The sequence below is a fragment of the Hordeum vulgare genome, chromosome 2H (assembly GCF_904849725.1).
Source record: "Hordeum vulgare subsp. vulgare chromosome 2H, MorexV3_pseudomolecules_assembly, whole genome shotgun sequence".
NCBI lineage: Eukaryota > Viridiplantae > Streptophyta > Magnoliopsida > Poales > Poaceae > Hordeum > Hordeum vulgare.
This window is the reverse complement of record NC_058519.1, coordinates 615,020,415-615,092,503: the sequence shown is the minus strand read 5'-3', so window position 1 is coordinate 615,092,503 and position 72,089 is coordinate 615,020,415.

Sequence of the window (72,089 nt, the reverse complement as noted above, 5' to 3'; positions counted from 1 at the left end):
TCAATCCGGCGGAAGAGTATCTCAAGATCCTGCACAAACACAAAAGCTTGCACCCAATGCTATGAAGGGGTTGTCAATCCCTTATAGATTGTTTGCCAAGTGAGAACTGAAAGCAACAAAGTAACAAAGCAAAGTAAAAGCGGAGATGTAAACGATGGATGTGAATAGACCCGGGGGGCCATAGTGTTTACTAGTGGCTTCTCTCATGAAAGCAAGTAGACGGTGCGTGAACAAATTACTGTCGAGCAATTGACAGAACTGTGCAGAGTCGTGACGATATCTATGCAATGATTATTTCTATAGGCATCACGTCCGAAACAAGTAGACCGATACTTTCTGCATCTACTACTATTACTCCACACGTCGACCGCTATCCAGCATGCATCTAGTGTATTAAGTCCATAAGAACAGAGTAACGCCTTAAGCAAGATCACATGATGTAGAGGGATAATCTCAAACCAATGACAAAAACACCATCTTTTTACCCTTGATGGCAACTGCTTGATGTGTGCCTTGCTGCCCCTACGGTCACTGGGAAAGGTCACCACATGGCAGAACCCAAAATCAAGCACTTCTCCCATTGCAAGAATCATAGATCTAGTTGGTCAAACAAAACCCAAGACTCAGAGAGACTTACAAGGATATCAAATCATGCATATAAGAAATCAGCAAAGACTCAAATATATATCATAGATAATCTGACCACAAGTCCACAATTCATCGGATCTCGATAAACACACCTCCAAAGAAGATTACATTGGATAGATCTCCATGAAGATCATGGAGAACTTTGCATTGAAGATCCAAGAGTGAGAAGAAGCCAACTAGCTACTAACTACGGACCCGTAGGTCTGAAGTGAACTACTCACGAGTCATTGGAGGGGTGATGATGATGATGATGAAGAAGCCCTCCACCTCCAAAGTCCCCTCCGGCAGGGCGCCGGGGAGGGTCTCCAGATGAGATCTCGCGGAAACGGAAGCTTGGGGCGGCAGAAAAGCATTTTCGAGGCTCTCCTAATTTTTTGCGGAATATTTGGGAATATATAGGCGCAAGACCTAGGTCAGGGGGCGGCCAGGGAGGCCACAAGCCTGCCCACCGCCGAGTCCCCCCTGGTGGCAGAGTGGGGGATTGTGGGCTCCCTGGAGCCCACCTGGCTTGGCCCAAAAGCCCCCTGGACTTCTTCCGTTCGGGAAAAAATCATTTCGGGGTTTTTCTTCCGTTTGGACTCCGTTCCAAAATCAGATCTGAAAAGAGTCAAAAACACGGAAAAAAACAGGAACTGGCACTTGGCACAGAATTAATAAGTTAGTCCCAAAAAGATATAAAAAGGTACATAAAACATACAAAGAAGGCAAGATAACAACGTGAAACCATAAAAAATTATAGATACGTTTGAGATATCAGTGGTGTGGCGGCGAAGAATTCCATGGCAGGAGCTTGAACATGTTCATCTCTAATCACGAAGTCCATTTTCCAAGTGTTTAGGTCTCTTCCAAAGCCGGAGATGTGGAGGGTTGCATAAAATTGAAGAATCCTTTCTTCATGGTCAGTGATGAATGCTAATAGTCCAACATATAAAATAAAATCGAGGGCTTTATCAAAACAAGGAAGGCCACTCATTGCTTGTCACACCCTCTATTTTGGACCTTTCTTTTTCTTTTGTATTTATTTAAGATTTTGCTTGAAATTACTTTTCTATGGCTGTGTGGCCTAGAAACTTGGGAAGGTCATCTCTTCCTAGTCTCCAAAGTGGTTTGTCATTCTCAAATCCATCCCAAGATCATGTCATTCCCATCTTAGCCCTAAACCAAATTCTTTTTGGTGGGAATATTCCTTTTTCTATTAAAGGAATAACCCTATTTGCTCTAGGTTGTGAAGCAACCCATATTTCTATCTCTCCAAAAACTCACAAACAATTCTCATGATTTTTTTGGGTCATATCTTCCTCAAATATGTCAAAACCTACCTTTTCTAGTTAAAAAATAATTCAAGGATATTCCTTTTCCTATTCTACCCTAAATGGCACTTTGTGAAGGAAGTGTCATTTCTATATTCTTGTTTGCCCTTAAACTTTTTGGACATGCTTTCCAATCCATATCATTGCCTCATGCCAAAATTAAACTTCATTTACCTAGTAATCATTCCTCAGTTATTTTCCAAAGTTTCCGTTCAGAAATGAACTTTGTCAAGGAGGTACTAGCTAGGAATATTCAAATGATTTGTAATTTTGACATGACCTCCATATTCTCAAATCATAGCTCCCCTCTAGATTTGAGATCATATCATCCATCCATGTGAGCTTAATATCAAATCTTTGCTTCTGCTCATATTTTTAGTTTGTGAAGCGACTATATTTTATTTTACTTCATTATTGATGTAGCTTCACGAGGACATGCTCCTATCCCTATAAACCTTCTCCTCAAAATTTGGGCTCGTTTTATTTAGCCATTTGCCATCTGCTATTTTCTAAGTTACTATCCAAAATAAAGCATTGTGAAGCAAGTATCAGTTTGGTGTATCCAATTGGTATGAAACTTTTACAGTGTCTTCATATGCTCAAATCCCTCATCTCCCCCAAAATTCAGCTCAGCCAAATCAAGCATGTGAGTGCTAGTTCATCATCTTTATTTCTATCCAGTGTGCCGATTTGTACAGCAAGTGCCACCTAGACGTCCCCTTTTGAGCTGAAACTTGGACAAGAGGGTCACCTTAGTGGTTGATCAAGCTCAGCCAAAGCTCAACTTCATTCACCAGTTGTGGCTCCCTTAGAAACCAACGTACACTTTGCTATTCTATTGTCTTCAAGCAAGTTGTGGTCATATCCATGGTTACTATGCTTGTTCAGTTGCACTTTGGCACTCAGTGGTGAATGATCAATTGCCCAAACAATGTTTCGCTGATTAGAGCACCGGTCACCATCGTGTTCACGTGGTGACCACGCGGATGGCATGCCCTTGCCTACGATCTGGCAGTTGAGGCCCTCTGTTTCATGTGTTCCCTCGCACCCTCAACACCTAGACATGTCTAGGAGTTTCCCCTCGTCGTCGCCTTCGCTCTGGACCCCTCCCCCCCTCTTGGGTCACCTCTTACGCGGTGCTCTGGGCGCACCCATGACCTGAACCTATGTGTCGCCATAATGCCCGGTTGCCTACGTCTTCTCGAGCGCTCCCGAGCCCTCCACATGCCTTATATAGCTCCCCCGAGTTCCGAAGCCCTCATGCCCTCCTATTGCCGCTTTGGCTGTCGACACCCTTGTGTCAAATTGGGGCAATGTCGCCCCCTCTCCCCTAACCCTACCATGGCTTTGCCCTAGCATCCCTGAAGCTTCCCCGACCCCCAGCCCTTCCTCTCCGCTGCCGAGCCACGCGCCCGAGGGTCGCCCGAGTAGGCCATCCACCATGACCGAAGGCGATCTGACTCCAGTCCTCCTTGGTGAACGCGATTGGCCTAGATGATTGTGGCGCAACAACCCGACCATGTTGGTGCCTCCCCCTCGGATGGAGGTGACCAGAGCCGTCGGTGCAAGCATCGGCCATGCCAGGACTACTTGGCCCTTGCCCTGATCGGGAGGAAGAAGAAGGAGAGGGATGAGAGAGAGAGGTCAACGTGGGCCCCACCCGTGAGCGAGAGAAGCCCGGGGACCACGCTGAGTAAGTGGAAATGTATTCCACAGGAATACACTTTCCCTTTCTAAAAGCATATTCTGGTTCTTCCACGAGTGAAAATACATTTTATTTTCACACAAGGCGTATTTTCCCGGAAGTCGTTTTTTGTCTAGTCAATCAGGGGTTGGTTTTTAGATATTTATTTTACAAATTAGTTCCTAATATTCAACGGTCCATATCTCTATGACCGTAACTCCGAATCAGGTGATTCCAAGGCCCCCGTTCTCATCTTGTCGAGCCCGTTTTGTTGGTACCATTTTCATTATGTTGTAACATATTGAAAATGACAATTTTCCCCTTGCCCTTGTTTAGACCCCTTCGAGAGAAAAGTGTTCCTGGTGAATCTTTTCGCAAGCCTCTCGCACTTCTTCCTAGTGGTTCCTTCATCCCCAGGCAAGCCACGATAGCCACTTGCATGATGTGCTTACAGTAGCCATGGTTTCCATTTGAATATTCAATAATTGTTTGCTCGGTTACTACTTTTATTCCTGTTTCGGCTATGCTTGTGGATACATGCTTATCATCATGATATGCTCTTATGCACCATGTTGGTTAGGTGATTACTTGCTAGTATTATTCTTATATGACATGCTTGTTAGTAGTACATGCTAGTAATAGTGATGTTTCTCTGAGGCATTATTATCATCTGTTATAAGAAGTACCTCTGTTAAGCGTGATCTTCGATGTGCCATATTCATCTGCATCTAGTTGACTAAGTGCTTTATTATTAATGCTAATGTTTCATATGTTAAATTGTTATACTTCCCATCCATGTTCATGTTCATATCACGCTAATATGCATTGTTGTTTCATCATGTTATTATTATGACTCAACTCGGTACTTTTCAAGTTTAACCAGACACTAATTTAACTTGAACACCTGTTGGTTGAGTCATAGTGCCATTGAGACGAGCTGACCAGTGCAACCACACTTGCCTGTATGGGAAGGCCTTAATGTGGTCTATTGTCATGCCTCTCGCTGGTGCCTCCAACTAGGGAAGGCTAGGTGCATGTGCTACCTTGACCCAGTAGGTAGCAGTAACCTTGTGTGCCCAAGTTGTGTTGTACCTGGGTTATCCCCGTTTGGGACCAATTTTTTTGGCCACGACGGTGGCTGTTGGATGTCCAGAGTGGCATCGGGGCCATCCATGACTAAGCCCAAAGGGGAGTTTGTCAGAGTGGCTGGGAGAGTATCGTGCAACAGATTGGTTTTGTCGAAACACCGCTGGTCCACCCGAATGGGAGCACGAGGCCTTGGGTTCCTTAGTGTGGGTATAGTGTACTAACCTCTACAGAGTGTATAGCTATTGATAGTCGCGCCCGCGGATACGGGCCCAGTTTGTAGTAGGTCATACTATGAGTCAACAGTAATAATAACCGGCCTAATAAACAACCCTGGTTCGATGAGGAAAGAAGTTGGTTGATCTTTATGTGATCATGAGAGGATCAAAGTGGTATCATGGATACCGAGGTTGGTTAATGTTTTCGTGTCATGTGGTAATACCAGGTAAAGATCAAGCTCATTGTGGTCATGTGATGATTACTACGATATTGTGAATACCAAGCTTGATTTGATCCTGAGGTGATCGTGTGATGCCCATGATGGCGAGTTGATACATGTGGTGGTTACGAGGCAGCCCCGAACAGAGTAAGTTGAATCAAGATAGTGTAAACATGTTGCATATCATCATGTTCATATCTTCATGCCATGCTTATTTATCCTAGTGATATCATGTTCATCATTGATCCGTAACCTGTAAATGCCACGCTATTGTTTGTCTTGATTGCTTTGGTTGCTGTGAGCTTGCGAGTACATTGAAAGTACTCACCTGGCGTGTCATGCCAGTTTGTAGGTCATGCCATGATTGATTGCTTGATGAGTTAGCGAGCTAGTATAAGCATTCCAGCCAAAGTCCCTGCATAGTGGAGCTCATCACTGTTGTATTTGTCCCGCTGCTAGAAGTTATTCCGCTGCTTCGATTTGTTCTGCTCCTAGCATAGAGCTACCTGAGCAAGCGTAGTGTCGCCCTGCCAATGTAATTCGTTGTGATATCGGAACCATTGTATCCGTACCATTTGTAAGAAATAGTTTTTTGTTCTATGCCAAGCAGTGTCATCTTCAAGAAGACTTAATGTGTGGGCTGGAATTCGGGGTGTTTCGGTCTCTCTGAGTCGGGGTGCCACAAGCATTAATATCATAGGAGGTCTGGCTGTAGGACGCCCTAGTCAGCGTGAGCGTTAGAAAATGGTAGTAAAGAGTCTAGTGTGTCTACTACATTTGGTTGTGGCATTTATTTGTCGCATAGCATGCATATAGAGTTATTATCTGGTCCCTAACGGTTGATCTTTTGAGTGTAGATGGCATCGGTCTCGATCCACTACCTACACCCTCTAGTTTTGCATACCCGGTCTTCGGTGATTGGCGTCATCTCTATCCCAGTAGAGTGATTCCATGGTACCGAGTGTTCCAGACACCTCTCTAGGATTTATGCTCAAGTATCGCGCCAATATATTTCCACTAGCCACACCTATCGTTTCAGTGATAGACACGTTTCTATCCCGAATCGTGCCATCCAACCTGCCGCGTTGGCAACCCTTACTGATCTTGGCTATTCGAAAAGGGCAATGCCAGCCAGCATTATTTTTCACCGCTATCATACCCTGCTACCCATTCTGTGGACGTGTACGGTTCCCGTCCGTCCACTTGATGATGATGTGGTCGCGACATCCGTGTCCCACTACATGACCACCAAGTCCGTCCTCATCCCTGAGCCCATCCAGATGCAACCGGTGTTAAGCCAACGCTAGGTGTAGCTTTGTTTATAACTACCCCCTTCCACTCGTGGATTTGATTTCATGCACACCACCAGAGCATATTAGATTGTAGAATCTGAGTTCTTGTGAGGTTTCTGTGCTTAAGTATGCATGCATATCATTGTTGTGAATAGTAGAAATATGTGATGTTGCTTGTATACGATATTATTTGTATGCCTTGTGTGCTTCTATTTCATTCGTTTCTTTTGCTTATTTCTTTGCGCCCTTGGTGTTACCTTATTTCCCCTTATAAAAATTTATTATCAACCGACACAGGACTGAAAGAATTAGCAAGGAGTTCAAATAATTGGAAGCTCGGCTAAGCAATATGGAATTCTCAACCGACTGTACTATATTGGGCATATATGGTCTAAATCCTGGATTGATTATCACCATCAAGTATACATCAGTATGCAACCATCACAACAGTAATGATGAAAACAGTCGGAAAACAAGTGGTGTGCCAGACCAACAATATATTATTAGTGGAAGTAACTGACAGTAGAAATATTAAAGGTTGTACATATGGCACTGAGTCAACAAGATATTGAAGACATATTGAAGATATGATTAGATGAAAGATATGTCTCCAAGAGAAATAAGAACTTCCTCCCTTAAGGATGAATATGTAATAATTTCCTCTCCCCCTGAATCATAGCATTCTAGATATTGGGAGTAGGTAGGGTAAGATAAGTTCAAACCAACAAAACGATTGCATTGTAGATATTGGGAGTAGGTAGGGTAAGATAAGTTCAAACCAATAAAACAAAATTTATCTCTCTCCCCCTTAATATGTAAGGTTTGATACATCTCCCTTTAGGTAGACCTTCCTTTAGGAACACATATCTCCCCGATTGATATTTCTCCCCCTTTTGTGCAAGCTTCTTTGTGATATTTCTCCCCTATAAATAGGTTCATTGGATGGAAGCTTTGATATTTCTCCTACTTTGGCATTAATTTCCAAAAAGGACAGAGGGTAAGGGCTCATTGAGAGAAAGGGATCCTGGATGCTTCTCTCTCTTATAACGGTTCCTTGAATTTGTCTTTTCTCCCGTTGGATAGTATGCAGGGTTCATCGAATGTTCTCCCCCTTTGATATGGGTAAGCATTCCTTGAACCATCTCCCCCTATGTTAGGGACCCTAGATGTTTCTCCCTCTTATATTGTATGGGATGACAGAGGTTTTTCTCCCCCAAGAGAAGTTTTCTCCCCCTAGATAAATAATGCCAAAACAGCTTTTGTCTCAGATTTTTTTAATAAGATGTTAGGAGGCAATGAAACATGGGATCATTGATAATATTTCTCCCCCTAAAGCAAAAATCCAGAAGAAAATATCAGAAAAGCTAAGGTAGTTATAACATCAGAGTCACCGAGGCAAATTGGTTCGGTAGAACCGAGAATGAGAATCAGGCCTCTGGGAGAAATCGGTTGGACCGAGTTTCCCAGATCGGTGAGACCGAGTTGCAATGAAAATCAACTCCTTAATTGAAAATAGGCAGATAAGAATCGAAGAATTGTTTCAAGATACCAATTGTGAATGAAAACTAAAGTAAAACAAAACATTAAGGTAGCAACAATTTGTTTTTGAAAATATACATACAAATAGATGGGAGTTAAATGGTTCCAAGAGTGTATGAAATGACGAATGTGAACCATACAATAATCTCCATCTAGATGTGGGGCGGTGACTAGGTCACCTATATTAGAGTATTTGACTTGAGAAGTCAAGCAAGGATGCTTGATCATAGGTCATACTCATCGTTAAGTGCAAAATGCGGTTACCATTTTTTTATTAAGCATTTCAATGTCTTCATACCACTTGAGTTTCTTTACCTCATGAATTGGTGTAAAGCTTTATCAAGGATATGAGTACATACCTTCAAATGATGTTCATGACATGGCATGTAGGTGAACTTGTTGTGGATGCTCAAAGTTAATATCCATGTCGTTTTGGTACACTTTTCACCTACAATGGTTAGTCATGCAAGGAATAACATAATATATCCAAATGACATGAGTGAAATTCAATATCATAGAATTGTCAAGGATATGATTTTGTTGTCTTCTTCCCACATCTCCGAAGAAGAGGGGTTGTAGATACTTGGCCACGTCAAGATTGCTTTTGATGTGAGTTGATTGCAATTTTGTGGAGTGTATTTCTTCCAAGTACCTACAAAATGTTAGATGCAATACAAGGGAGCATAGATTCCAAGATATAAGATTGTCAAGTCAATGGCATCATGGAATAGGCAATCAATCTAATGCCCCTGCATGCATCCGAGTGAGTCTGGCTTAGGTTTGAAGCATCAATGATGTTCAACTCACTCCTCAAATGTCAGAACACTTTCTCATGAAGTGGTTTGGTAAAGATATCAGCTAATTGTTTGTCAGTACGGACATGCTTGAGATCTATATCTCCTTTACCAACATGATCACAAATGAAATGATGTCGCACTTGGATGTGTTTTGTTCTAGAATGTTGCACAAGATTATAGGCAAGCTTAATAAAAAATTCATCGTCGCATAACAATGGAACTTTTCTAACGTGAATGCCATAATCCTTAAGCGTTTGTGTCATCCAAAGTAATTGTGCGCAACATGATCTAGTGGAAATGTATTCAGCTTCGGTATTAGATAAGGATACTGAGTTTTGTTTCTTGGATGACCAAGACACAAGAGATCTCCCAAGAAATTGAGATGTACCCGAGGTGGTTTTCCTGTCAACCTTGTCTCCAGCATAGTCCGAGTCGGAATAGCCAACAATATTAAAATAAGATCCCTTGGGACACCATATGCCAAAGTTTGGTGTATGTATGAGGTATCTCACTATCCTTTTTACATGCAATAGATGACACTCTTTTGGTGCTGCTTGATATCGGGCACACATGCAAACACTCAACATGATGCCAGGATGGGAGGCACATAAATATGGAAATGAACCAATCATTGATCGATAAACCTTCTGATCAACTGGTTTGTCCTCCTTAGTGTGGTCAAGATGTCTACTAGTAGGCATGGGGGTTATCATACCGTTGCATTCTTGCATGTTGAACTTTCTGATTAAGTCCTTGGTGTACTTGGTTTAAGAGATAAACGCACCTTCTCTTGATTGTTTGATTTGCAATCCAAGTAAGAACTTCAGTTCACTCATCAGGGACATCTCATACTTCTCTCACATCAGCTTTCCAAACTTTTCACTAAAATGTGGGTTAGTAGAACCAAAAATAATATCATCCACATATATTTGGCAAACAAATAGTTCTCCATTAACTCTTTTAGTGAAATGTTGCATCGATTTTTCCAATCTCAAATCCCTTTTCAATAATAAACTTCATTAGGCATTTGTACCAAGCTCTAGGGGCTTGTTTAATACAGTATAAAGCTTTACGAAGTTTGTAAACATGATCAGGTTTCTTAGGATTCACAAAACCAGGAGGTTGTTTAACATAAACTTGCTCCTCAATTTCTCCATTAAGAAAAGCACTTTTGATATCCATTTGGTAAAGAGTAATATCATGGTGATTGTCATAAGCTAGGAGAATGCGAATGGCTTCAAGTCTAGCAACAGGAGCATAAGTCTCGCCGTAGTCCATACCTTCGACTTGCGTGTATCCTTGGGCTACGTGACATGCCTTGTTATGTACAACTTGTCCATCTTCATCTTGCTTGTTCCGAAATACCCATCTTGTACCAATGATGTTTTTCTCGCCTTCGGGCTTTTCAACAAGTCTCCATACTTGGGTTTCTCTCGAAGTTGTGTAGCTCTTCGTGCAACATTCACCCAATCCATATCTTGGAGGGTTTCTTAAACCTTCAAAGGTTCAATGCTAGAGATGAAAGAATAATGCTTACAAAAGTTAGCTAAACGAGATTGAGAGCGAGTGATTCTCCCGGTTTTTATGTAACCGTAGATTTGATTCAACGGATGATCTCTATCCACTCTTGCTCTAACTCTTCACAGCTTCATCTTGTTGGATGGTGGAGCTTCTTCTTGATCATCATCATCTTGCACGTTGTTGTTGACGTTGTCATCTTCTTTTGGTGGTGGTGAGGAAGGTTGAGGTGGATCATCACAATGTTCTTCTTCCTCTTCTTCATCATGTCGTGTTCCGCTTGTGGATGCTTCCATGTTGTTTTGTGGTTCTCCTTGACGCAAAGTAGGAGCTTCAACTTGAATTGATGAAGTGCTTTCCTTCACCTCTATGGTATGAATCTTGCCAATGGACAAGTCTTTGATAGCTTCCGAAGGTTCCTTATCTCCTACATCATTTGGCATTTTTTTTGACCTGCGAACCATTAGTCTCATCAAACTTCACATCTACGGTCTCTTCACTTTTCGAGTGAAGTTGTTGAAGACACGGTAAGTGTGAGAGTTCGATCCGTAACTGAGTAGGAAACTTCATAAGATTTACGAGAAGATTTAGAGCGACGACGCTTATCAAGAATATAACACTTAGAGCCGAATACCCGGAAGTATCCAACTTGAGGTTTGTTACCAGTGAGTAGCTCGTATGCCGTTTTACCGAGAAGCTTGTGCAGGTAGAGTCGGTTTATGGCATGTTCCTACTGCAATAAAAGACCTTCCAACGGCGCCAGAAATAGGAGTGTTGCTTGATACTCCTCAGCAACGGCACCAAGAATCCTTCTGCTATGGCTATTCCTTAAGGGACTTCCTAGGAAAATATGCAAAGGATTTCCCCCGTGGCTTTGGAGCCTTGCGTTGGTGTTCCCTCGAAGCGGAAAGGGTGATGTAGCACAGCGGTGGTAAGTATTTCCCTCAGTTTGAGAATCATGGTATCGATCCAGTGAAGGAGTATCTCAAGGGCCTGCACAAACACAAAAAGCTTGCTCACAACGCTATGAAGGGGTTGTCAATCCCTTATAGATTGTTCGCCAAGTGAGAACTGAAAGCATCAAAGTAACAAAGCAAAGTAAAAGCGAAAGTGGAAACGATAGATGTGAATAGACCCAGGGGCCATAGTGTTTACTAGTGGCTTCTCTCATGAAAGCAAGTAGACGGTGGGTGAACAAATTACTGTCGAGCAATTGATAGAACCGCGCAAAGTCGTGCGATATCTATGGCAATGGTTATATCTATAGGCATCACGTCCAAAACAAGTAGACTGATACTTTCTGCATCTACTACTATTACTCCACACGTCGACCACTATCCAGCTTGCATCTAGTGTATTAAGTCCAAAAGAACAGAGTAACGCCTTAAGCAAGATGACATGATGTAGATGGACAATCTCATATCTATGAAAGAACCCACCATGTTACCCTTGATGGCAACTACACAATGTGTGCCTTGCTGCCCCTACTGTCACTGGGAAAGGTCACCACATGGTAAGAACCCAAAACCAAGCACTTCTCCCATTGCAAGAATCATAGATCTAGTTGGCCAAACAAAACCCAAGACTCAGAGAGACTTACAAGGATATAAAATCATGCATATAAGAAATCTGCAAAGACTCAAATATATATCATAGATAATCTGATCACAAATCCACAATTCATCGGATCTCGACAAACACACCGCCAAAGAAGATTACATCGGATAGATCTCCATGAAGATCATGGAGAACTTTGTATTGAAGATCTAAGAGAGAGAAGAAGCCATCTAGCTACTAACTACGGACCCGTAGGTCTGAAGTGAACTACTCATGAGCCATTGGAAGGGCGATGATGATGAAGAAGCCCTTCAACTCCAAAGTCCCCTCCGGCAGGGCGTCGGGAAGGGTCTCCAGATGATATCTCGTGATAATGGAAACTTGCGGCGGCGGAAAAGTATTTTCGTGGCTCCCTTGATTTTTTTCCTGATTTTTAGGGAATATATAGGCGCAAGATCTAGGTCAGGGGGCGCCAGGGAGGCCACAAGCCTGCCCACCGCCGCCCACCTGGTGGCGGAGTGGGCGCTTGTGGGCTCCCTGTAGCCCTCCTGGCTTGGCCCACAGGCCCCCTGATCTTCTTTCGTTCGAGAAAAAATCATTTCGGGGATTTTATTCCGTTTGGACTCCGTTCCAAAATCAGATCTGAAAAGAGCCCAAAACACAGAAAAAACATGAACTGGCACTTGGCACTGAATTAATAAGTTAGTCCCAAAAAAGATATAAAAGGTACATAAAACATCCAAAGATGACAAGATAACAGCGTGAAACCATCAAAAATTATTGATACGTTTGAGACGTATCACATGTCAAGCGGTTTCGACGGCCTGTGCCGAAAAGTGCATTGGAGTCTTGTATTTGTCAAGCATCGTTCTCGCCATCTCTATGAGAGTACGGTTCTTCCTCTCAACTACTCCATTTTGTTGAGGTGTGTACATCACCGAGAACTCAGGTGAGATACCTTCTTCATCAAGAAAAGTATCCACATTCGTGTTCTTGAACTCCATTCCATCGTCACTCCGAATCTTCTTTATCTTCACTTCAAACTGATTTTGAGCTTTCCGAGCAAAGTTCATGAAAATCTTTTGTACCTAGACTTATCATCAAGAAAGAATACCCAAGTAAATCCGGAAAAATCATCAACAATGACTAAACAATAATAATTTCCACTGAGACTCTTGTAAGCATTGGGACCAAAGAGATCTATGTGAAGCAGCTTGAGTGGTCTTCTAGTAGTTATGATGTTCTTCATGGGATGACTTCCACCAACTTGCTTTCCTGCTTGACAACCACTACAAAGTCTATCTTTGTCGAAGATAACATATTTAACACCAAGAATATGATCACCTTTGATAAGTTTGTCAAGATTACGCATATGAACATGTCCTAGCCTTCTATGCCGTAACCAACATTTAGAATATTTTGCATAAGATATGTACGGGGTTTGGATATCTTAGATAAATCAACAATGTATAGATCACCTCTATGGAAACCAGTAAAGATAATGTTATGGTTGTCGCTATGAAACACTCAGTAGACAACTTACGTAAATAGCACATTGAAACCAAAGTCTGCTAGTCTAGATACGGAAAGAATATTGTAGCCAAGGAATTCAACAAGCATGATATTTTGAATGGAACTATCATGAGATACGTCCACCTTACCAAGACCAAGTATCTTACCCTTGGAGTTATCTCCAAAATTCACATACCTTCGAGGTCCACGGTTTGGTGTAATCTCATGGAACATGTCTTTATCTCCGGTCATGTGATCAGTGCATCCACTATCGAGAACCCACTCCTTTCCACCGGCCATGTAGTCTCTAAGGTTCACGATAAGGCTAAGGTTCCTCATGGTCTTCTCATACTCGATGTCAAAGTCCTCATCTTTGTCATAGTAGCCATGTTCCACATAATCATCATCGGATGAAGTTCCCTCAAAAGAAACAAGAGTTTCATTAGAATTTTGACTATGACAATGTTCATGTTTATGCATTCGAATGGCTTCAACAATGATATTGTTAATAGTAATGACATCTCCTTTGGCACGCATGAGGTCATGAAGCTCAAATAGACATTTATCAAAATTAGGATTGGTTGGCTTCATTTTTTGAAAAGTAATGCATTTGTGGACAATGATATCAAGATTTTTCAAGGAATAATTTGGATATCTTTTCTCTAAATCTTTCTTGGTAATCCTCTAATGATTAGATTGACAGTGTTAAGATTACCAAGCATATCAATTTCATCATCATGACAAGGATGTATGGGATCAATGGGAGGCGCATAGGGATATTTAATATACTTGCGCAAATGGAACTCATAAAATATATCAAGCATTTCATCTTTCCATGTCTAAAATATTCCCCATCAAGAATAGGCACTCTACAACTAAAAATTCCGGAACTAGTCATGCTCATCTTCCTCCAACGGTGATTAAACCAAGGTTTTGGAGACCTTGCTCTAATACCAATTGTAGTATCGATAGAAGATGTGTCTAGAGTGGGGGGGGGGGTGAATAGACTACTTGTCAAGATAAAATTCCTAGCCTAACCCAATTTCAAGGAAGGTAGAAATTCAGCAGTTCTAAGAAGTCTAGTACACCCTACACATGCTAGTCAACATATATGGCAGCGGAAAAGTAAAGACTTTGCACATGTAAAGTAGTAGAGTTTAGGACATCAAACGCAAAGAGGTTGACACAACTATTTTTGTCATGGTTCCAGTAGGTGGCACTATCATACGTCCATGTTAGTGGAGACTTCAACCCACACAGGGTAACGACTGCGAGAGTCCATGGAGGGCTCCACCCACAAGGGGTTCACGAAGGACTAGCCTTACTCACGGTAGATCTTCACGAAGTAGGTGATCTCCTTTCCCTTACAAACATCTTGGTTCAACTCCACAACACAAAGTAGGAGGCTCCCAAGCAACACCTAACCAATCTAGGAGGCACCACCCTCCAAAAGGTAATAGATGTGCTAGATCAATAAACTCCTTGCTCTTTTGCTTCTAAAGATAGTCTCCTCAACACAAAATCACTCTCTCACATAATAGGCAAGGGTAGGAGAGTTTGATTTGGTGGAAAGCAGTTTCGGGAGGCTAGAGATCAAGTTTCAAATGATTGGATTGAAATGTCTTGGTCTCAACACATGAGTAGGTGGTTCTCTCTCAGAAAATGGATCTGGAAGTGAAGTGTGTGTTCTGAATGCTTCTCCCATGAATGAGAGGTGGGTGAAGGGATATATAATATAGGCATCACACAAAATCCAACCTTTACACGTAAAGTGGCCAACTCGGTGACACCGAAGTTACAAACTCGGTGGTACCAATTCACACAAAAGGCAGAACTTTTGAATCTCGGTGGGACCGATATACACAACTCGGTGGCACCGAAAAGGTGGCAAACGGTGAGATAACCAAACTCGGTGGCCCTGATAATCCACAAGTGTAGGGGATCACAACAGTTTTCGAGGGTGGAGTATTCAACCCAAATTTATTGATTCGACACAAGGGGAAGCGAAAGAACATTCTCAAGTATTAGCAGCTGAGTTGTCAATTCAACCACACCTGAAAGATTAGTGTCTGCAGGCAAAGTATCAGTAGCAAAGTGGTATGTTAGCAACGGTGCCAGAAAAAGGTCTCTTGACGGCAGACTATTCCTAACTTGTTGTATCAATGACGCCCGAAAATAGCACGTTGATGGGGGACTATTCTTGAGAATAATGCTTCCCCGGCTACGGCTCCGGAAAAGTCTTGCAATAGGTAACAACAAAGTAGCAAGTAACAGCAGTAGTGACAGCAGTAGTAGCAGCAGTAGTAACAACAGAGTAACAGCAGTAGCTACAATAGTAGCAGCAAAGTAACGTAGCAAGGACCAGTAGTAAAAGACTCGTAGGCAGTGGATCGGTGATGGATGAGTATGCTGGATGTGATTCATCATGTAACAGCTATAACACGGAGAGATAAGTAACTAGCTCCCGTTCGTCAATCTAATGTAGGCATGTATTCCGTATGTAGTCATACGTGCTTAGGGAAAAGAACTTGCATGACATCTATTGTCCATCCCTCCCGTGGCAGCGGGGTCCTAATGGAAACTATGGGATATTAAGGTTCTCCTTTTAATAATGAACTGGACCAACGCATTAACACTTGGTGAATACATGAACTCCTCATACTATGGTCATCTCCGGGAGTGGTTCCGGCTATTGTCACTCCGGGGTTGCCGGGTCATAACACATAGTAGGTGACTACAACTTGCAAGATAGGATCTAAAACACACATATATTGGCGACAACATAATAGGTTCAGATCTGAAATCATGGCACTCGGGCCCTAGTGACAAGCATTAAGCATGGCAAAGTAGTAGCAGCATCAATCTTAGAACATAGTGGATACTAGGGATCAATCCCCGTCAAAACTATCTCGATTACATGATAGATCTCATCCAACTCATCACCGTCCAGCAAGCCTACGATGAGATTACTCACGAATGGTGAAGAGCATCATGGAATTGGCGATGGAGGAACGTTGATGATGACGATGGCGACGATTTCCCCTCTCCGAAGCCGACAACGGACTCCAGATCTGCCCTCCAGATGAAGAACAGGAGGTGGCGGCGCCTCCGTTTCGTAAAACGCAATGAATCCTTCTCTCTAATTTTTTTTGGGCGAAACGGAATTTATAGAGCTGAGTTTGGAGGCGGTGGAGCCTTGTGGGCCCCACAAGCCCTCATGGCGCGGCCAGGGGGGTGGCCGTGGCCCCTGGGCTTGTGGCCCACTGGCTCACCTCCTCTGGTGGATCTTTGCGCAGGTATTTTTCATTAATTCCAGAAAAATTCTCCGTAAATTTCCAGGTCATTCCGAGAACTTTTATTTCTGCACAAAAACAACACCATGGCAATTCTGCTGAAAACAACGTTAATCTGGGTTAGTTCCATTCAAATCATGCAAATTAGAGTCCAAAACATGGGCAAAAGAGTTCGGAAAAGTAGATACGACAGAGACGTATCAACTCCGCCAAGCTTAAAGCCTTGCTTGTCCTGAAGCAATTCAGTTGACAAACTGAAAGAGACAAAAGAAAAACTTCGACGAACTCTCTTTGATCTTGTTGTTGCAACTATGTCTAACTCATATCCACAGTTTCAGCAAGATCACAAGCAAACCACATAAGCAAATGACATCTAGGTCTCACGGTAAACTCATATCAATGGCATAATCAGCTAGCTGGCAAATAATAATAAGCCTCAAATGTCAACACTTCAATCAAAATAATCATGAAGCAGTATGAACAGATGGTATCTCGCTAGCTCTTTCTGAGACCGCACAAACATAAATGCAGAGCACCTTCAAAGACCAAGGCCTGACTAAACATTGTAATTCAAGGCAATGAAGATCCAGTCACAGTCATACTCAACACAGTTAAAAGCAAAGCATAAAAACGACACAAGTGCTCTCTAATTTGTGCTTTTGTAAGAGTAGGATGACTCAACAGGAACATAGATAGACAGGCCCTTCGCAGAGGGAAGCATTGATTTGAAGAGGTGCCAGAGCTCAGGCTTTTAAAACAGAGATAATAATTTTGGGTGGCATGCTTTCATTGTCAAAGCAATGACTAAGAGTTCTCAACATCTTCCACGCTACACATGCTATAGGCGGTTCCCAAACAGAAAAGTAAAGTTTTGACTCCCCCACCACCAATCAATCACACTCCACGGCTAGCCGAATCCTCGGGTACCGTCCATACTAACATCAATCCTGGGGGAGTTTTGTTTGCAATTATCTTTTTGATTTGAGTATGGAACTGGGAATTCCAATTACCGGCCCCTCTCTCGTGAATGATAGTGAACAAACACATATCGAGGATAACACGCCTAGCATGGAAGGTACTAATAGCCCCCTGTCACCACATGAGCGATTCGGGCACGCAAAACATATTATTTCCTAAAGGTTTAGAGAGTGGCACATGCAAATTTACTTGGAACGGCAGGTAGATACCGCACATAGGTAGGTATGGTGGACTCACATGGAACAACTTTGGGTTTATGGGAGTGGATGCACAAGCAGTATTCGCGCTTAGTACAAGTGAAGGCGAGCAAAAGACTGGGAAGCGACCAACTAGAGAGCGACAACAGTCATCAAAATGCATTGAGATTAACTAACATTGAGTGCAAGCATGAGTAGGACATAAATCACCATGAACATGAATATCATAGAGGCTATGTTGATTTTTTTTCAACTACATGCGTGAACATGCGCCAAGTCAAGCCACTTGAAACATTCAAAGGAGGATACCATCATATCATACTACAACACAGTCATCTCAAAATTCATGTGGGCATCCAAGACAAACCATTATAAGCTCCTAGCTAAATAAGCATGGCATAAGCAACTATGATCTCTAAGTTGTCATTTTAAACATGTTTCTCTCACAACACAGCTGAATCAGGCATGATGAGCTAGTCATATTTACAAAAAAAAATAGATCGAGTTCATACCAGCTTTTCCAGGCACAGTCACTTCCTCATATATCGTCATTATTGCCTTTCAGTTGCACGACCGAACGATGTGAACAATAATAAGCATGCTCATGCATTGGATTAAAGCTGGAATCTGCAGGCAAACACAAAGGAGAAGACAAAGTAATATGGCTCTTTGAAAGCTAAACAGATATGCATGCAAGAGCCACTAAACGTTGTAACCAATATCTTCTACCTTGACCCAGATAAAAAGAAAATTATTTACACGGGAAAGCTCCCAACAATTATAAGAAGAAAAGAAAAACTTTTTGGGTTTTCTTCAAACTAGATAGGCACACGAAAAGAAAACGAGAAAAAGGAATTAAACTATAATGGATGATACAGTGGCAAAGTGTGAACATGGCTAACAAAGTGAAAGCATAAGCAAGAATGTAAAGTCGGTGAGAACACGTACTTCCCAAGCTTAGGATTTTGGCCTAAGTTGGTCTACTCCCAAGGAGGGAAATAACTAGCTCCGGGGTACTTTTCCACGGGACGCTAAGACAGAAAATAGGGAAAACTAAACTAAATTTATCATTTTTCTTCTAAGCAACCGAAGGTGAAAGCTTGGAACAGAGGTTTGTGACTCCTCGATTCATCCATCTCATGGTCATCGAAAGAAAATCCGTCAATGAGGTTGATCAAGTCTCCTTGACAAACCTTTTCGAATCGCAAAAGAGAACGGAGAATTTTCGAATAGTCACTAGGTAACCTCAATGGGGATGTGTATCTCCCCAACAAGCAAATCATACTTCATCTTGACACGAGGAATAGGGCATTCAAAGCTCCCAATAAAAATCGATGAAGTTTTTCCGATAGCATTGATGCAATGTACTCGATATTGTTTCTTTGGAAAGTGCACCGTATGCTCATTACCGTTGACATGGAAAGTGACATTGCCTTTGTTGCAATCTATAACAGCCCCTGCAGTGTTTAAAAAGGGTCTTCCGAGGATGACCGCCATGGCATCGTCCTCGGGAATATCCAAGATAACAAAGTCTATTAAGATAGCGACATTAGCAACCACAACAGGCACATCCTCGGAAATGCCGATAGGGAAAGCAGTTGATTTGTCGGCCATTTGCAGAGAGATTTCAGTGGGTGTCAACTTATCCAGTTCAAGTCTACGATAAAGAGAGAGATGCATAACACTAATACCGGCTCCAAGGTCGCATAACGCAGTTCTAACGTAGTTGCCTTTAATGGAGCAAGGTATAGTGGGTACACTGGGATCACCTAGTTTCTTAGGAGTTCCACCCTTGAAGGTATAATTAGCGAGCATGGTGGAAATCTCAACCTCAGGTATCCTCCTCTTATTAGTCACAATATCTTTCATGTACTTAGCATACGGAGACATTTTGAGCATATCTGTCAAATGCATTTGCAGAAAGACAGGTCTGATCATTTCAACGAATCGCTCAAAATCCTCATCATCCTTTTTCTTGGATGGTTTGGGAGGAAAGGGCATGGGTTTCTGAACCCATGGCTCCCTTTCTTTACCATGCTTCCTAGCAGCAAAGTCATTCTTATCGTAACTCTTATTCTTAGGCTGTGGGTTATCAAGATCAATAGGTTCAATCTCCACATCCTTATCATTGCTAGGTTGAGCATCATCATGAACATCACTATTGATATTATCATTAAGCTCATGTTCATCACCAGAATGTGTTTCAACATCAGAAACAGAGACATCGTTTGGACTCTCAGGTGTAGCAGCAACAGGGTTGCTATCATGCAAGTTCCTATCATCTTTCTTCTTCTTTCTAGGATGACTGGGTGCATCAGTGCTAACTCCTTGAGAATCTTGTTCAATTCTCTTCGGATGACCCTCAAGATACAAAGGTTCCTGGGTCATTCTACCGCCTCTAGTAACGACTCTAACGGAATTGTCATTCAACTCATTGAGCAAGTCATTCTGAGCTTTAAGTACTTGTTCTACCTGAGTAGTAACCATAGAGGCATGTTTACTCATAAGCTTAAGATCATTGACATTTCTATCCACACAAGCACTTAAATGACTAAGCATACGAGCATTCTGTTCCAATTGTCGGCTAACATAATCATTGAAACTTTGTTCTTTGGCAACAAAGTTATCAAATTCATCTAGGCATAAGCTAGCAGGTTTATCAAAAGGAATATCACTCTAATCAAACCTACACAGAGAATTTACTTCTACTGCCTGTATCGGGTTATCGAGACCATGGATCTCTTCGATAGGTGGTAGATTTTTGACATCTTCAGATTTAATGCCTTTCTCTCGCATAGATTTCTTAGCTTCTTGCATATCTTTAGGACTGAGGAATAGAATACCTCTTTTCTCCGGAGTTGGCTTAGGAGGTGGTTCGGGAATAGTCCAAGCATTCTCATTGCACAAGATGTTATTTAGTAGAATCTCAGCTTGTTCTACGGTTCGTTCCCTACAAACACAACCGGCACAACTATCTAGGTGATCTTTGGAAGCATCGATAAGTCCATTATAGAAGATATCAAGTATTTCATTCTTCTCAAGAGGGTGATCAGGAAAAGCATCCAGTAGTTGGATGAGCCTCCCCCAAGCTTGTGGGAGACTCTCTTCTTCAGCTTGAGCAAAGTTGTATATTTCCTGCAAGGCAGCTTGCTTCTTATGGGCAGGGAAATATTTTTCAGAGAAGTAGTAGACCATATCCTGGGGGCTATGCACACAACCAAGAGCAAGAGAAGTGAACTAGGTCTTAGCATCATCCTTTAGCGAGAAAGGAGACATCTTGAGGATATAGTAGTGGCGGATCTTTTCCTCACTAGTGAATAGGGTGGCTATATCATGCAGTTTGTTAAGATGGGCTACAACCGTTTCAGACTCATAACCGTGAAAAGGATCAGATTCGACCAGAGTGATTAAGTTAGGGTCGAGAGAGAATTCATAATCCTTACCGGTCACTGATACGTCTCAAACGTATATATAATTTTTGATGGTTTCATGCTGTTATCTTGTCATCTTTGGATGTTTTATGTACCTTTTATATCTTTTTTGGGACTAACTTATTAATTCAGTGCCAAGTGCCAGTTCCTATTTTTCTGTGTTTTTGGCTCTTTTCAGATCTGATTTTGGAACGGAGTCCAAACGGAATAAAATCCCCGAAATAATTTTTTCCCGAGCGGAAGTACATCAGGGGGCTTGAGGGCCAAGCCAGGAGAGCTACAGGCGGCCCACAAGCCCCCTATCTGCCACCAGGGGGCGGCGGATGGCAGGCTTGTGGCCTCCCTGGCGCCCCCTGACCTAGCTCCTTCGCCTACATATTCCCTAGAATACAGAAAAAATCAAGGGATCCACGAAAATACTTTTCCGCCGCCGCAAGCTTCCGTTTCTGCGAGATCTCATCTGGACACCCTTCCCGGTGCCCTGCCGGAGGGGACTTTGGAGTTGGAGGGCTTCTACATCAACATCATCGCCCCTCCAATGACTCGTGAGTAGTTCACTTCAGACCTACGGGTCCGTAGTTAGTAGCTAGATGGCTTCTTCTCTCTCTTGGATCTTCAATACAAAGTTCTCCATGATCTTCATGGAGATCTATCCGATGTAATCCTCTTTGGCGGTGTGTTTCTCGAGATCCGATGAATTGTGGATTTGTGATCAGATTATCTATGATATATATTTGAGTCTTTGCTGATTTCTTATAAGCATGATTTGATATCCTTGTAAGTCTCTCCGAGTCTTGGGTTTTGTTTGGCCAACTAGATCTATGATTCTTGCAATGGGAGAAGTGCTTGGTTTTGGGTTCTTACCATGTGGTGACCTTTCCCAGTGACAGTAGGGGCAGCAAGGCACGCATCGTGTAGTTGCCATCACGGGTAACAAGGTGGGCTTTGTCGTAGATATGAGATTGTCCATCTACATCATGTCATCTTGCTTAAGGCGTTACTCTGTTCTTTTGGACTTAATACACTAGATGCATCCTGGATAGCGGTCAACGTGTGGAGTAATAGTAGTAGATGTAGAAAGTATCGGTCTACTTGTTTTGGACGTGATGCCTATAGATATAATCATTGCCATAGATGACGTCACGACTTTGCGCGGTTCTATCAATTGCTCGACGGTAATTTGTTCACCCACCGTCTACTTGCTTTCATGAGAGAAGCCACTAGTAAACACTACGGCCCCCGGGTCTATTCACACATATCGTTTCCACTTTCGCTTTTACTTTGCTTTGTTACTTTGTTGCCTTCAGTTCTCACTTGGCGAACAATCTATAAGGGATTGACAACCCCTTCATAGCACTGGGAGCAAGCTTTTTGTGTTTGTGCAGGCACTTGAGATACTCCTTCGCTGGATCGACACCTTGGTTCTCAAACTGAGGGAAATACTTACCACCGCTGCACTACATCACCCTTTCCGCTTTGAGGGAACCCCAACGCAAGGTTCCAAGGCCACGGGGGAAATCCTTTGCATATTTTCCTAGGAAGTCCCTTAAGGCGTAGCCATAGCAGAAGGATTCCTGGTGCCATTGCTGAGGAGTATCAAGACAAGAACAATCTCCCGTCAGCACGTTTCTGGCGCCGTTGGATGGTCTTTTGTTGCAGTAGCAGAAATATTTCTGGCGCCGTTGCCGGGGAAGGAGAGATCTATCCAAGTAGGTCTCACAAACTCATCTCTTTCATTTACTTTTTTGCCAGTTGCCTCTCGTTTTCCTCTCCCCCACTTCACATTTGTCATTTTCATTTGCCTTTGTCCTTTGCCTTTTTCGTTTGCCTTTTTCGTTCGCCCTTTTCTCTCGTTTGCCTTTCCGTTGCTTGTGTGCTATGTGCCTTCAATATGCTTGCATCTTCGCTTGCTGAAAATCTAGTGATATGGATCCTCATCCACTTGCTAATCTCTTTAAGAGATCCACTTATGTGGAACCAATTGCTAGTGAATTGAATGCACTTGACTATCTTTATGGAGTTTTGCTTGAGATGCGTGAATCTGAAAATCGTGATGAAGAAACTTATGAAGTGATTCACGAGGGCTCCTTGAATGAAAAGCATGATTGCAATGGTTTCACTATAAATCCTATTAGTGACAATCATGCTAAAAATATGCAAAACCCTAAGCTTGGGGATGCTAGTTTTGCTATGTCCCCTACTTGTTGCAATAATCATGATTGGGGTGATGATCTTTCTTATGATCTTGAAAATTTGTTCAAGCCTCATGATGATTATGATATTTGCAACAATATTGAAAGTGGGATTAGAGAACTCATGACCTTAGTTGATGACAATCCCACTATTTTTGAAGAGCGTCAACTTTGCATGCATGTGGATCATGAAAAGAATATCCTATGTGATAGTTACATTGTTGAACTCGAATATGATCCCACATGTAATTATTATGAGAGAGGAAAATATGGTGATAGAAACTTTCATATCACTAATCACCTCTCGTTATGTTGAGATTGCTATTGTCTCTTTCTTCTTCGTTGCATATGGTAACTATTGGTTGTCTTGATAATCTGTTTTCCTATAGAATGCCTATGCATAGGAAGTATGTTAGACTTAGATGTGATTTTCACATGCTTTATGATGCTCTCGTTGTGCTTCAATTCTTGTCTTTTGTGTGAGCATCATTTAATTATCAATGCCTAGCTAAGGGCGTTAAACAATAGCGCTTGTTGGGAGGCAACCCAACGAATCTATCCTTTTTCTTTCTGTTTTGTGTTTTCCACACTTTCATAATTCTGTTATGATTGTGTTTTTTGTGTTTCTTTTTGCGTTTGTGCCAAGCAAAACCGTTATGATTAGTCTTGGGGATGATCGTTTGGTCATGCTGGAAAAGACAAAAAATTTCTGCTCACGAAAAGAATTTTCACTTTTTTCTGTAAAAGCTTTTGAGTTGATTCTTTTTGCTGCTGATTGCTACGTAAATTCTTCAGACTGTCGTAATTTTGCAGAATTTTTAAAGTACCAGAGGTATACTAAATATACAGATTGCTAAAGACTGGTCTGCTGTTAACAGATTCTGTTTTTGTTGTGTTGGTTGCTTATTTTGATGAAACTATGGATAGTATCGGGGGGTATTAGCCATTGAAGATTGAAGATATAGTAACCCAACATCAACATAAGTATAATTTAATTTTTCTACAGTACCTAAGGAAGTTGTGGTTTGCTTTCTTATACTAATGTTATCACGAGTTTCTGTTTAAGTTTCGTGTTGTGAAGTTTTCAAGTTTTGGGTGAAGTTCTTATGGACAAAAAGATAAAGAGTGGCAAGACCTCAAGCTTGGGGATGCCCAAGGCACCCCAAGATATTCAAGGATGCCGTAAAAGCCTAAGCTTGGGGATGCCCCGGGAAGGCATCCCCTCTCTCGTCTTCAATCCATCGGTAACGTTACTTGGGGCTATATTTTTATTCACCACATGTTATGTGTTTTTGCTTGGAGCGTCTTGTATCATAGGAGTCTTTTATTTTTGTTGTGTCACAATCATCCTTGCTGCACACCTATAGAGAGAGACATGCACTCACCGTGATTTTGTCGAGCTTCACTTATATCCTTTGGTAGACAATTCAGCTCACATGTGCTTCACTTATATCTTTTGAGCTAGATACTTTTGCTCTATGTGCTTCACTTATATCTTTTAGAGCACAGCGGTGCGTGGCTTGGTAGTTGATCTATGATTTGAAAGTAGTCTCAAAAGGGGTAGTTATCCAAAGGGATACAAAAACTTCCACCTTCATGTGCATTGTATAGTTAGAGAAGTTTGATTCATCTCAATTAGTTTTGAGTTGTGGTTTTGGTAATATTGAAGTCATGCTAGTAAGGTGTTGTGGATCTAGAAATACTTGTGTTGAAGTTACTAATTGAAAGTGTGTTATATCGACTAGAGGGGGGTGAATAGGAGATTTTTAGAATTTCATCACTGAGGAAATTCCTTTTGAGAAAATTCCTCACTGATGACTAACTTACAGCGGAAACAGTAAAGGATCAGAAGTGCAAAGTTTCAGAACAACAGTTTTTCAGAGTGAGGAATGTGAAAACAGATTGCACAATGAGGAGGCACGCAAAATACGGATGAGGATTAACTAGCGTGAAGAATTTGGGGTTGAGGAATTTCAGAGAAAGTCTTCAGCAAATTCTTCAAACAGTAGCAGTGAAAGTCATCAACACATAATCTGAGGAAAGTAAGGAGTTGAGGAAATAGAACCCGTTTCTCACTTAAGACATTAGTTGATGACCCAGTTCCAACTGTTGTGATAGTCGTACATCTGGTTGTTGGAATTATGCCCTAGAGGCAATAATAAATGTATAGTTATTATTATAATTCCTGTATCAAGATAATAGTTTATTATCCATGCTATAATTGTATTGAATGAAGACTCATTTACATGTGTGGATACATAGACAAAACACCGTCCCTAGCATGCCTCTAGTTGGCTAGCCAGTTGATCGATGATAGTCAGTGTCTTCTGATTATGAACAAGGTGTTGTTGCTTGATAACTGGATCACGTCATTGGGAGAATCACGTGATGGACTAGACCCAAACTAATAGACGTAGCATGTTGATCGTGTCATTTTGTTGCTACTGTTTTCTGCGTGTCAAGTATTTATTCCTATGACCATGAGATCATATAACTCACTGACACCGGAGGAATGCCTTGTGTGTATCAAACGTCGCAACGTAACTGGGTGACTATAAAGATGCTCTACAGGTATCTCCGAAGGTGTTAGTTGAGTTAGTATGGATCAAGACTGGGATTTGTCACTCCGTATGACGGAGAGGTATCTCGGGGCCCACTCGGTAATACAACATCACACACAAGCCTTGCAAGCAATGTAACTTAGTGTAAGTTGCGGGATCTTGTATTACGGAACGAGTAAAGAGACTTGCCGGTAAACGAGATTGAAATAGGTATGCAGATACCGACGATCGAATCTCGGGCAAGTAACATACCGAAGGACAAAGGGAATGACATACGGGATTATACGAATCCTTGGCACTGAGGTTCAAACGATAAGATCTTCGTAGAATATGTAGGATCCAATATGGGCATCCAGGTCCCGCTATTGGATATTGACCGAGGAGTCTCTCGGGTCATGTCTACATAGTTCTCGAACCCGCAGGGTCTGCACACTTAAGGTTCGACGTTGTTTTATGCGTATTTGAGTTATATGGTTGGTTACCGAATGTTGTTCGGAGTCCCGGATGAGATCACGGACGTCACGAGGGTTTCCAGAATAGTACGGAAACGAAGATTGATATATAGGATGACCTCATTTGATTACCGGAAGGTTTTCGGAGTTACCGGGAATGTACCGGGAATGACGAATGGGTTCCGGGAGTTCACCGGAGGGGGGCAACCCACTCCGGGGAAGCCCATAGGCATTTGGGGGGGTCACACCAGCCCTTAGTGGGCTGGTGGGACAGCCCACCAATCCCCTATGCGCCAAGAGAGAAAAAATCAAAGGAAGAAAAAAAAAGGAAGAAGTGGGAAAGGGGAAGGACTCCCTCCCACCAAACCAAGTAGGACTCGGTTTGGGGGGGGGGGGGGAGAGTCCTCCCCCCTGGCTCGGCCGACCCCTTGGGGATCCCTTGGACCCCAAGGCAAGGCCCCCCTCCCTCCTCCTATATATATGGGGCTTTTAGGGCAGATTTGAGACGACTTTTCTCACGGCTGCCCGACCACATACCTCCATAGTTTTTCCTCTAGATCGCGTTTCTGCGGAGGTCGGGCGGAGCCCTGCTGAGACGAGATCATCACCAACCTCCGGAGCGCCGTCACGCTGCCGGAGAACTCTTCAACCTCTCCATCTCTCTTGCTGGATCAAGAAGGCCGAGATCATCGTCGAGCTGTACGTGTGCTGAACGCGGAGGTGCCGTCCGTTCGGTACTAGATCGTGGGATTGATCGCGGGATTGTTCGCGGGGCGGATCGAGGGACGTGAGGACGTTCCACTACATCAACCGCGTTCTCTAACGCTTCTGCTGTATGATCTACAAGGGTACGTAGACACTCATCCCCTCTCGTAGATGGACATCACCATGATAGGTCTTCGTGCGCGTAGGAAAATTTTTGTTTCCCATGCGACGTTCCCCAACAGTGGCATCATGAGCTAGGTTCATGCGTAGATGTCTTCTCGAGTAGAACACAAAAGGTTTTGTGGGCGGTGATGTGCGTTTTGCTGCCCTCCTTAGTCTTTTCTTGATTCCGCGGTATTGTTGGATCGAAGCGGCTTGGACCGACATTACTCGTACGCTTACGAGAGACTGGTTTCATCGTTACGAGTAACCCCCTTTGCTCAAAGATGACTGGCAAGTGACGGTTTCTCCAACTTTAGTTGAATCGGATTTGACCGAGGAGGTCCTTGGATGAGGTTAAATAGCAACTCATATATCTCCGTTGTGGTGTTTGCGTAAGTAAGATGCGATCCTACTAGATACCCTTGGTCACCACGTAAAACATGCAACAACAAAATTAGAGGACGTCTAACTTGTTTTTGCAGGGTATGATTGTGATGTGATATGGCCAATGATGTGATGTGATATATTGGATGTATGAGATGATCATGTTGTAATAGAAATATCGACTTGCACGTCGATGGTACGGCAACCGACAGGAGCCATAGGGTTGTCTTTATACTAACATATGTGCTTGCAGATGCGTTTACTATTTTTCTAGGATGTAGCTTTAGTAGTAATAGCATAAGTAGCACGACAACCCCGATGGCAACACGTTGATGGATGATCATGGTGTGGCGCCGGTGACAAGAAGATCGTGCCGGTGCTTTGGTGATGGAGATCAAGAAGCACGTAATGATGGCCATATCATGTCACTTATGAATTGCATGTGATGTTAATCCTTTTATGCACCTTATTTTGCTTAGAACGACGGTAGCATTATAAGGTGATCTCTCACTAAAATTTCAAGACGAAATTGTGTTCTCCCCGACTGTGCACCGTTGCTACAGTTCGTCGTTTCGAGACACCACGTGATGATCGGGTGTGATAGACTCAACGTTCACATACAACGGGTGCAAAACAGTTGCGCACGCGGAACACTCGGGTTAAGCTTGACGAGCCTAGCATGTGCAGACATGGCCTCGGAACACATGAGACCGAAAGGTCGATCATGAATCATATAGCTGATATGATTAGCATAGGGATGCTTACCACTGAAACTACTCTCGACTCACGTGATGATCGGACTTGGGATAGTGTAAGTGGATCATGAACCACTCAAATGACTAGAGAGATGTACTTTTTGAGTGGGAGTTTAGCATATAATTTGATTAAGTTGAACTCTAATTATCTTGACCATAGTCTAAGTCCACTTTGAATGTATTTGTGTTGTAGATCATGGCTCACGCAAGTGTCATCCTGAATTTTAATACGTTCCTAGAGAAAGCTAAGTTGAAAGATGATGGAAGCAACTTTGTAGACTGGGCTCCTAATCTTAAGCTAATCTTACAAGCTGGAAAGATGGATTATGTCCTTAATGCTGCGCTAGGAGATGAACCACCCGCTACGGCTGATCAGGATGTTAAGAACGCTTGGTTAGCACGTAAGGAGGACTACTCAATAGTTCAATGTGCAGTCTTGTATGGCCTAGAACCGGGACTTCAACGTCGCTTTGAGCGTCATGGAGCATTTGAGATGTTCCAGGAGTTGAAGTTTATCTTTCAGAAGAACGCCCGGATCGAGAGGTATGAGACCTCCGATAAATTCTATGCTTGCAAGATGGAGGAAAACTCGTCTGTCAGTGAACATGTGCTCAAAATGTCTGGGTACTCAAACCGTCTAGCTGAACTGGGGATTGAACTCCCGCAAGAAGCTATCACTGACAGAATCCTTCAATCACTGCCGCCAAGCTATAAAGGCTTTGTGTTGAACTACAACATGCAAGGGATGAACAAGTCTCCCGACGAGTTGTTTGCGATGCTGAAAGTCGCAGAGTCTGAACTCCGTAAAGAGCATCAAGTGTTGATGGTGAGCAAGACCACTAGTTTCAAGAGAAACGGCAAAGGCAAGAAGGGAAATTCGAAGAAGAGCGGCAAGCCTGTTGCCAATCCGCCGAAGAAACCCAAGGCTGGACCTAAGCCTGAAACAGAGTGCTTCTATTGCAAGGGTATGGGTCACTGGAAGCGCAATTGCCCCAAGTATCTGGCAGATAAGAAGGCGGGCAAAGAAAAATCAGGTATATTTGATATACATGTTATTGATGTGTACTTAACCGGCTCTCGTAGTAGTGCCTGGGTATTTGATACCGGTTCTGTTGCTCACATTTGCAACTCGAAGCAGGAACTGCGGAATAGACGAAGGCTGGCGAAAGACGAAGTGACGATGCGCGTAGAAAACGGTTCCAAGGTTGATGCAATCGCCGTCGACACAGTGTCACTTCAACTACCATCGGGATTAGTGATGAACTTAAATCATTGTTATTTAGTGCCTGCGTTGAGCATGAACATTATATCTGGATCTTGTTTATTGCGAGACGGTTACTCTTTTAAGTCTGAGAATAATGGTTGTTCTATTTCTATGAGTAACATCTTTTATGGTCATGCACCGAATGTGAGAGGATTGTTCATATTGAATCTTGATAGAGATACGCATATACATAACATTGAGACCAAAAGAGTTAGAGTAAACAATGATAGCGCCATATTTTTGTGGCACTGCCGCTTGGGTCATATTGGTGTAAAGCGCATGAAGAAACTCCATGCTGATGGACTTTTGGAGTCACTTGACTTTGATTCACTTGACACGTGCGAACCATGCCTCATGGGCAAGATGACTAAGACTCCGTTCTCCGGAACAATGGAGCGTGCAAGTGACTTGTTGGAAATCATACATACCGATGTGTGTGGTCCAATGAGCGTGGAGGCACGTGGCGGATATCGTTATTTTCTCACCTTCACTGACGATCTAAGTAGATATGGTTATGTCTACTTGATGAAGCACAAGTCTGAAACATTTGAAAAGTTCAAGCAATTTCAGAGTGAAGTGGAAAATCATCATAACAAGAAGATCAAGTTCCTACGGTCTGATCGTGGGGGTGAATATCTGAGTTTCGAGTTTGGTACTCACTTAAGACAATGTGGAATTGTTTCGCAGTTAACACCGCCTGGAACACCACAGCGTAATGGTGTGTCCGAACGTCGTAATCGTACTTTATTAGAAATGGTGCGATCTATGATGTCTCTTACTGATTTGCCGTTATCGTTTTGGGGTTATGCATTAGAAACAGCTGCATTCACTTTAAATAGGGCACCATCGAAATCCGTTGAGACGACACCATACGAACTGTGGTATGGCAAAAGGCCAAAGTTGTCGTTTCTTAAAGTTTGGGGATGTGATGCTTATGTCAAAAAGCTTCAGCCTGAAAAGCTGGAACCCAAAGCGGAAAAGTGCGTCTTCATAGGTTACCCAAAAGAGACAGTTGGGTACACCTTCTATCTCAAATCCGAGGGCAAAGTGTTTGTTGCTAAGAATGGAACTTTTCTCGAGAAGGAGTTTCTCTCGAGAGAATTGAGTGGGAGGAAGATAGAACTTGACGAGGTTGTCGAACCTCTCATCCCTCTGGATGGTGGCGCAGGGCAAGGGGAAACCTCTGTCATTGCAACGCCGGTTGAGGAGGAAGTTAATGATGATGATCATGGAACTCCAGTTCAAGTTTCTGTTGAACCACACAGGTCGACGAGATCACGCGCTACTCCAGAGTGGTACGGTAATCCCGTCTTATCAATCATGTTGTTAGACAACAATGAACCTGCAAATTATGAAGAAGCAATGGTGGGCCCAGATTCCAACAAATGGCTGGAAGCCATGAAATCCGAGATAGGATCCATGTACGAGAACAAAGTGTGGACTTTGGAGATGCTGCCTGAGGGCCGCAAGGCTATTCAGAACAAATGGAACTTTAAGAAGAAGACGGACGCTGACGGTAATGTGACCGTCTATAAAGCTCGACTTGTGGCAAAGGGTTTTTTCACAAGTTCCAGGAATTGACTACGATGAGACTTTCTCTCCCGTAGCGATGCTTAAGTCCGTCAGAATCATGTTAGCAATAGCTGCATTTTTCGATTATGAAATCTGGCAGATGGATGTCAAAACGGCGTTCCTTAACGGTTTCCTTAAGGAAGAGTTGTATATGATGCAACCCGAAGGTTTTGTCGATCCTAAAAATGCTGACAAGGTGTGCAAGCTCCAGCGATCCATTTATGGACTGGTGCAAGCATCTCGGAGTTGGAACAAACGCTTTGATGAGGTGATCAAAGCATTTGGGTTTATACAAGTGGTTGGAGAATCTTGTATTTACAAGAAAGTGAGTGGGAGCTCTGTGGCGTTTCTAATATTATATGTGGATGACATATTACTGATTGGAAACAACGTAGAGCTTTTGGAGAGCATAAAAGGTTACTTGAATAAAAGTTTCTCTATGAAGGACCTAGGAGAAGCTGCTTACATTCTAGGCATTAAGATCTATAGGGATAGATCAAAACGCCTGATAGGACTTTCACAAAGCACATACCTTGATAAAGTTTTGAAGAGGTTCAAAATGGAACAGTCCAAGAAAGGGTTCTTGCCAGTGTTACAAGGTACGAGATTGAGTAAGACTCAGTGCCCAGCAACTGATGAAGATAGAGAGCATATGCGCTCCGTCCCCTATGCTTCAGCCATAGGCTCTATCATGTATGCAATGTTGTGCACTAGACCGGATGTTAGCCTGGCCATAAGTATGGCAGGTAGGTTCCAGAGTAATCCAGGAGTGGATCACTGGACGGCGGTCAAGAATATCCTGAAGTACCTGAAAAGGACTAAGGAGATGTTTCTCGTGTATGGAGGTGACGAAGAGCTCGCTGTAAAAGGTTACGTCGATGCAAGCTTTGACACAGATCCGGACGACTCTAAGTCGCAAACTGGATACGTATTTATTCTAAATGGGGGTGCAGTAAGCTGGTGCAGTTCCAAGCAAAGCGTCGTAGCAGATTCTACATGTGAAGCGGAGTACATGGCTGCCTCGGAGGCAGCTAAGGAGGGTGTCTGGATGAAGCAGTTCATGACGGATCTTGGAGTGGTGCCAAGTGCACTGGATCCAATAACCTTGTTCTGTGACAACACTGGTGCCATTGCCTTAGCAAAGGAACCAAGGTTTCACAAGAAGACCAGACACATCAAACGACGCTTTAACCTCATCGCGACTACGTCGAGGAGGAGGACGTAAATATATGCAAAGTGCACACGGATCTGAATGTAGCAGACCCGCTGACTAAGCCTCTTCCACGGCCAAAACATGATCGACACCAGAACTGTATGGGTGTTAGATTTATTACAATGTAATTCACATAGGTAATGTGAGGGCTAGATTATTGACTCTAGTGCAAGTGGGAGACTGTTGGAATTATGCCCTAGAGGCAATAATAAATGTATAGTTATTATTATAATTCCTGTATCAAGATAATAGTTTATTATCCATGCTATAATTGTATTGAATGAAGACTCATTTACATGTGTGGATACATAGACAAAACACCGTCCCTAGCATGCCTCTAGTTGGCTAGCCAGTTGATCGATGATAGTCAGTGTCTTCTGATTATGAACAAGGTGTTGTTGCTTGATAACTGGATCACGTCATTGGGAGAATCACGTGATGGACTAGACCCAAACTAATAGACGTAGCATGTTGATCGTGTCATTTTGTTGCTATTGTTTTCTGCGTGTCAAGTATTTATTCCTATGACCATGAGATCATATAACTCACTGACACCGGAGGAATGCCTTGTGTGTATCAAACGTCGCAACGTAACTGGGTGACTATAAAGATGCTCTACAGGTATCTCCGAAGGTGTTAGTTGAGTTAGTATGGATCAAGACTGGGATTTGTCACTCCGTATGACGGAGAGGTATCTCGGGGCCCACTCGGTAATACAACATCACACACAAGCCTTGCAAGCAATGTAACTTAGTGTAAGTTGCGGGATCTTGTATTACGGAACGAGTAAAGAGACTTGCCGGTAAACGAGTTTGAAATAGGTATGCAGATACCGACGATCGAATCTCGGGCAAGTAACATACCGAAGGACAAAGGGAATGACATACGGGATTATACGAATCCTTGGCACTGAGGTTCAAACGATAAGATCTTCGTAGAATATGTAGGATCCAATATGGGCATCCAGGTCCCGCTATTGGATATTGACCGAGGAGTCTCTCGGGTCATGTCTACATAGTTCTCGAACTCGCAGGGTCTGCACACTTAAGGTTCGACGTTGTTTTATGCGTATTTGAGTTATATGGTTGGTTACCGAATGTTGTTCGGAGTCCCGGATGAGATCACGGACGTCACGAGGGTTTCCGGAATAGTCCGGAAACGAAGATTGATATATAGGATGACCTCATTTGATTACCGGAAGGTTTTCGGAGTTACCGGGAATGTACCGGGAATGACGAATGGGTTCCGGGAGTTCACCGGAGGGGGGCAACCCACTCCGGGGAAGCCCATAGGCATTTGGGGGGGTCACACCAGCCCTTAGTGGGCTGGTGGGACAGCCCACCAATCCCCTATGCGCCAAGAGAGAAAAAATCAAAGGAAGAAAAAAAAAGGAAGAAGTGGGAAAGGGGAAGGACTCCCTCCCACCAAACCAAGTAGGACTCGGTTTGGGGGGGAGAGTCCTCCCCCCTGGCTCGGCCGACCCCTTGGGGATCCCTTGGACCCCAAGGCAAGGTCCCCCTCCCTCCTCCTATATATATGGGGCTTTTAGGGCAGATTTGAGACGACTTTTCTCACGGCTGCCTGACCACATACCTCCATAGTTTTTCCTCTAGATCGCGTTTCTGCGGAGCTCGGGCGGAGCCCTGCTGAGACGAGATCATCACCAACCTCCGGAGCGCCGTCACGCTGCCGGAGAACTCTTCTACCTCTCCATCTCTCTTGCTGGATCAAGAAGGCCGAGATCATCGTCGAGTTGTACGTGTGCTGAACGCGGAGGTGCCGTCCGTTCGGTACTAGATCGTGGGATTGATCGCGGGATTGTTCGCGGGGCGGATCGAGGGACGTGAGGACGTTCCACTACATCAACCGCGTTCTCTAACGCTTCTGCTGTACGATCTACAAGGGTACGTAGATCACTCATCCCCTCTCGTAGATGGACATCACCATGATAGGTCTTCGTGCGCGTAGGAAAATTTTTGTTTCCCATGCGACGTTCCCCAACACTGGTTTGGAGCGGCTTGGTATTGAAACCAAAGGACACACAGTCCCGGGACACACAGTCCCTACCGTGTTCTCCTTGGGCTAAGAACACACAGTCCTGGCCCAACACTCGTGGTAAGTCTTCAGGGAAGACTTCCAAACCCTCACAAACTTGGTCACTCGGCGATCCACAATTGACTGCTGGAAAGCTCTAGACCATGACGCCTAACCGTCTCGAGGATGCATAGTCCTCAAAGGTAAAAGGCTTCAGTCCCACACAGGAACAACTTCTTCAGTGATGCTCAATCACTAGGTTTGGTTTGTGGTTTCGGTGTATGGGGTATTTCCTCACTGATGAATTACTCTCGAAGACTCTGAGGAATTTGGGTTGCTCTTATGACAAGTGTCAGTTCCTAGCGGAGCAGCCAACCAGCTAATGGTTGTGGGGGCGACTATTTATAGCCTGGGAGCATCCCGGCATGATTTGACACTAATGCCCTTAAATAATATGACCGTTGGTGTGGATAAGATCAATGACTTGGCGTGGCTATCGAAACGGTCGGAACCCTCAACTGTGAGAGTTCTCATGTCACTCGTATTCCTCACGTGAGGCTTTTGGTAGGATTGGGCTTGGGTTGAGCATCATGAGGAAATTCATTCCATAGTGTAACTTCGACCCCCTTTAACAGTACGGTGTTCCTATTACTCAAATGCGAAGAAAATAAAACAGGAAGAGTAAATCTTCATGCTTCAAAGTCTTCAAAATGATTTTCTTCAGGACACACCGAATTCCTCAATTTCAGTATCTTCATGAGGAATATCAATTTCGTCGCAGATTCTTCGCGATTCAATTCTTCAGCTTCAGACCAATTTCTTCAACCGAAGATATACATTTTTAGGGGTCGATATTCATCAAATATCTCAAAATCCTCAGTGACTTATAGATCCTGTGTACACTCATAAACACATTAGATACTTAACCTATAAGTCTTCAAACCACCAAAATCACTAAGGGGCACCAGATGCACTTACAATCTCCCCCTTTTTGGTGGTTGATGACAATTAGGTTAAGTCTTCAACATGGATCAATAATATGAAATGTAAATACTCATTTGAGGAATTTGAAATCAAGATTCAGAGAGACTCCCCCTGAAGATGTGCATATCTTGAGGATTTTGCTTTTCACAGCAAATGCACATTGATGATTTATATCATGGAGATCTCCCCCTGAGTCTTGTAAATCATGCATACATGTAACATATCGTATGAAGAAAATGAAGATGCATGATGACAAATGGTATCTGACGAATTCCAGCATGCGTGCATTAAAACTTGAGGAATAAGCATGCGAAGAAAAACGTTCAAAAGCGTCAGAGTACCATCGGGCTTAAGTTACAACTCATTACATAAAAACTTCAGAAGAGCCAAGAGTTTGTAACTTAAATATAGTTCATAAGCCCCAAAATATCCCGCTTGAAGACTAACTCTCAAGTTTCTCCCCCTTTGTCATCAAGTGACAAAAAGGGACAAACTGAGGACTAACGTCCGTGAAGACTTCACTTCTTGGCGGTTGAGGAAGAGCCGTGATGCTTCTTGGGAGTAGTCTTCTTCCTTGGACCGGTAGCAGTGTTGAGCTGTTCTTCATCAGTTTCAGCAGTGTGGAATGAAGAAAAGGAGCTGTCTTCAAGGTCTGGACTGGAATGGCCCTGAACTTCTTCTTGGGAGGCCACGACCAGTCAAAGTCTCTCTCAAAGTCCATTTCCTCAAGCTCTGTCTGAGTCTTCAGATGTGCAAGTGTAGCCGAGGTGCGATCAAAAACCTCATGCAAATAGTGATGGTTAAGCTTCACAGAGTTCTGTGTTTCAGTGAGGGTTTTCACAATGGCGCCAAACTGGCATTTGACCCACTTGTGATTGCGATCCACCTTCTGGTGAAGACTGAGGAGGAGCTCTCTTGTATTCATCATGCGAGGAGGAACGGGGCTTGCCGGACGAGTCTCAGTATCATCCCATGAAGAATAAGCTTCTAGTTCTCTGAACTAGCCATCAAGGGGCCTACTGCCTTCAATGGGCTCGAAAGTCTTCTACTTGACCCGGATAGGAGGCATATAACCAACATGGTTTTGGCAATCAACGTGGAAGTTGATGCTTGTCCTTGTCCTGATGAATCTCATGATCCATGGGGCATATATCTTGTGATCAAATGGACACATAGCATTGTCGGCCAAAGTCCTCAAGAAGAAATCATGAATGTTGATAGGAATACCATGGATGATGTTGAAGAGGATATTCTTCATGAGGCCTACGACATCTTTTTCATCATCATGGCCTTTGATAGGCGCGAGCACACTGCAGAGGATTCTGTAGACAGTCCTTGGTGTATATTTGAGCTCGTGGACGAGGAAGGTTTTTCTCGGTGATTTTCCTTCAGCCAAAGGCTTCATGAGGACTTCCATCATCCCGTTGGGCAGCTCACGCTCACCATAAAGGTTCACAGCCTCCTCTGAGGGAATTGGTACAGGCAGTTCATGGAGGAGCTCAGTAGCAGGAGCCTTGTAGTGAGTGTTTTGTGTCATCCAGTCAAACACCCAAGTGTTAATGTCTTCAGGGTTGCCAGATATGTGAAGAGTGGCATAGAACTGAAGAATGAGCTCACTGTTCTAGTCAGAGATGTCGGAGCACATTGGCAGCAGACCAGCGTCATGAAGTACATTGAGGCCTGGCTCGAGGCACGGTATTGCTTCAAGTTCAATATGAGGAATATGCGTGTGCTGGAATATCTTGTTTCTGCCACACAGGACAGAGGCATAGTAATTCAGCTGTGTCCTCGTCCAAAACTTCAGATGCCTCATTTGAGGCTTGTCATAGGGATTCTCTCCAATGAAGTACATGCGGTCTTCAAAGAAATTCTCCTTTTGAAACCGTGGTCGCTTGGAGAATGGCTGACGCTGAACTGGCTGAAGATTTTGCTGAGGAAAAGGAGGGGAGACAACAATTGCAGTCTCGGGGTTGAGCACGACGAAGGCATTGTCTTGATCAGGTGCATTTTCCTCAGCATTGTCCTGAGGGTGAGAAATTTCATCAGCTGGGGCTTCAGGCTGAGGAGCTTGCTCTGGCTGGGCGTCAAGCTGAGGGGCTTGCTCTGACTGGGCATCAGGCTGAGGAATAGGTTCATCTTGCTCAGGTGGAGGAGTTGGGTCAGCCTGTTCCTCATCTTGAGGATTTTGCTCTGGGCTTTGAATTTCATCAGCTTGAGGAATTTCAGTTTGTTCTTCCTCAGCTGGCTTGGTGACAGAGGCAGTTTCGTCAGCTGGTGCAGCTGATCCTTGAGCACTGTCTTTCTGAGAAATGAAGTGCTGAGGACTGTCGTCAATTCGAATTTCTTCGTCATTGTGTTCCTCAGAGGCGCCATCCTTCATTTCCTCATCTTTCCCTTTCGCTTGATCATCAAGGATGACCATTTCATAAGACGGAGCGACATTTAGGGGCACATGATCCAGTGGAGCAGCATCTTCAAGCGCTTTGAGGCGCTTGGCCTCTGTTTCTTCTTCTGCTAAGGAGGCCTTTCTCTTTTTGGCTTCCTTCTCAGCAGCCCTGGTTTTCTTCACGTCTGATGCAGACGGAGTCATCTTCTTCACCTTTTAAGCTTTTGGTGAAGGGGTTCTCTCGACAGATTCTTCAGCTGGCTTTGAGGAACCAGCTGGAGCAGAGTCATCAGCTTGCTTTAATAAAGCAACTGGGTCAGGGGCAGTCTCATCAGCTGCAGCAGGTTCATCAGCTGGAGCTTCCATGGTGATTTCTTCAATGGCCGGTACATCCACACGGCTTTCTTGGTGTATTTCCTCAGCTTGAGGAGTTTCATCAGCTGGCTCTTCAATCAAGGGCTGGGGAGTTGGTGCTGGAGGTGCAGCCTTCTTGTTGTAGTCATCAACAGCTTTAGTGGCCAGCTTGATGAAATTGCTCTTGAGACTCTGACGATCTGACAGCTTGGAGTACTTATCAGACAAATTCTTCAACTCGGCATGTGTTGACACTAGTGCATCAGGCGTCAAGCTGAGGAGATTCTGCTTGAGGAATTTCTCCTTTTTAAGATTCACAACCTTGTCCTGCTTGGCTTGCTGTTCTTTCCACTTGGCTTCATTGATGAAAGTGGCCACCATGTGGCTGATGCCAGGGGGAAGTTTCAAGTCATAAAGCGGAGTGTTTGGATCCTCATACCAGATGTTTATGTAGTCTAGGAGGACCTTGGGGTCCATGGCCAGAGGAATGGCGCTGCCTGATGCTTGAGCTACCCTTTCCTGCTTGTTTCTGATTTTAGCTTGCAGGGTTTGATCATCATATTCATCACTGCCCTCTGATGGAGACGGGACTATGATGATTTTGCTAGGGCTTGGCAGAGTTGCTCTTTCAGCAGACACCTGAGTCTTCACCGGAGGTGGTGAAGACTTTGTCTCCGAGCTGGTTGCAACTGGGAGTGAGGAGCTGGAGGTGGCTATCATTGGCTTCAGGACAGGCTTCTGTACTGGTGTCTCTTGAGGCTTTGGTGGTGGTGTTGAGGATTTTGGAGCTGAGGGTTTTGGCGCTGAGGGTTTTGTGACTGATGCCTGAGCAGACTTCTCTTGAGGCTTTGGAGCCCTTGGCTTTGATGGCACAGACTGTGGTTGAGGAATTGTTGAACCAGAGGTCTCAGCGGCAGAGGAAGTAGCTGCAGCTGAGGATTCATTGAATTTCCTCACTGCAGCATCTGCCTGCTTCTTGAGCTTAGCCAGATGCTTTTCCTTCTCATCTCGATAGTTATCAAGGGTCTTGAGGCTTGAGGGATGTGCTACTTGATGAGCCTCAAGTGGGGCCCGTTTTCCAGGAGGCTTCAGGGCGAATTTCTTCGCATACTTGGCAGTTACAAACCTGTATTCCTTCCATTCCTTAGCCCATTGGCGTTCTATCTTCTGTAGCCGAATCTTTCTGTTGGCCATCGTTTCATTTTCATCAGGTGTACAATAGTCCAAGTAAATATCCTCAGGGATATCCAAAGCTGTGTTCTGTTCAAGTTTCTTTCCTCCCTTCTTCTTTCTGTCATCCTCCATTTTCTTTAGCTAAGGATTTTGCTCGTGAGATTGAACTCTTGAGGATTCTGATGAGACTTGAAGATTTTCTTCAAGAAACGCTGCAAATGATTTAATGTGATGAGAACCGAGAGATTCATCAGCTGACATGTGTGTACCTGTGAACAAAGTATAGTTGCGAGGAATTTGGAGAGGTCATATGCGTTCTCAGATTTGAAGAAAATGAAAAAGTTTGACAGGTGAGGAATTTAGCCAGTGGTTGAGGAATTTGCCTAAGCATACTGTTCTTGGGTTCCAGAGTTGTACAGATCCGAAAATTCACACAATTGAGGAATCTCGTGAAAATCTTAGATGCTTAGTGAAGTTCATCAATGGTGTGGTGATAGGCAGTGTTTGAGGAATCAAGTGCATATCGATTCTTGAGGAAAAACAGATTTCACATAGGAGATGTAAAATAGTAGATCTAACTTGCAGTAAAAATGGGATTTTATTTACCCTGGAAGGTGCGCACGAAGAACAAAGAAAAGGTGTGTATAGAAGCTCTTCGGTCGCGTGTCCAATGCGCCCTAACCCGGCGACAGAGGACGTCTACGGCGGCGGCGGACGAAGATGGTCCGACTCCGACGTGGTTCCGGCGACGGAGAAGTCGAGGCAGTGAAGCTCTTCCTCACCGGCGACGAGACTTCCAGCGGTGGCACTAGGGTTTGGTGCTTTTAGCTGTAGCAGGAGAGCGATGGGGCGAAGAAGAGTTTGCAGAGGGGGATAAGGACATATTTATAGCCAGACAGTTACTGTTGGCGCGAAGATTTCGGACCAAACATCCCCTGCCTCTACGTCTTCGCAGGACATGTGTAGTTCCCGAGCAAGGCGGTGGAGATAGTGGAGATCGTGGTTATCCGAACGTGGGAAGTGGGGTTCAGTTACTGTGCATTAAAGAAACAACTTTTTTGAAGATTTGAGGATTTTTGTTACAAAATCATCAGCTGACAAGGACGCAGTGAGGATTTTGAACAAAGTTTCAAGTAGAACGCATATGAAGAGTCGAATAGACTGGATGAGAATAGTATAGAGGGAAAGTAGGGTCTGATCACATTCACTTAGAAGAAATATCAACTTGAAGAAATAGCTATAAGTGAATGATGTTGAGGACTTGAAATCACAGTCTATCTAGTCAAACGAAAGTCATCAAGTGTCTTTGAAGATTTTGTGATAAATCGTCACAGTGAAGTACAACTGTTTTGAGGAAAAACACATTTTGAGGAAATGGAATATTTGAAGAAAATCAACTTGAGGAATTTCACATTGGGCGGTGGCGTGACCCACCATATGAGAATGTTGATTAGAGACGCCGCGTACAATTGTCGTAGGGCCCTGAAAATCAATTTCTTCGTTGATTTCTTCACATTCAGAGTGATATTCTTCATCAGTTGAAGAAAATCGATTCATCATGTGTTGCACATCTATGTCATCAATTTTGCATTAGTGTTAGGATGTGTGCATGTTTTTACAAAACATTTGAAGATTCTAAGATATTTAGCTCACACCGCAACTTGCAAAACCTTTTCTCATCCAAGGGCTTAGTGAAGATATCTGCGAGTTGATCATCAGTCTTCACATGGTCGATGAGGATATTGCCCTTGAGGACATGGTCCCGAAGAAAATGATGACGAATCTGGGTGTGCTTGGTCTTCGAGTGCTGTACTGGGTTGTATGCAATCTTGATTGCACTCTCATTGTCGCAGTAGAGAGGCACATTCTTCATGTTGATGCCGTAGTCCTTGAGGGTTTGCTTCATCCATAGTAACTGAGCACAGCATGAACCAGCAGCGATGTACTCAGCTTCAGCAGTGGAGAGTGATATGCAGTTCTGCTTCTTTGAGGACCAGCAAACTAGTGATCTTCCGAGGAAATGGCATGTGCCAGAAGTTGACTTGCGATCCACCTGGTCACCAACATAGTCAGAATCAGAATACCCTACCAGATGAAGATTTGAGCCCTTGGGATACCATAATCCTAGTGTTGGTGTGTGAGCTAAGTATCGAAGAATATGCTTCACAACCTTGTGGTGTGATTCCTTCGGTTTTGCTTGAAAACGTGCACACATGCAAACACTAAGCATTATATCTGGCCTAGATGCACATAGATACAATAAAGAGCCAATCATAGAGCGATATACCTGCTGATCGAAATCTTTACCATTTTCATCAGTGTCGAGGTGGCCGTTGGTAGGCATTGGAGTCTTGGCACCCTTGAATTCATGCATGTCGAATTTCCTCAGAACATCCTTGAGGTATTTCTCCTGTGATATGAAGATTCCATTGCGTTGTTGACGAATTTGAAGACCTAAGAAGAATTTCAGCTCCCCCATCATAGACATCTAATATTCTTCACTCATCATGTTAGCAAATTCATCACTGTATCGTTTGTCAGTACAACCAAATATGATATCATCGACATGTATTTGACACACAAATAGCTCATTATCATAGGATTTAGTGAAAAGAGTTGGATCGAGTGAACCAGGTTTGAAGCCTTTCTTCATGAGGAATTCCTTCAATGTATCATACCATGCCCGAGGGGCTTGCTTGAGACCATAGAGAGCCTTTTTGAGTCTGAAGACTTTGTCTGGATTCTTTGGATCCTCAAAACCTGGGGGCTGAGCAACATATACTTCTTCCTCAAGCTTACCATTGAGGAATGCACTTTTCACATCCATTTGATATATGATAATGTTATGATGATCAGCATAAGCGAGTAGAATTCGAATAGCTTCAAGTCTAGCAACAGGTGCAAAAGTTTCATCGAAATCTATTCCTTCAACCTGGGTGTAGCCTTGGGCTAAAAGTCGTGCCTTGTTCCTCACCACTTGACCGTCCTCATCTTGCTTGTTTCGGAAAATCCACTTGGTGCCGATGATGTTGTGCTTGCGAGGATCTGGTCGTTTGACGAGCTCCCATACGTCATTCAGCTTGAATTGAAGGAGTTTGTCTTGCATAGCTTGGATCCACTCCGGTTCCAGAAAAGCCTCAGCAACTTTTGAGGGTTCTGTGATGGATACAAAGGAAAAATGCCCACAAAAGTTAACTAAGTGTGAAGCTACTGAGCGAGTGAGAGGACCTGGCGCGTTGATGTCGTTGAGGATTTTGTCAAGTTCTACTTCATTTGTAATCCTCGGATGAGCTGGTTGAGGATTTCGTCTGGGCTGAGGAAGTGGTTCTGGTGCAATTTCCTCAGGAGCATCTTCTTGATTTTCATCAGTGATGGGGATCGTTGCTTCACCAATTTCCTCAGTGGGGACAATGTCTTCAGTAGGTTTGAGCTTTATTGCTTCCTCAGGAGACAACTTAATTGGATCAGAAGGCAGTTGCTCTCTTTGCGAGCCATTAGTTTCATCGAACCGCACATCTACAGTCTCAACAACTTTGTTGTGATAGTTGTTGAAGACTCTGTAGGTGTGCGAGTCCTTTTCATAACCGAGCATAAAACCTTCATGTGCCTTAGGTGCAAGTTTTGAGCTATGGTGAGGGTCTCTAATCCAACATTTTGCACCGAAGACGTTGAAATAACTTACATTGGGTTTCTTATCAGTGAGGAGTTCATATGAGGTTTTCTTGAGGAATTTGTGAAGATATACCCTCTTGATGATATGGCATGCAGTGTTGATCGCGTCAGGCCAAAAGCGACGAGGAGTATGATATTCTTCAAGCATAGTTCTTGCCATCTCAACCAGAGTCCTGTTCTTCCTTTCGACGACACCATTCTGCTGAGGAGTATAAGGAGCAGATAATTCGTGAGTAATACCAAGTTCATCAAGATAATCATCAATACCAGTGTTTTTGAACTCTGTTCCATTATCACTCCTGATATGTTTGATCTTGATGCCAAAGTTCGTCGAGGCCCTTGAAGAAAATCGTTTGAAGATTTCCTGCACTTCAGTTTTATACACTATGATATGCACCCATGTATTCTGGAATAATCATCAACTATGACGAAGCCATATAAAGATGCTGCATTGGTTAGTGTAGCATAGTGAGTAGGTCCAAATAGATTCATATGAAGCAATTCGAATGGACGTGTAGTGGTAATGATAGTCTTCGAGGGATGCTTGGATCTGGTCATTTTCCCAGATTCACATGCACCGCAGAGATGATTCTTGAGGAATTTGACTGATTCGATGCCGATGACATGCTTCTTCTTCGCGAGCGTGTGCACATTCCTCATGCCTGCATGACCTAGTCTTCGGTGCCACAGCCATCCTTCTGAGGTTTTTGCTAGTAAGCAGGTGGCTGGTTGAGGACCTGTAGGGAAATCAACAATGTACAAATCCCCTCTTCTTGCACCTTTGAAGACTTTGGATCTGTCAGATTCCATGATGACTACACATCTATATCTACCAAAGATAACAATCATATCAAGATCACAAAGCATCGAGACTGACATGAGGTTAAAACCAAGGGATTCAACAAGCATCACTTTGTCCATATGCCTATCCTTCGAAATAACCACTTTGCCAAGTCCCAATACCTTGCTTTTACCTTTGTCAGCATATGTGATTTGCTTCAGAGGTGATGGAGTTAGTGGTATATTCATCTGCAAGCTTTTATCACCAGTCATGTGATGTGTGCAGCCACTATCGAGAACCCACTCAGTATTCTTGGGTTTGTCATCCTGCAGATGAATTAGTACAGCTTACCATCTCATATGCTTCAGATTTGAAGAATATGATATCAATTTCATCAGATAAGAATTTCACCACAACAGAATTATAAGGACGTGTGAAATATTTCTATTTCATCATCATTAGCTTGCGTCCTGTCAAGCATTTCCTCAGGTCTCCAGCAAATTCTTCAGATGATGATTTTCATCTGGAGACCTGACTTGCAGAAGTGATTAGTTCGATTTCTTCACCACCCACATCTGAAGGGGTGGCAAAGCGTTCATCATCCTGCGAGCACCATATGAGAAAGGTGGCATTGAAGCTAATGCACTTCTCTTAACAGTAGGGGGGTTAAAGTACTCATATGAATATGCAGAGAACTGGTTTGAGGATTTATGAACATATAATGATTTGAAGAGTAACGCTCGTATTCATATTCCTTGTAGTTTCCCTGCATGTTAGACGCATTAGCATGGGTACGAGCATAATTTTGACCAGTTGAGGATTTTGATCCTCTTGAAGACTTTGGTCCTCCTGAGGAATTTGATCTGGGGTTCAGATTCTTTAGTGGTGGTGTCACGAGGACATTCACCTGAAGATTTTCAAGACAGCTTTTGGGAACCCAGTTTTCCCTCAAAGGAGGGCCATTCCTACAGTTAGTTCCAACATATCGAGCAAATACTTCACCAGATTGATTTTTGAACAGTTTATAGTTGGAGTCAAATGACTCATCTGAGGAATATGATAATTCACATGAAAACCAGTCAGATTAGATGGATCAAAAGGAGGCCCAATAGCAGCAACCCATGAGGTTTTGGGATACTGCTCAGGTTTCAAATAAGATCCATCAGCATTTAATTTCCTCTCAAAGGCAATTCCTTCTTTCCTCGGGTTCTTGTTCAAGATCTGCTTTTTGAGCACATCACAAAGGGTTTCATGTCCTTTGAGGCTTTTGTATATGCCTGTCACATACAATTCCTTCAACCCTCCATTTTCATCAGCAACATTTGTGTTTTCCTCAAGTGAGGAAATAGTCACTACAGGTGCAGTTGAAGAGTTTGTAGCAATAGAAGCATTTGATGATTCTGGTGAAGAATTAGCAGTTTCGCATTCAATGCATTTGAGACATGGAGGAATGAATTCAACTTGACCAGCGCTGATCTGTTGAGCTAGTAATGAATCATTTTCCATACGAAGATCATCATGAGACATCCTCAGTTTCTCTAGATCAAGCTTCCTTTGAAGAAATTCATAGGAAAGCTTCTCACGATCAGTGAGGAGTGTATCATAGCGATCTTGAAGATTATCAAATCTAGACTGAAGACTTTTCACATCTTCAGTGAGGATTTGGGTAAGGTTCATTTCATCATTCAACAGATCATCACTTCTATCTAGCAGTTTCTGAAGGTTTTCCAGGGCAGTTTGTTGTTTAGTGGCAATGATAGCAAGTTTACTGTAACTGGGTTTTTTATAATCATCAGGTTCACAGTCACTTGAATCAGAGGAGGAGGCATTATTTGGTACCTTTGAACCTTTTGCCATGAAGCAATAGGTTCGAGCGAAGTCATCAGCATAGTCATCAGTGTGGATGGTGCAATCATTTTCTTCAAGATTGAAGATTGACTTGCTGACGAAAGTGGTTGCCAGTGCAAGACTAGCCTGTCCGGATTCCGAGTCTTCATCAGAACCCTCTTCTTCATCACATTCCTCTGATTCTGCCTCGGAGTCCATTTCCTTGCCAATAAGTGCCCGAGCCTTTCTGAAACTAGTCTTCTTGTGCGATGAGGGCTTTGAAGATGAGGATTTTGAAGATTTCTTCTTCTTCTTCGAGTCATCAGAAGTGTCATCCTTGTATTTTTTATTCTTTGATTCCTTTCCCCAACGGGGACAATCAGCAATGTAATGACCTGATTTCTTGCACTTGTGGCAGGTTCTTTTCTTGTAGTCCTCAGATGAAGATTCTGATTTCCTCATGTCTCTTCTTGAAGATTTACCGAACTGGCCACGTCGTGTAAACCTCTTGAATTTCCTCACGAGCATTGCAAGCTCCTGTCCAAATTCTTCAGGGTCACCAATGATGTCATCTGAATCTTCTTCTTCAGATGAGGAAATTGCTCTAGCCTTCAGTGCACGTGGTCTAGAATAGCTTGGTCCATATAGATCTTTCTTTTCTTCTAGCTGGAATTCATGAGTATTGAGTCTTTCGAGTATATCAGCTGGATCAAGCATCTTGTAGTCTGGTCTTTCTTGAATCACCAGAACTAAAGTATCAAATGAAGAATCCAAAGATCTCAGCAGTTTCTTCACAACTTCGTGATCAGTAATGTCTCCTGCTCCTAGTGCTTGCAGTTCATTTGATATGTCAGTGAGGCGATCAAAGGTGTCTTGGCAGCTTTCATTGTCATGCCTCTTGAAGCTATTGAAGAGATTGCGAAGAATATCAACACGTGAGTCATGCTGGGTTGATACTCCTTCATTTACTTTGCACAGTCTCTCCCAGATCAGTGTTGCAGAGCCCAAAGCACTCACTCTTCCAAACTGGCCTGGGCTCAGATGGCCACATATGATATTCTTCGCTTGAGAATCGAGTTGCTTGAATTTCTTCACATCAGCAGCAGAGACACTAGCAGAGATGATGGGGACGCCATGTTCCACAATATACTAGAGATCATTATCAATAGCTTGTAGATGCATTTGTATCTTGTTCTTCCAGAAGGGAAAGTTCTTTCCTTCGAAGGTAGGACATGCTGCAGTCACCTTAAACATGCCTGCAGTCGACATAACTAAAACTCCAGGTGGTTAAACCAAAATCACACAAAACAAGGGAGTATCTTGCTCTGATACCAATTGAAAGTGCGTTATATCGACTAGAGGGGGGTGAATAGGAGATTTTTAGAATTTCATCACTGAGGAAATTCCTCACTGATGACTAACTTACAGCGGAAACAGTAAATGATCAGAAGTGCAAAGTTTTAGAACAACAGTTTTTCAGAGTGAGGAATGTGAAAACAGATTGCACAATGAGGAGGCACACAAAATACAGATGAGGATTAACTAGCGTGAAGAATTTGGGGTTGAGGAATTTTAGAGAAAGTCTTCAGCAAATTCTTCAAACAATAGCAGTGAAAGTCATCAACACATAATCTGAGGAAAGTAAGGAGTTGAGGAAATAGAACCCGTTTCTCAGTGAAGACAGTAGTTGATGACCCAGTTCCAACTGTTGTGACAGTCGTACATCTGGTTTGGAGCGGCCTGGTATTGAAACCAAAGGACACACAGTCCCTACCGTGTTCTCCTTGGGCTAAGAACACACAGTCCTCGCCCAACACTCGTGGTAAGTCTTCAGGGCAGACTTCCAAACTATAACGACCAAGATGCGGTCCTTTACGATCTGGGGGTCGAGGCCCCCGAATAGGAAAGAAGCGCATCTAAGCGTTTCGCAAGCAAGTAACATAGCACAAATAATAATAAAAGTAGACAATTCAGGATTCAACTGTCTTCTTATTAATAACTCAGAGTACATCACAGATACAATCAAGGTAGTTCCGCTACGGACTACAAAACATGGAAATGCTATGCTACCGTGCCTGCAGGCCCACGATCACGACCACGCCTCAGTCGTCTGGATAGTTCACGTAGAGGCGATATGTCTCCTCGTCATACTGCCACGCCAGCTGGGTGCCATCGGGATCATCTGTCTCTGGGGTACCTGTACTAGCTGGGAGTTTCGGAGGAATCCGTGAGCCACGGGGACTCAGCAATCTAAGACCTTGGTGCCAGAACTAGTCATGTTATTAGGTAGGATAAGGGTGAAGTGTATAAGGCTGCAGCATCCTGAGCTTGATTAAGTGGCTAACTTACGCAAAGTAGAAGTGAAGGTGGTCTACACTAGCGGTCGGATTTACTTGATCACTAAGTGATCCTGACCACCTACCCGCGGCATTCATAACCCCACCGTGTTCCCGATCGAAGAGAGATCTTCGAAGGGACAGTCACGGTTACGCACACAGTTGGCAATTTTATTAGCTTATGTTTAAGTTCTCTAATACCGGATGTTAACAAAATATTCCAAGTTGCCACATAACCGCGGGCGCGGCTTTCTGAAAGATTAAACCCTGCAGGGGTGCTCCAACTAGTCCATCACAAACGAACACAGGCCACAAAGGCATCCTCTATCACAAATCTCGTGATCTCGTCGGATTCCTTAGAGGAAAACCTCAACTCTGGGGGAAACCAAAGCTTCACTGGGATTCCTATACGCAAGATATACCGCTAAGGTAAGACAAGGCTAGCAGGACCTCCCGGTGTGTCGACGACCCAATAAGAGCCGCGTATCTCAGTCTCAGGACAACACCGTCTATGCAAAGTGGACAAGGACCAAACTTCAAGTCTCCCTGGGGTGGTCTTGCCGACTGCTAGGTGGTTGGACCAACACTCATGACGAGCACTGACCCGGGTTGACTAAATTCCTTGGGGTAGCTATTCCCTATGCAGGTTATTAGGTGATTAGTAGATTAAAACCAAAGTTGGGTCCTGCCGGACAAGTCTTAGCACTACGCGATTTATCAAGGGGGTCCCCATAACAACCCCGAACGTGTTAGGAGCGATCATTGTGGAATCAAACACCGGTAACCGGTAACTAAGGCGGCAATAACGGAACAAAGCACCCGGCAAAAGGCTTGGCCTCCCGTCATTTACCAAGTATATAGGTGCATTAATTAAATAACAGAATTTAAGGTAATGATATCAAGCTCATGTCATTACATGAGTTAAAGCACCTGCATCTAGCAACGCTAATATTAGTAGCTGAGCAAAGCCTACTTAGCCATACAAGTTATGCTGGGAAGGGATTAGTGTAATGGTCTCATGGCATTTGAAGAGGCAATTTAATTGAGTGGTAGGCAGCGAGCAATATGACATGGAAACGAAACTAGCATAACAAGTCTAGAGATGGAATCAAGGTCATATCATCTTGCCTGTGATATCCTCAGCTTGGAATGGTTCTGGTTCGTCCTGCACGTACTCTCCTGACTCCATGTATTCGTTCTCCGATCCTGGTGCTACCCAACATGAGAATAACAACCAATGAACAGCAGCACCACAAGATGCAACAATCACATGATGCATGAGATGAAAAATGGGCATGCATCACTAATTCTATCACTAGCACGGGCAAAAGAAGCTAATACAAGTTTCTGGACAGAACTGTACACTAAGCTATTTTGACATGCATTAGGATGGCATGAACAGATGCGTCTCGTGAAAACGATGCAAAACCATATAAAGAACAACACAATCGGAGCTACGGATCAACGGGAACCAACGAAACAAGATATGAAGCTCTACGTGGAAGATCCAACACCACACTCACAATTGGCACAAATCTGGTATTCCCAGGTTTCCAAGACATGTATCATTCCAACATGAATGGAATGGAGCAAGTAAGAACACCACAAAATTCCCTAAGCACACACAATGATCAAAATGACAACACTACATAATCTGCCATAATCTGCATCTTAGCACTTTGGGAGCTACATGCAACATAGCTACAGGCCTCGAAACATGACAAATAATATATGTGGCTGTAGCCCACCAAGAACACTACAAGCACCAGCAAGAATCACAGAAAAAGGAATTAAACTCTAGAAGATACAAGGCCACAAACTTTCCCAAAACCATCAGATCTCAGGGACTTGGTGAAAATTCCTGCACCTGAGTTTCTGTCTTTGTTCTGAAACTTTTTGACAGCAATCAAAACACAACCTACTGGACTCCAAATGACTTGAAATTTGACAGGGAGCTTCACAAACATATCAGGTCAAAAATCCTAGCAATGAACTAAGGCTAGTTCTCGACACAATGACCAGCACATCCTCATCCATAAGAGAAGAAAATGTTTCCAGAATCCCAGACTTAGTGAAATTTCAGGTTTCACTAAACTGGAATTTTTTCAGCCACATGCCCACTTTGTCTAGGCATAGTTTGCACACACATAACACCAAGTGATAATTGACACCACTATGGTGTAAAGCAAAACCCCTACTACTATCACATAAAAACTCATGCCCTTGGGCTCCACCTATTCCATGTAATCAAGGATCAAACATGCAACAAATCTGAATATGTCAACTCCATAAAGTATCCTAATGGCAAAACAAACTTCACCACTAGATTCCTTGGGAGATTCTACCCCAAAATCATCTATAATATGTGGACACTTACTTGGATCAAGTGACCACAATTAAGGAAGAGGAAACTTCTCCAAATCATGCCTAGTAATTAGTGCATCATTTCATGTAGTTCCTACCAAGACAACAACTACAAAGGTTGAGTTCATGTGCTCAATGACAAAGTGACATGGGGGTTTGAACCCCATGTTTGTGTCATGCACATCAACAACACTAATACTTCTCACAAGTCACCCCCACACACACAACACCATGCCCTCTCACATATGGACATGTGAAGGTGCATAGTTTGCAAAGGTGGAGAAGTTCCACACACACACATATCTCATCACTACAAACCTCATCATAAGCTCTAAAACCCCAAGAACAACATAAGGGGAAAACTACCAAGCAAGTATTATGCAAGCTTCATTTACATGCACTTACTAGGTTCCACATGTATGTGCATCACCTACACACACACAACATATATGACCATCACCAAAATATTCTAGGCTACACAAGCTGAAGTGAGTGAAAAAGAATACCCACAAAAGACCAAGCATGTGCAGCAACTTTGCAAGCAAACATAGCAACATATCTGAATTGCAACAAAAAAAAGGGACAGGGGAGGGGTTCGAACCCTGGATCCCCTGCTAGCACACCCAACAACATTACCACTCTACTGCAGTCTCTAGTTCGACAGCAACAAGGGAAAGAACAGGTTATAGAGCAATTGCAGCTATTGCATGCCACTATGCCAAGAAGCAGGAATTAAAAAGGGGGCAAGCTGGGATTCGAACCCACACCCTCTCGAAGACAAACACCTGCTATACCACTGCGCTACGATATGATAATTGATAGATCAGGGGACTGAAACAGGTAAGCTAGCAGGAAACCCTCTCTGCCTACAGAGAAACACCAGCGACAGGGAGATCACTGGGGTGTTTCGCCGGGGTTGCTGCTGCGCTGCGCTACCGGAGGAGAGCCCCTGCACCACGACGTTGCAACACGAAGGGGAGAGCTCCCCTGCTACAGCTACACATAGCCACGGGGCTACCTCATCAAACCCGTGACTATGTTGCCACGAACAGAGGGAGGACTCGCCTGTCGCAGCACCAGTGAGGATGCAACACCACACGGCCTGCCGGTGCAACTCCGGCAAGCCTCGAGCAGGAGGCTCGGCGCGCCTAACAAAGAGGAAACGAGGAGGAGGGCATGGTCTCGCTCACCTAGCGCTGGGAGGAGAGGCCCTCGTCATGGTGGCGGAGCTGCCGTCGACGAGGTGGAGCAGGACGGCTGCCGTAGAGGAGGAAGAGGAGGCCGACGAAGTAGCTGCTCCCGCCACTCGGTCTTGACGGGAATGGGTTCACCTGGACCACCGCACCCTCTCGAACCGGTTGGGGCAGAAGGAGGGGCGCCGATCCGCCGGCGTCGAGCTCACCTGGAGCTGACCATGGCGTGGCTCTGCTCGGGATCCTTCCCGACGGCGCCAGAGATGAGAGGAGGGGAAAACGGCATCCTAGGGTTGCGTGGAGGAGGGCCGGCCGCTTAAGTAACCACGGGAGGCACACTGGGAGCCACCAGATCGAGGGGAAAGGAAGATCAGTGGTGGAGCGTCGGTCGTACACCGTGACGTCGCCAGGAGGAAGACGAGGGACGGCGTGTGGGCTCCTGGCGCGAAGAGGCTTTGGGCCAGGGAGGAATTGGGCCACAACGCCAGAGAGAGAAGAGGGAAGCCTGGCCCTTGCTAATTTTTAAAACACCACCACAACAAATAAATCCCCAAGAAAATCTAAGGCCTAAGAAAAATAGAAACAAAAACTCCTGGGCACAAGGGAATTATGCCCCAAATTTCTAAAATACGAAAATGATGTTTCTGCTCAAGTAATTATTTTGCGAAACAGATTTGTAGGGTTCTGTTTTGCAATTGTTTGCACCCTTTTAAACACCCAATAAAAACAGTAATTCACACAACTCATCCACCATAATTCTAAGCTAAAACATGGGCATCTTTTTTAAAAGGGGAAGGAAGAGGTGAAATTTGACATAGGGGAAATCGAGAGAGAGGGGGTGAAGAGGGTTTTTTTTAAGCCTAGCACTTACTATCACATGCTCCACTCCACACAAGCCACACAAAACATGAAATCACAAGTCTCCACACTAAGACATGGCAAGGTATAGATGCAAGCACAACAAGGCATGGTAAGAATGGTATGGCATAGATGCATGCATGCAAAATAAGAAATACAAGGTGACACATGAAATCATACATGCATAGATAGCTCTCATGACAATTTCAAGGTGGTCCCACATGGAAGGTTACAAAAAGGGAAAGCTTTACACTTGGGGCACTACAAATTCTCCCACACTACAAAGAAGATCTCGGCCTCGAGATCTAAGACTGAAAGAAAACGGGGAATACGGAACGGAGGTGGTCCTCGCGTTCCCACGTAGCCTATTTATCGGAATGGTGTGACCACTGCACTTTGAGAAACTTGACAGTCTTGTTACGGGTCTTGCGCTCAGTCGCCTCGAGAACCGCAACTGGATGCTCACGATAAGAAAGGTCAGGCTGAAGGTCGATATCTTGAAGATGCACAGTGTGCTCGGGGGTCTTGAAACACCTCCGAAGCTGAGAAACATGGAACACATCATGGACATTTGCAAAGGTTAACGGAAGCTCGAGCTGGTACGCAAGGTCGCCCCTCTTGCCAACCACTCTGAACGGACCAACGAAACGAGGCGCAAGCTTGCCTTTGATGCCAAAACGCTACATACCCTTCATAGGTGACACCTTGAGATAGACAAAGTCATCAAGCTCATACGACATGTCACGGTGCTTGCTATCGTAATAGCTCTTCTGACGGGACTGCGCTGCTCTGAGGTTGTCGCGAATGATCCGACACATCTCCTCAGCTTCTTCTATCATATCATTGCCAAGGATTTGACGCTCGCCTGTCTGGGACCAGTTGAGCGGAGTACGACACTTCCTGCCATAGAGAATTTCAAACGGAGCCTTACCAGAACTAGCTTGATAACTATTGTTATACGAGAACTCCGCGAAAGGCAGAGAATCTTCCCACTTCATGCCAAAAGAGATAACACAGGCTCTCAGCATGTCCTCCAGAACTTGATTCACTCTCTCCACTTGACCACTAGTCTGAGGATGGAACGCTGTGCTGAAGCGGATCTTCGTGCCCATAGCAGACTGAAAGGAGTCCCAGAACTTGGAAGTGAAGATACTTCCGCGATCTGACGAGATCATCATAGGTACTCCGTGCAAAGAGACAATCCTGGAGGTGTACAACTCTGCCAACTGAGCTGCTGAAATGGACTCCTTGACTGGAAGGAAATGCGCTACTTTACTCAATTTGTCGATGACGACGAAGATAGCATCATTGCCCTTCTTGGACTTCGGAAACCCGGTGACGAAGTCCATCTCAATGTGATCAAACTTCCACTCGGGAATCGGCAAAGGCTGCAAGAGGCCCCCTGGTCTTTGATGTTCTGCTTTCACCCTTCGACATACATCACACTCGTTTACGAATTGTGCAATTTCACGTTTCATACGAGTCCACCAGAAAGTCTGCTTCAAGTCATGGTACATTTTGGAACTTCCAGGATGAATAGAGAGCAGAGAGTTATGAGCTTCTTCCATGATCACCTTCCTGAGATCACCTTTCGGGACGACAAGGCGATCCTCGAAAAACAACATGTCCCTGGCATCAACAGTGAAACACTTATACTTAGGGAGACTCTTTCCCACGCCAATCTTGACCTTTTTCACCATAGCGTCAAGTAGCTGAGCTTCTCTGACCCGATATTCCAAGGTAGGAGAGATCTGAAGGTTCGCAAGAAAACCCTGAGGAACTAGCTGAAGATTGAGTTTCCTGAAAGACTCAGAAAGACCCGGCTGGAGAGGTTGCAGAACCAGACTGTTGCAATATGCCTTCCTGCTCAATGCATGTGCCACAACATTTGCCTTGCCTGGCGTGTACTCAACACTCGGATTAAAATCCTGGAGCATTTCCACCCAACGTGTTTGCCAAAGATTCAAGTTAGGCTGAGTGAAGATATACTTGAGACTCTTGTGATCGGTGAAAACTTCAACCTTACGTTCCAACAAGAGATGTCTCCAAGTCATCAAGGCGTGCACAACAGCTGCTAGCTCGAGATCGTGCACATGATAGTTCTTCTCCGCAGGCTTCAGCTGCCTGGAGGTATAAGCAACCACCTTCCTATCTTGCATCAAGACTGCACCGAGACCCTGGAGAGAAGCATCGCAAAAGACCTGGTACGGCTTGGAATCATCCGGAGGGGCCAACACCGGAGTGGAGATAAGCTTCTCTTTGAGTGTATCGAAAGCCAGTTGACACTCTGGAGACCAAACATACTTGACACCCTTCTGAAGAAGACTAGAGAGCGGCTTGGCGATTTAGGAGAAGTTCTCAACGAATCTTCTGCAATATCCGGCAAGCCCGAGAAAGCTTCGAAGCTGCTTCACATTCTGCGGAGGTTCCCATTCAACAATGGCTTGAACCTTGGACGGGTCAACCTTAATGCTCTCGGCAGAGATAATATGCCCAAGATAAACCACTTCTTTCAGCCAGAACTCGCACTTGGAAAACTTGGCATACAACTTGTATTCTCTCAGTTTATCAAGCACCAACCTGAGATGTCTCTCATGTTCTTCCTCATCCTCAGAAAATACCAGAATGTCATCGAGATAGAGCAAGACAAATTCATTCTTGTATGGTGAGAAAATATAGTTCATCAATCGACAAAAAGTCAGAGGAGCATTAGACAGACCAAAAGACTTGACCGTATACTCATACGAGCCAAAACTAGTCCTGAATGCCGTCTTCGGAATGTCTTCCTCGCGAATGCGAATCTGATGATAGCCCATTCTGAGATCAAGCTTGGAGAATACTTTAGCACCTTTCAACTGTTCGAACAACTCAGTTATGTTCGGAAGTGGATATTTGTTCTTGATTGTCTTCTTGTTCAATGGGAGGTAATCGACACACAGCCGGTCCAAACCATCCTTCTTCTTGACAAATAGAACACCACATCCCCACGGCGACGAGCTTGGTCTGATCAGAGAAGTGGCCTCGAGGGGTACGGAAACGAGGAATTTGACCCTCAGTCGGCTGAATCGGCGGGTTTGGAGGGCGGCCCAGCCCTCCACCTGGAGCGGCTCCCATCCCGGGTGTTTGGGGAGTGTCGAACAGGCGAGTCGGATTGAGATCATGGGGCAGGCGTCCCTGGTGCCTCCGCTGATGGACGGCGTCGGATGCGCGCTGCTGTCTTTCAAGCCGCCAATTGTCGGTGTTCAACCGCATCCTTTCGGCCGTAATTTGGGCTTGTCGAGTTTCCATCCTGGTGGACTCCGTCTCAGCATCCTGATGGGCCTTTGCCACCGCCTCCCTCAGTTTTGCTAACTCCGCATTTATCTCTTCTTGGTTCTCTGGCGTGAGGGGGGTTGACATTAGTCTTGTGATTTCCGCCGCTAAATCCACCAGGACTGCTGACGCACTTCTGGACGTCCCGCCGGTTCCATCGCCTCCGGCGGGATTCTGTGCGGGTTGAGTCGCCCCAGCCATGTAGATGGCGATCTGGCGGCGGGTTCGATCGAGGATTTCCGGATCCATGGCCAATGACAAGCCCCCAAGACCGTCTCCGTGGAGGGACTGGATGGAATCGGAATCGCCCATGGATGATTAGTCGTCAGAGTTGATGGGGGTAACCTCCTGAGCCGCCGCGTGCTCTGGCTCCGTCGACCCCTGCGTGAAACCCACAAAGACCGGGTGGGTCAGATTCCGGGTTACGACTGGATGAACGTACCTGACCGGCTCGACGGTGTCGGAGGAGATGTCCGGCTCAGGAACAGATGACCCGATCGTGCCGATGAAGACGTTGATCTTGCCGAAGGGGACCCTGTAGCCTGATTCGAGAGAATTTGCTTCAGGTCCCCATCACCGGTTGTCGATGTAGGCTATGCCGCGTCGGCTCCAAGTTATGAGCGCCACCGCATAACTCCCAGACCCTGGTAGGGCTCCCTTTGAGAACTCAACTCCACCGTGCGCAGGCCCCACGGTGGGCGCCAACTGTCGTGGTTTTGTCACGGCAGATGTCCTCGTGAAAGGACTTGATACTGGAGCCATCGCACCTTGGTGGCGACTCAAAGGGGTTAAGCGGGAGAGACACGGCGATTTACCCAGGTTCGGCCCCTCGAGAGAAGGTAATAGCCTACGTCCTGCTTTTGTGTGTATTGATATGAATTCCTTTACAAGGAAGGCGTAACTCGCCTAAACCTAGTACTCGATGATTTCTAACCTACCTCTCCCCCTCCAGACTCGCCTTTATATATAGGTCGAAGCCCTAGGGTTTACAAGAGTCCCTTCCCCTTTACAAATCATGACCACCGCGGTCTCTAAGTCGCCGTCCTGCAAAACCCGGAGACCTTCCACAGATCATAACCATCCTGCGACTTTGAACCGCCCAGGCTGAGGCCCAACTAGCCCTAAAGGATGAATCGCCTTACAAGTAACCCGGCCCATATTCGGCGGGTCACTTAATAAGCAATATCCCCAACACATTGTATGTTGTCATGAATTTTCAAAACCACCAAGGGAGCATATTTTGCTTTCAGTTAGAGATCAGACCAGCCGAGGTTTTCTACCACTCATAATGAGCCCATTGGTTCGTTTGACTTGTCCATTGCTCTCGGGGTGATATACTGAGGCATAGTTGAGCTGAATGCCCAAGTTTTCTCACCAATCTTTGACCTCCTGGGCGGTGAAATTGGATCCATTATCCATTATTATGTTGTGCAGGACACCATAACAGTGTATGACGCTGGATATGAATTCATCACTGGTTTTGCTTTGGCGGAGCTTACACGCTTTGCTTCGATCCATTTAGTGAACTTGTCCACCATAACCAGGAGGTATTTTTTTTTCTTGGTCCCCCTTTAAGTGGTTCGACCATCTCCAACCCCTAGTACGCAAAGGGCCAGGTGATCGAAATTGTGCGAAGAGTCGTTGGGGGCATGTCGCTTTGATTTGCAAAAAGTTGACACCCTACGCAATGCTGAAACGGTGTGTGGGCGTGTGCTCGGGCTATGGGCCAGAAGAAACCAACTCTAAAATCTTTGCTCACCAGGGCCCATGCAGGTGCATGGTGGCCGCCCATACCTGCGTGCACTTCAGCCAAAAGCTGCCTCCCTTCTTCTTCGGAGATGCATGGGTGGAGGACTCCCATGGTGCTTTTCTTATATAGCTCACTCTCATGGACCTTGTAGGACTTTGATCGGCGGATGATACATCTCGCCTCGGTCTGGTCATCGGGGAGATCTTTGCGAAGAAGGTAAGTAAGGAAGGGCACGGTCCATGGCATGATCACTCCCATGACCTCGTGAGTCGAAGGTGTTTCTTCGATTATAGATCCGCCGCCGACTTGATCATCTCGCTCGGATATGGGGGTGTATCCTGTTCTACACCATCAGTTGTCGTTCCACTATCCTTGTCTTGCCATACCACGAATGGTTTGAAAAGCTTCTCTACGAATGTGTTACTAGGGACGGGGTCACGCTTGGCACCTAAGCGTGCTAGGATGTTTGTGGCTTACTTGTTGTCTCTTGAGACATGATGGAACTCCAATCCCTTGAATCGCGCTAACATCTTGAGGATGGTGTTTGTGTATGCTGTCATTTTTGGATTTTTTGCATCGAATTCATTGTTGGTTTGTGATATGGCGAGGTTGGAATCCTCCCGTACCTCGAGCCATTGTGTCCCCGTTGAGGTTGGCATCCGAAGACCGTGTAGTAGTGCCTCGTATTCTGCCGCATTATTCGAATCGGCATACATGATCTATATCACGTATCGTACATTATTCCTGGTAGGGGATGTGAGGATCACCCCAGCCCCCAGTCCGGCGAGAGTTTTGGACTCGTCGAAGTACATGGTCCAATGAGCATAAGTGTTATACTCCCTGGGGATCTCTGCCTCTGTCCATCCGGTAATGAATTCGATGAGCACTTGAGATTTGATGGCTCTTCATGGATTGTAAGTAATCTCGAGTGGCAGGAGTTCGATGGCCCATTTAGTTATTCGACAGGTGGCGTTTTTGTTGTTAATGATGTCGTCCAGGGGCACCTCAGATGTTACCATGAACGCACACTCTTCGAAATAGTGCCTTGATGTCTACTACGCAACCTTCTCCTTGTAGACGTTGTTGGGCCTCCAAGTGCAGAGGGTTGTAGGACAGTAGCAATTTTCCCTCAAGTGGGTGACCTGAGGTTTATCAATCCGCAGGAGGCGTAGGATGAAGATGGTCTCTCTCAAGCAACCCTGCAACCAAATAACAAAGAATCTCTTGTGTCCCCAACACACCCAATACAATGGTAAGTTGTATAGGTGCACTAGTTCGGCGAAGAGATGGTGAAACCAGTGCAATATGGATGGTAGATATAGGTTTTTGTAATCCGAAATTACAAAAACAGCAAGGTAACAAGTGGTAAAAGTGAGCACGAACGGTATTGCAATGCGTGGAAACAAGGCCTAGGGTTCATACTTTCACTAGTGAAGTTCTCTCAGCAATAATAACATAATTGGATCATATAACTAGCCCTTAACATGCAACAAAGAGTCACTCCAAAGTCACTAATAGCGGGGAACAAACGAAGAGATTATTGTCGGGTACGAAACCACCACAAAATTATTCTTTCTGATCGATCTATTCAAGAGTTCGTACTAGAATAACACCTTAAGATACATATCAACCAAGACCCTAATGTCACCTAGATACTCCATTGTCACCTCAAGTATCCGTGGGCATGATTATACGATATGCATCACACAATCTCAGAATCATCTATTCAACCAACACATAGAACTTCAAAGAGTGCCCCAAAGTTTCTATGAGAGAGTCAAAACGTGTGCCAACCCCTGTGCACAGGTTCCCAATGTCACGAACCCGCAAGTTGATCACCAAAACATACATCAAGTACTCACATGAATCCACGTGTGCCAACCCATATGCATAGGTTCCCAATTGTCACAAACCCGCAAGTTGATCACAGCAGATAGACACGTGCAATACATACATCAAGTGTTCTCAAAGACTCAATCCGATAAGATAACTCCAAAGGGGAAACTCAATTCATTACAAGAAGGGAGAGGGGGAAGAACATCATAAGATCCAACTATAGTAGCAAAGCCCATGGTACATTGAGATCAAGACATCTCAAGAACACGAGAGAGAGAGAACAAACACATAGCTACTGGTACATACCCTCACCCCCGAGGGAGAACTACTCCCTCCTCGTCATGGAGATCGCCGGGATGATGAAGATAGCCACCGGAGATGGATTCCCCCTCCGGCAGGGTGCCGGAACGGGCTCCAGATTGGTTTTTGGTGGCTACAGAGTCTTGCGGCGGCGGAACTCCCGGTCTAGGTTTATTTTTGGGGGTTTCTGAATTTATAGGAATTTATGGCGGTGGAATTACGTCGGTTGGGCCCACGAGGAGGTCACAAGCCTGCACTGCGCCACCTAGGGGGGTGGTGGCGGCGTCAGGTCTTGTGACTCCCTCGTGGCTCTTTTGGCCTTCTTCCAAAGCTTCGGGGGTCTCTTTTGGTCCAAAAAAATCATCGTAAAGTTTCATTCCATTTGGGCTCCGTCTGAAAATGGGCCAAAAATACGGAAAAAACAGAAACTGGCACTTGGCACTGAGTTAAGAGGTTAGTCCCAAAAAAGATATAAATAGCATATTCATGCATATAAAACATCCAAAGTTGACAAGATAATAGCATGGAACCATCAAAAATTATAGATACGTTGGAGACGTATCATGCCTCAGCTTGCGTGTTGCCATAAACACTATGTATCCAATCTTCTCATAGTGTGGGTATGTGGTTTTGCATGGGGTAAGCACCTGGGATACATAGTAGACCGAACTTTGTATCCGTAGTTGGTGACCCTCGACCTCCCGTTCTATGACAAGGACCGCGCTGACCACTTGATTGGTGGTCGAGATGTATAGCAACATCGGTTCCCCTGCATAGGGTGCTGCTAGGATGGGGTTGGTGGCGAGCAGCATTTTGATTTCCTCAAGAGTTGTCGCAGCTTCGTCGGTCCACTCGAAGTTATCGGTCTTCTTAAGCAACCTATAAAGTGGGAATGCTTTCTCACCGAGGCGAGAGATAAACCGTCTCAAGGCCGCCATACCGCCTACCAATTTTTGGACATGCTTCAGCTTTGTAGGGACCGTGAGTTGTGACAGAGCTTGTATCTTGATCGGATTGTCCTCTATTCCTCTTTGCGACACATGAATCCGAGAAGTTTGTCGGCTAGGACTCCGAAGACACACTTGTCCGGGTTAAGCCCTATGTCGTATCCTCGTAAGCTCGCAAAGGTATGCCTGAGGTCATCTACCAGCTGGCCGACGTACTTGGTCTTGATGACAACGTCGTCCGTGTATCCCTCTACTGTTTTGCCAATTTGTTTGTCCAAGTATGTCTAGATCTTGCGCTGGTAAGTGGTGTCCGCGTTCTTTTAACCTAAAAGGCATTGTGTTAAAGTAGAACTGCCCGTAGGGGTTATGAAGGCGGTTGGAGCCTGATAAGATTCCTTCATTTTAATCTGATGGTATCCGGAATAAGCATCGAGGAAACACATAGAGTCATGTCCGGCCGTTGCGTCGATACTTTTGTCTATTCGGGGTAAGGGGAAAGGATCCTTAGGGCAGGCCTTATTGAGGTCTTTGAAATTGAAACATAGTTGCCAAGATTTTCCCTTCTTTGGTACCATGACCAAATTTGCCAACCAGTCAGGATGTTTAATTTCTCTTATGAACCCGGCTTCTAGTAGTTTGGCAAGTTCCTCACCCATAGCTTGATGCTTTGGTTCAGAAAATCGGCACACGGCCTGTTTGACAAATCTGTGTTCGGCCAGCCCCCGAGGGATTCCTGGCATATCTGAGGGGTGCTAGGCAAATATGTCCCAATTTTCAGGCAAAAAACTGTGCAATGCTTCGTTGATTGTGGGGTCCATGTGAGCTCCGACGGGCGCCATTTTGTTGGCGTATGTTGGATGCACGTGAAATTTGATGATCTCGTCCGCTGGTTTAAGGATGTGGACTTGGACCACTTACCGAGGATCACTTCGTTCTTGTCCACTATGGTGCGGAGTGTGGTGAGCTCTTCTGTGGTGAGGGTTTCCGCTAGTACCTCAAGGGCTAGGGGTGTCATTTTATTTTCAGCTCGGAGGGCTCTGTTGGGGTCACTTATGACTGTGATCACACCATTCGGCGCTGACAATTTGAGCTTCACGTATCCGTAATGTGGTATGGCCTGGAATCTTGTGAAGGCTTCGCGTCCCAACATGGCATGGTAACCACTATGAAAGGACACGATATGAAAAAGAAGTTCTTCGGATCGGTAGTTCTCCGGCGTGCCGAATACCACATCGAGTGTTACTCGTCCAGTATATCGCGCTTTTTCCCAGGGACGGTACCTCGGAAGGTGGTGTTGCTATGTTCGGTTCGAGATTTTTTGAACTCCATTTTTTCCAGTGTGTCCTCGTAAATGAGGTTTAGACCCCTAATCCCATCCATTAGCACCTTATTCAGTTGAAAGCCATTGACTATGGGGTTTAGGACTAGGGCGGCACGTGCTCGACCTTTGCTGGTGATCGGCTGGTCATCTTTGTCGAAAGTGATTGGTGTGTCTGACCATGGTTTTGTTGTCGTTACATGGTGGATTTGATGGATCTATCGAAGTAGGGCCTTGAGTATGGCCTCTCCAATTTTTGTAGATTGATAGGATCTCCGTGTTGCTCACCGGCGGCGATCCCGACCGTTCCTCCACAAGTGGGGCCTTGAGGATGGATTCTCCACCTTTTGCAACTTTCCCGATGACCCAACATGCTCAAAGGTTGTGGGTGGAGCTTGTGTTAGGCGGGGCCGAGTGTATGTGGCAAGGCTCGTCTAGTAGTACGTTGAGGACCAATCCGGCTCTCGTCCGTGTTTTGTTCCTTTTCTCTACGGCCCCGAATATATTAAGCCCCATGAATGGAGGAGCATGCCTTCTTCGGGTTCCTTTGGTTTGATCGATATGTCCAGGCTCCATGACATTTTCTACATTTGACAAGTGCTTTACATAGCACAATATTTAAGCACCAGGTTTGACAACTAGGCGAAGGTTTGAACTCGACAATGGGTGAGGGCGTTGAGGATGCCCTCGTAATGGCAACTATATTGGAAGGCGTTGATAATTTCCTGCTCGCCGTGGCCCTCTGCCCAATCCTTGTTAAGGAGGAATCTGGCCCAAAAGTGGTGTACTTATCCCTATTGCCGTTGTCTAACCTTGTGTGGGTCCAATAAGCCGAACCCTTCCACGTTTCCTGAGGGATGCTCGAGATGGGTGCTGGGTGGGATGAAATTTTGTGTTCCCATGAGGTGCGAGTCCGAGCCTTTGGCGACTACGTCCCGTGCTTTAGTGAGGTTTAGCACGACAGGTCCAGGGTCCGTGGTAGAGACGAGACCCTGCCGCACTGATTCTGGGTCGTGCGCCGGGTCGGCCCCTCGCCTCGAGTTTATCTCGGGATGAGATCCCGGTTATGGATTATCGGAGGAGTCCGGATGTTCAGTAACCGGGATCTAGATGTTCCTTAACTCCGTTAGTTGATGTGGGGAGCCCTTAGCCGGGCACTCGACGGTAGCGACAAAATGCGTGACGTGTGGGACGTGAATTTCCCTATCATCAGGTCTAAGCCCGACTCTATCATAGATCGGAGATCGGTCACCGATCATGCCCATAGATTGGATTCGATCTAGTAACTCATGTAGTAATGGAGTAAGTATTGTTTAAGTGTTCGAGATCGGCCCGCAACATTGATGCCCCGGTGTTGTTCGAGGACGCTTCCGGGCTGTGTTCGGCTGTGCTTAATCCGGGCGTATTGACCACGTCGGGCTCTAAGGCCGGACCAAGGGTCAAAGTTGTTCCGGTAGCGGGATCCACGGCTTCTGAAGTCAAGGCATCGGGGCTGGTGGGCTCCTCAAAAGGAGCTAGGAGCCTTATTAACACAAGATCTCCTTGGGGGTCGGTGGTGAACTCTAGGCTCCCAAACGTTATTTCTTAACCGGGGTAGAGCTTTTGACCTAGCCAAGGTGGCCGGCCGGATCAGTATGCAGAACGATGCTTCCAAACGCGAAGATCTGTCCGGCGACAAAGATGTCCTTGCTGTGGATCTCTTCGAGGATGACTAATCATGCCACCAATCCTTCTTGTGATCCTACATCAGAACTCTTAATGAAAGCACCAATGTCGGTGTCAAAACTGGTAGATCTCGGGTAGGGGGTCCCGATTTGTGGACCTTGGATCGATTGGTTCCATGGGACAAAGGAGACAATATTTACCCAGGTTTGGGACCTCTTGAGGAGGTAAAACCCTACGTCTTCTTGATTATATTGATGGTCTATGAGGATTACACAGTTGATCTACCTCGAGATCGTTTGAGCTAAAATCCTAGCCGAGTCAACCTCTTTATGCAGATGAAACCCTGTGGTTTATATAGACGCCAGGGGTTCCTAGGGTTACATACAACCAACCTTGAGCCAACGGTAGAGGCGCCGACCTAGACTACTAAACTTGGATGGTACGCTAGTCTTCGGAGCCTTCCTTCTTGAATACGAGGTCGTCATGTGGTCCGGTCTTCAATAATGCGGTCCATTAGGTCGGGATCTAAGAGATGGGCCAGCCATCTGAGGACCCCTTAATCCAGGACTCCCTCACTGTGCACTAGGTCAATAGGTTAGTGCTCAAAAATAGTATAATTTGGTAAATAAATAACCCAAAAGTATTCTAGAATGATAATATATCAGCATGGAACAATAACAAAATATATACATTGAAGACGTATCATAGCACCGCGCTCTAGTACTGCTCATAGTTTCCTTAGGGTTCTAGACCGAGAAAGAAGGGTGGTAGTGGCATGGTAGTAACACGAGGTAGTACCGCTTGAGAGCGGTACTACCACGTTTTACTATCGACGAGAAACCGCTCAGTCCGACACGAAAATTCGAGACACCGAAGCCAGCGGTACACACGTGGTACTTGGGCAATGGTACTACCGCTGCCTAGAGAGGTACTATCACAGATAATAGGGAGTACCGCTGCCTTGCACTGTACTAACGGTTGGTGCCTTCCGGACCAGAACAAAGGCAGCATATGAATGCAGGAACACTATAATTGCCATAACTTCTGCAAATGAGCTCCGAATTGAGCAAATTCAAGATTTTGGATTCAGGACTGATACGTCTCCATCGTATCTACTTTTTCAAACTCTTTTGCCCTTGTTTTGGACTCTAATTTGCATGATTTGAATGGAACTAACCTGGACTGATGTTGTTTTCAGCAGAATTGCCTTGGTGTTGTTTTTGTGCAGAAATGAAAGTTTTGAGAACGTCCTGAAAATTTACGGAGAATATTTCTGGAAAATATGAAAAATACCTGCGCAAAGATCCACCGGAGGGGATGGGCCAGTGGGCCACAAGCCCTGTAGCCGCCACCCCCCTGGTGGCGGCTAGCAAGCTTGTGGGGCCCACGTGGCTCTGCCGCCCCCAATTCCAGCTCTATAAATTCAATTTCGTCCCAGAAAAAATCAAGAGAGAAGATTTCATCGCGTTTGCGATACAAAGGCGCCGCCACATCCTGTTCTTCATCTGGAGGGCAGATCTGGAGTCCGTTTTGGGCTCCGGAGAGGGGAAATCGTCGCCATCGTCATCATCAACCTTCTTTACTCTCCAATTCCATGAAGTTCTTCATTGTTCGTGAGTAATATATTCGTAGGCTCGCTGGACGGTGATGAGTAGGATGAGATCTATCATGTAATCGAGTTAGTTTTGACGGGGATTGATCCCTAGTATCCACTATGTTTTGAGATTGATGTTGCTACTACTTTGCCATGCTTAATGCTTGTCACTAGGGCCCGAGTGCCATGATTTCAGATCTGAAATTATTATGTTGTCACCAATATATGTGTGTTTTAGATCCGATCTTGCAAGTTGTAGTTACCTACTATGTGTTATGACCCGGCAACCCCGGAGTGACAATAACCGGAATCACTCCCGGTGATGACCATAGTTTGAGGAGTTCATGTGTTCACCAAGTGCTAATGCGTTGGTCCGGTTCTTTATTAAAAGGAGAACCTTAATATCTCGTAGTTTCCTTTTGGACCCCGCTGCCACGGGAGGGATGGACAATAGATGTCATGCAAGTTCTTTTCCCTAAGCACGTATGACGACACACGGAATGCGTGCCTACATCACATTGACGAACGGGAGCTACCTACATATCTCTCTGTGTTATAACTGTTGCATGATGAATATCATCCAAACAAATCACCGACCCATTGCCTAAGAGTTTGTCCCACTGCTGCTGTTACTTGTGTTTGCTCTGCTGCTGTTACTATTGTTGCTGCTGCTGTTACTTGCTCTGCTGTTACTTCTACTGTTGCTACATGCTACTGCTGTTACTTGCTACCGTTGCTATCATACTACTTTGTTGTTGATACTTTGCTTGCAGATATTAATCTTTCAGGTGTGGTTGAATATGACACATTCAGCTGCTAATACTTGAGAGTATCCTCTCACTTCCTATTGGCGAACCAAAAAATTTGGGTTGAATACTTTACCCTTGAAAATTGCCTCGATCCCACGCGCTGGTGGGTTATTGCAAGAAAATTTCTAATTGTTGAGCAATCGAGAATAGCAGTCGTCTAGCCATTGCTAGAGATTGCCAATCAGCATTTTTCTGGCGCCGTTGACGGGGAAGGTATTGCTATATTCTCTCAGTTACTTGGGATTTATATCTGCTGATCACCATGAAGAATCTGAAGGATCCGAAAACCAAAGTCTTGCCCTCAACCACGAGGGGAGGTAAGGAATTGCCATCTAGCTCTACACTTGATTCACCTTCAGTTATGAGTAAGTTTGCGACATCACCTCCTGCTGGAAATCTTGATATGTCGCCTGTGCTTGATGATGCTTATGATGCTGCTATGCCTGATACTGCTAGAGATGTTATGCCTGATACTACTTTGCCTAATGATGCTAGAGATGTTATTATGCCTGATGATGATATGCTTGATACTGCTAGAGACACTACTTTGCCTGATGTTCCACTAGGGGTGTTCCTTGATGCTCATATTGCTAGAGTTACTGCCAATGCTCGTGATGCTTCTGAAACTGCCAATACTATTGATATAGAACCTGCTTTTGCTCCTGCTAGATCTAGCTCTCCTAGATATGAATTGCCTGATATACCTGAGGGTTACGTTATGGAGGGAGAGATAGTTGAGGATTTTATTGCGTGTAAGGATGCCTATGACACTGAGAAATTACTTCTCAAGTGGAAGGAAAAATCTCTGAAAGCTAGGATGAAATACGACCCGAAGTTTGCCACTTCACCTATCTTTATCACCGATAAGGATTATGAATTCTCTGTCGATCCTGAGATAATCTCTCTAGTCGAATATGATCCTTTCCACGGTTATGAGTTTGAGACGGTCATAGCCCATCTTACCAAACTACACGATATAGCCACCCTTTTCACTAGTGAGGAGAAGATCTGCCACTACTACATCCTTAAGCTGTTTCCTTTCGCTTTAAAGGATGACACTAAAGCCTGGTTCACCTCTCTTGCTCCTGGATGTGTGAGTAGTCCCCAGGATATGGTCTATTACTTCTGTGAGAAATATTTCCCTGCCCGTAAGAAGCAAGCTGCCTTGCAGGAAATATACAACTTTGCCCAACTCCAAGAAGCGAGTCTCCCACAAGCTTGGGGGGCTCGTCCAGCTACAGAATGATTTGCCTGATCACCCTCTTAAGAAGAACGAGATACTTGATATCTTCTATAACGGACTTATCGATGCCTCTAGAGACCACCTAGATAGTTGTGCCGGTTGTGCTTTTAGGGAACGAACTGTAGAACAAGCTGAGACCCTACTGAATAACATCTTGATCAATGATAATGCTTGGACTATTCCCGAACCACCTCCTATGCCAACTCCGAAGAAAAGAGGTATTCTATTCCTCAGTCCCGAAGATATGCAAGAAGCCAAGAAATCTATGCAAGAGAAAGGCATTAGATCTGAAGATGTCAAAAATCTACCACCTATCGAAGAGATCCATGGTCTCGATAACCCGATACAGGTAGTAGAAGTAAATTCTCTGCGTAGGTTTGATGAGAGCGATATTCCTTTTGACAAACCTGCTAGCATATGCTTTGATGAATTTGACAACTTTGTTGCCAAACAACAAAGTTTCAATAATTATGTTAGCAGACATTTGGAACAAAGTACTCGTATGCTTAGCCATTTAAGTGCTTGTGTAGACAGAAATGTCAATGATCTGAAGCTTCTGAGTAAACATGCCTCTATGATTACTACTCAGGTAGAACAAGTACTTGCTCAGAATGACCTGCTCAATGAATTAAATGACAACTCTATCAGAGTCATTACTAGAGGAGGCAAAATGACTTAGTAACCTTTGTATCCTGAAGGTCATCCTAAGAGAATTGATCAAGATTCTCAAGGAATTAATGTTGATACACCCAGTCATCCTAAGGAGAAGAAGAAGGATGATAGAAACCTACATGCCAGTTCACCAAATACAGCCACACCTGAAGAACCTAATGATATTTCTGTGTCTGGTGCAGAAACACAATCTGGTGATGAACATGAACCTGGTGACAATATGGACAACGATGTTCATAATAATGCTCAACCTAGCAATGATGAGGATGTGGAGATTGAACCTACGGTTAATCCTGATAACCCACAACCTAAGAGATACGATAAGAATGACTTCACTGCTAGGAAGCATGGTAAAGAAAGGGAGCCATGGGTTCAGAGATCTATGCCCTTTCCTCCTAAGCCATCCAAGAAAAAGGATGATGAGGATTTTGAGCGCTTCGTTGAGATGATAAGACCCGTCTTTCTGCAGATGCGGTTAACTGATATGCTCAAAATGTCTCTGTATGCCAAGTACATGAAAGATATCGTGACAAATAAACAGAAGATACCAGATCTTGAGAGTATCCTCTCACTTCCTATTGGCGAACCAACAAATTTGGATTGAATACTCTACCCTCGAAAACTGCCTCGATCCCACGCGCTGGTGGGTTATTGCAAGACAATTTCTAATTGTTGAGCAATCGAGAATAGCAGTCGTCTAGCCATTGCCAGAGATTGCCAATCAGGGACCACAAGATCTATCCAACAACGAACAAGATATTAAGAATAGGGTGTATAAAAATGCCAACGATATAGAGATGTGAAACCTCTATGAATGAAGAACCGACAAAAACTTTAACATCGAAAACATCATAGAAGATGCATATGGACAACGTTTTCGATGAACTCGAACTTGTCATGAAGATGACCATAAACTCAAGAACCCACATAGAAAAATCAACCAAGAGCCAAGGAAGATGATGATGCCAAGAATGCGATGATTTGAGCTCTCAACGAACGATGCGATCAATCTACTCACTTAAAATCATCCCTTGATAGTACGGCGATTGATCCGATAACTCGGTCTCCCAACTAACACTGTCAGACCGGTAAAATAAAAAAACCTGTCAAGGACAAACCTTTGCCTTGTGCATAGTCCACTTGAGCTAGATGATGACGATCTTGTCCTCCACAAGATGGACCACCTTTCTTGATTGTGTTGGCTTGATGAAGACTAGTTGATTGCTCCCCCATACTCCATTATGGGTGGGTCACTCTTCTGCACATATTCACAAGTATATTGTCACCACAATGGACGACAAGCTTCAAGTATGATCTTTTCGTGATGCTCCACTTAAACTTGCACACCGCAATCTGGATGACGGTCACCACTTTATGTCATGATCCATGGTTTGTATGAGATCTTCCTCTTGACGCAAGCCCATGGCATACATAACCCCACAGAGAACTCTCACGTAGACCATGGGTTAGTACAAAGCGTAATGACAACGCTTACCATGCCATGGATCACTTGATCCCTCTCGGTACATCTTGTATGCTTTCTGTGTTGATCAACATGATTCAGTCTTTGACTTAGTCTTGATCAACCTTGTCTCTTATCTTCTCTCCTCACAAAGATGATGCCCTGAAGATAAACATGAATGTTCACACAATCTTATTCTTCTAGATATGCTTGTAATAAGCTCAACTCTGACATGATCAATCTTTGGATAAAACCTTAAATACCACCTTGGTCACCATATAAACTCCTTGAAAACAACATATGGACTTCAATAAGTGCCTATGGATAAATCCTTCGAATGCAACTCAAGGCAACCATTAGTCCATAGGGATTATCATCAATTACCAAAACCACACATGGAGAAGTATGCTCTAACAATAGGTAGTTGTGAAACCAATAAACCTTTGGATGACACGCGCTCGTATTTTGAAGGAAACACAATTTATCTAGGGTTAACGATTGTCTATGAAATTTATTACCTTCGATCCAGTCCTTCTAATGTTAGTGCCTTAAGTCAGTTGTTCCATGTATGTATGTGACGAGAAGCAGGACAATTGAGTTATCCCAATATTGCGCTGCTTGAGAGATAATATTATGTGACGGACCGCCCATCATCAATAGATTACGTGTATCCTATAATGAACGATATTAGCATAGCCATGACATGATGTAGGCGGAACGTGCCCATACTTAGACACAAACTTTACTCACCTAATACATCGGTTTAATTCTCCATAGTAATATTTCCTCCTTTTAGTTTGACATTTGTTTTCAGTTTCCTCTAGTATTTACTTTCATCCTCCCTTTTTATCGTTTCCCCTAGTAATCGACTAGAGTAAGCTATTTCTAAACTCCGATTTGAGTGTGAGCGTAGTTACGTCAATGACAATGCAACTACGGGGTTGGTAGTGTGATCCTTTCGCTCTTAGTGGATTTGACTCTATACTTATCACAAAATTGAAATATCGTCATGTGCCCTTGCAGGACATCACGGTAGTAGAGGAAGCTGTTGGTGTCTGTGGCTTTTGCGACATCAATGATATGGGTGAGCTATGTTAGATATAGTGGCAGTAGACCATTCTTCGGTGTGTTCGCGGGATTGGCTCAATGGTGACGCGTACGTGCATTAGGTGGTTTGTTCCATGGTCTTGCGCTGCGCGAGCCTTGCGTTACTCTCCTTCATAGCTCTTCACTAGAATTGGAGATGTGTCATCCTTGTCGTGGGAGCTGGAGTTTTGGCAAGGATCTTCATGTCGCTCCATGCAACCTCTATAGTGTGGTTGGGTCGGGTCTTCTACGGTGAAGTCAAAGTCGCTTGCTGAGGGATGGCGACGACGCATGCTTGGAAAGATGTGATGATGACGATGCGAATGTACTATCTCGACGAGTCTCTTTTTGTAGAGGTTTTTGTGGGGTATGTTGTGTGTGTGATGCTCAACGAACTGTAACGACTTTCGCATGATTTTTCATTAATTAACCAGTCAATCTAAAAAAATTATTTAATTAATGGATGAGACAAATTTTCTCCATCTAAAAAATACATATCAAAATAGCAGAAAGCAAAATGTAGGGTTTCTTGGATCCATTATAGCCAAATATGGTGAAAAAGTCAATCAACTGTTTATCTATCTATACCTATTAATAAAGCAAGGATCGCTTCTGCCCTACGTCATTAAGTTTGCTCCTGAAGTTGGCAAAAATTACCCACCACTGCCATCCATAAGTGATAAAAAACGGTTCGGTCTGTAAAGGCATCGGCGTCACATATGGTTCATGTACATAATTATCCAATAGCAAATCATGTGAGCACTAGCAGCCAACTAGCTAGAGCCGTCTGCTCTTTCCTAGCCGACGTGAGTTTGATCCCTCCTTCTCCCTGTGTTTCTTTGTTTTTCTTGATTATTTCAGTTGACCGCAAGATAAAGTGCCATCGCCCAAGTGACATCTTATCTGCTGGGCTGGACAGTGTTTCAATTTCAGTCCAACTTTTCTTTTGCAGATTCAAGTGTTTTTTAAATATTCATGTATTTCAAATCCTAACTTCAAAATTAAAAATTTATATACAAAAATCACTCAGAATATTGCGTACATTCCAAATATGATATTATCTTGCGTGTTAAAAGTTACGTTTATGTTGCATCTTAAACTTTGATTAATACTTTTATCCGTTGTTTCTCGTATATATTTTAAAAATTCCTTTATATATTTTAAAAATTCCTTTATATTTGTGCACAACACAGCTGGTTTGGCACTCTGAAAGATTTCAAGTAGTTTGTTGTTGTCGTTGATTGTGTGTATGGCGGGCGTTTTTTCTCTTCCGTTGCAACGCACGGGCCCTTTTGCTAGTACGTATTAAAAAGGTAAGATGCGTTCCTTTTTTTTTCATTGGTTCATGATTAAAAAAATATTGTTTTCTATCCAAACTAGTACTAACTTTTTGTGTATCCATCTTGCAAATTAATGTGACTTGTGAGGTACAACAATTATTAGGAAATAATCGGATTCGTTTGAGGGAAAAGCCACTTTTTATTGACCGAATTCCACAGAAAGTCGGATACAGCTGGGTCATGCGGCTCGCCAAGCCAGACATGATGCCCTGAGCAAAAGCAGTAGCAAAATTAGCTAAACTATGAGCTTTA